Source organism: Suncus etruscus, chromosome 5 (assembly GCF_024139225.1).
Source record: "Suncus etruscus isolate mSunEtr1 chromosome 5, mSunEtr1.pri.cur, whole genome shotgun sequence".
NCBI classification, from domain to species: Eukaryota; Metazoa; Chordata; class Mammalia; order Eulipotyphla; family Soricidae; genus Suncus; species Suncus etruscus.
In genome coordinates this window covers 102,553,314-102,625,402 of record NC_064852.1, presented here as the reverse complement: position 1 = coordinate 102,625,402, position 72,089 = coordinate 102,553,314, and positions in this window count along the sequence as shown.

Genomic DNA, 72,089 nt, shown 5'->3' with positions numbered 1-72,089 from the left:
CTTTCCATAGAGGTTGGACTAGACAGCATTCCCACTAGCAGTGGATGAGTTCCTTTCTCTCTGCATCCCCGTCAACACTGCTTGTTCTTAGTCTTTGTGATATATGCCAATCTCTGTGGTGTGAGGTGGTATCTCATAGTTGTTTTAATTTGCATCTCCCTGATGATTAGTGATGTGGAGCATTTTTTCATGTGTCTTTTGGCCATTTGTATTTCTTCTCTGTCAAAGTGTCTGTCCATTTCTTCTCCCAATTTTTTGATGGGATTAGATGTTTTTTTTTCTTGTAAAGTTGTGTCAGTGCCTTTTTTTATTTTGGATATTAGCCCCTTATAGATGTATATTGGGTGAATAGTTTCTCCCACTCAGTGGGTGGCTTTTTTATCCTGGGTGCTATTTCCTTTGAGGTTCAGAACCTTCTCAGCTTAATATATTCCCATCTGTCAATCTTTGCTTTCACTTGCTTGGAGAGGCAGTTTTCTCCTTGAATATGCCTGTAGTCTCAATATCCTGGAGTGTTTTGCCCATGTGTTGTTCTATATATCTTATGGTTTTGGGTCTGATATCGAGGTCTTTAATCCATTTGGACTTTACCTTCGTACATGATGTTAACTGGGGGTCTAAATTCAATTTTTTGCAGGTGGCTAGCCGGTTGTGCCAACACCACTTGTTGAAGAGGTTTTCTTTGTTCCATTTAGGATTTATTTCTCTTTTATCAAAAATTAGGTTATTGCATATATAGGGAACATTCTCTAAGTATTCAAGCCTATTCCACTGATCTGAGGGCCTGTCTTTATTCCAATACCATGCTGTTTTGATAACTATTGCTTTGTAGTAAAGTTTAAAACTGGGGGAAAAAATAAAATTGTGGAAAGTAATTCCTCCCATATTCTTTTTTCCCAATGATTGCTTTAGCTATTAGAGGGTGTTTATTGTTCCAAATAAATTTCAAAAGTGCCTGATTTACTTCTTTGAAGAATGTCATGGGTATCTTTAGAGGGATCGCATTAAATATGTACAATGCTTTTGGGAGTATTGCCATTTTGATTATGTTAATCCTGCCAATTCATGAGCAGGGTATGTGTTTCAATTTCCAGGTGTCCTTTCTTATTTTTGGAAGAGTTTTATAGTTTTCTTTGTATAGGTCCTTCACATCTTTGGTCAAGTTGACCCCAAGGTATTTGAGTTTTTGTGGCACTATTGTGAATGGGGTTGTTTTCTTAATGTCCATTTCTTCCCTGTTATTATTGGTGTATAGAAAGGCCATTGATTTTTGTGTGTCAATTTTGTAACCCACCACTTTGCAATATGCGTTTATTTTTTCTAGAAGCTTTTTGATAGAGTCTTTAGAGTTTTCTAAGTAGAGTATCATGTCATCTGCAAACAGCTAGAGCTTGATTTTTTCCTTTCCTATCTGAATTACCTTGACATCTTTTATTTTTTTTTACTATATCTTTATTTAAGCAACATGATTATAAACATGATATCTTTTTCTTACCTAATCTTTATAGCAAGTACTTCCAGTGCTATGTTGAATAGAAGTGGTGAGAGAAGACTGCCATGTCTTGTGCCATATTTTAGGGAAGGCTTTTATTTTTCCTCCATTGAAGACAATATTTGGCACTGGCTTGTGATAGTTAGCCTTAACTATATTGAGAAAGGTTACTTTCATTCCCAACTTGCTGAGAGTTTTGATCAAGAATGGGTGTTGAACCTTTCAAATGCTTTCTCTGCATCTATTGATATGATCATGTGATTTTTATTTTTCTTGCTGTTGATGTTGTGTATTATGTTGATAAATTTATGAATATTAAACCATCCTTGCATTCCTGGGATGAAACCTACTTGATTGTAGTGGATGATCTTTTTTTTTTTATTGTGACTGAAGTTCATTTACACAGAATTATTTATGATACATTGTGACAATGAATGAAGGGCATTTCCACCACCATTGTTATCCTCCCTCCACTCTTGTTCCCAGCATGTCTCCCATGTCTCCCTCCTTTACTCCCCAGAATCTACTGCAAATGGTCTCCGCCTTACAGCTTGTTATAGGTTAGGTATCTATTCTGTTTGGTGTTCCAGTCTGGTCATTATTTTTATTTATACTACATGTTCATATGACTTGTCCTGGTATCATTCTTTTCACCCCTCAATTTATGAGGCTGAATGATTCAAATTATACTATTCTTTTGGAGGTTAAAAGGTTAAGGAAAAGAGGAGAAAAAATTTGGTGTCAGCTACTAAAAAAAAAAATCACCGAATAATATCCACAAAAGTGGAAAAGAAAGAAAAAAGTGGAAGAAAAAGGAGAAGGAAAATAATATCAAAAAAACAAACAAAAAGTAAAACAAAACAACACCAGAAAATGTGCTGCAGTTGCAGGGTTTGTGTTACGCCACCTTTTTTTTTTTTTGTATAGGCACAGCAAATATTGGGGAAGGAAGGAAATTCCCGTGGCCTAAGAGATTCAGGGTTTCTCCACTCTTGAAGCCTATTGTCATGGGAATAACCACTGGCTCCATACCTTCTCATTGCCATATCCCAGTTTTTTTTTATTTAAACACCTTGATTACATACATGATTGTGTTTGGGTTTCAGTCATAAAAGGAACACCACCCATCACCAGTGCAACATTCCCATCACCAATGTCCCAAATCTCCCTCCTCCCCACCCGACCCCTGCCTGTACTCTAAACAGGCTCTGCATTTCCCTCATACATTCTCAATATTAGGACAGTTCAAAATGTAGTTATTTCTCTAACTAAACTCATCACTCTTTGTGGTGAGCTTCCTGAGGTGAGCTGGAACTTCCAGCTCTTTTCTCTTTTGTGTCTGAAATTTATTATTGCAAGAATGTCTTTCATTTTTCTTAAAACCCATAGATGAGTGAGACCATTCTGCGTTTTTCTCTCTCTCTCTCTGACTTATTTCACTCAGCATAATAGATTCTGTGTACATCCATGTATAGGAAAATTTCATGACTTCATCTCTCCTGACAGCTGCATAATATTCCATTGTGTATATGTATCACAGTTTCTTTAGCCATTCGTCTGTTGAAGGGCATCTTGGTTGTTTCCAGAGTCTTGCTATGTTAAATAGTGCTGCAATGAATATAGGTGTAAGGAAGGGATTTTTGTATTGTATTTTTGTGTTCTTAGGGTATATTCCTAGGAGTGGTATAGCTGGATCATATGGGAGCTCGATTTCCAGTCTTAGGAGGAATCTCCATATTGCTTTCCATAAAGGTTGAACTAGACGGCATTCCCACCAGCAGTGGATAAGAGTTCCTTTCTCTCCACATCCCCGCCAGCACTGTTTGTTCTCATTCTTTGTGATGTGTGCCATTCTCTGTGGTGTGAGGTGGTATCTCATTGTTGTTTTGATTTGCATCTCCCTGATGATTAGTGATGTGGAGCATTTCTTCATGTGTCTTTTGGCCATTTGTATTTCTTCTTTGTCAAAGTGTCTGTTCATTTCTTCTCCCCATTTTTTTTTTTGGTTTTTGCGCCACACCCGGTTGACGCTCAGGGGTTACTCCTGGCTATGTGCTCAGAAATCGCCCCTGGCTTGGGAGGGACCATATGGGATGCCGGGGGATCGAACCACGGTCCTTCCTTGGCTAGCGCTTGCAAGGCAGACACCTTACCTCCAGCGCCACCTACCCGGCCCCTTCTCCCCATTTTTTGATGGGATTAGATGTTTTTTTCTTGTAAATTTCTGTCAGTGCCTTGTATATTTTAGAGATTAGCCCCTTTTCTGATGGGTATTGGGTGAATAGTTTCTCCCACTCAGTGGGTGGCTCTTGTATCTTGGGCACTATTTCCTTTGAGGTGCAGAAGCTTCTCAACTTAATATATTCCCATCTTTTAATCTCTGCTTTCACTTGCTTGGAGAGTGCAGTTTCCTCCTTGAAGATGCCTTTTTTTGTGGTGTCAGGAACCTTCTCTGTTGTGGATGAGAAAATAAGGCCACTATAGCAAGCAATCTTGGTATTTGCGCAGGTCCTAAGATAGGGCCTAGAATAGAGTCTTTAAGGTTATAGAGGTACTGTTCCATTATTGTTGGTGTGTTCAGTTTTCTGTATCATGTGCTCCATGTTTTTGCTCGTTCCCTAAGCTGAAGTCTAGGAAATTATGGTTCCAATTGTTCTGCTCAGTCTCTGTTGTCAGAATTGGGCCTCTGTACTAAGCTGTCTTGATTTTTGTAAAAGACCTGTACTATAGACTAGGGTAGGGTTTTCTTTAATGGTCTCAAGGTACGTTCTGTTCAGTCACAGTTGTCAAAGTCAGTTTTCTGTAGTTAGTGCTCTTATTTTTCATAGTTTAAAGGATGATACATCTTCTGATTTCCACTTTGTGTTAGGTGATGTGATAGGACCTCCTGGTCTTCGGTCAAGTTTTCATTTTCTCGCTGTCCTCATTGTCATATTAACACTGGCACAAGTATATCTCCCAACGCAGCTTAGTTTCTGGTGTTGTTGCATGGGTTTGTTTAAGTTCTACGTCAGGGATCTGGGATTTGAGAATGAACTAACCCTGTCCAATCTCGTGGAGACTGAGTTGTATCCACATGATATATGTTTAGGATGGGAGGCACCCTTGTATAAAAAGTGTGAGTTCTTATCCTAGAAGATAAGATCTTGTGTCTGAGTCCATGATTTCCCCTTATTTACTATGCCTATACAAAAATGTATGGTGTCCTTTTGTATTGCTGGTGCTATTCTGGATAAAGATGACAGGCTACACACTCACAGTATCTGTGGTGTGGTCTGAGCTTTTATCTCAGGCAAGACGTTTTCTTGGTTTTTGACCAAGCAGCACCAAAACTGGTGAGGGTAGAGAAAATATGTATATATAAAAAAATAGAATATATAGATAAAATTGAGATATATAAAAAAAAGGAAATTGAGAAAAAGAGGGGAAAAGGTATTTGAAAAAAGAAAGTGATTGGGAAGGCTATCTGTATGTTTAGGAATACATATCATAAGATACATTTTTATAAAGGTATTAAGCTAACGTAGCTAATATAGGCCTCCCATTAGGTCTTCTGAGATATTCTTGTGGGGAGCGAAAGCCAAGGTAATTTTTCATATCACAGACTTTGGTCTAGAGTTTAAGATATGGGGAGAGTTGTTGGATGGAATATAAGTGCATTATTGCTTTTCTGGGTGAACTGGTTACTCCCTACTGATTTGTTATCATGCTAAATAGTCCCGCCCTTCCTTTCTGGAGCTTTTGCAGCTGTTCTTGGAAGGAGACCAAGTTGAAAAGGGTTGTTATGGACCAAAAACAGCTGGGATCTCTAATGATTTGTCAGCAGCTCACAGCAAAGTTCCAACATTCCGAGGTTATGATGGAAGAGTGGGAAGCCCCTGTGGAGGAGGTGATTATGCAATAAGCTGTAAGCTCCTTTAAAATCTGTTGACATCATTGTTGAGAGTCTGGTAGGCTAGATAAAGACATAGGGGAATCTGTTGAGTGAGAGCAGATCTTCTTCTTGAGAGATATCTAGAGGGCAAAAAAAGAAAAGATATCTTGTGGGAGACTTCTAGTTTGGGTAGTGGGAAAGAAAATTCTGGGGTCAGGAAATTATAGGCTTGGAATTAGCTGATCAGAGTAATCCATGGTCATATTGATGACCAATGATGAGCAATGATTATTCTTTGTCCCATCAGCCATCACAGTAGCAGCCAAAGATGCTTGATTTCTGGATTCTAAAATGGGTGCAGAGGTTGTTGGAAAGCTGGAGGCAGAAAGAGGCTTCTTCTTACTTTATATAATGGCCATGGTTTTCTATATTTAGAAAGACATATAAGAGTTAAGAGATTTGGGGGCTAACTCTGCAAGTAGTTCCTGAGTGGTGGGGTTATTTTAAGGTTTATTTCTGTGGCCAAAGTTTGCTACTTCATTCTGTGTTTTTCAGATCTTTCATTTATTTTCCAGTGGCAAAACCCTAACTAAATCACTAAGGAAATAGAAATTTCCAGTAGAAATTTAAATCATGGTATATTTTATTTAGTGATTAAATTCAGGAGTGACAGATTTAGGGTATGGCTTTATTTAAGGGTTTAGCACTATTTAAGGGCTTATACTATGTCCTCAGGACTCAGAATTTCTCTATCAGATTTCCTTCATAAAAGAAAAAAAAAAGAAAGAAAACTGTTAGTCACCCTAAGCTTTGAGCTTGTTTTGTGGCCACACCTGGCAGTGCTCATAAATTATGCTTGTCTACACTCAGAAATCACTCTTGGTAGGCTCAGAGTATCAGATGGGTAGAGGATCAAACCCAGGTTTGCCATGTACAAAGCAAGGGTGCTCCTAGCTATATTATTGTGCTGGCCCAACTTTAAGTTTTTATTTTACTAGAGCTATAGACAATATAGAAAGAGGGGGCCCATTTTTGAAAGGCTTTTATTTATAAACATGTAAATACTCAGCTGACTTTCATTATGACCAACTCAAAATCAAAGTTTCTCTCAACACCACCTGGATTAAAGCTGGGTCTCTCCTTAGAAGCTGTAATAAAGATGTCTTGCATAAAGCACATGAATGAAACTATAAGTTTTGTGGTTTTCTACAGGCAAATTTGGGGTAAGAAAGTAAAACACAAGTTATGTGTATTGGGGAGGTAAAAATTACATATGTCCTATTTTGTACCTTGGCTTCCAATTTGTGCTAGTCTTCAAATTAGGAGTTTCATAATAGCGGATAGAGATTTTAGTTCAATTCAATTCAATAAACATTTACCAACCACTTACTATGTGCCAAGATCTATGGGAGGCCCTGGGAAAGCAAAGATGAATGAATCATGAACTCTGTAGCCAGAGATTGCACAATCTTGTGACAAAGACCATATTGGTTTGAATTATTTGCTGTAATGATAGAACAAAAAGAGTCTCATAAAATATGGAAAAGAGAGATTTTAACTCTTTTTATTGATGGTTAAACTGAGAACAGATTCCTCAGTCTTTGAGGAGGATTCTCTTGGAGAAGCTATGATTGGGGGAAAAATTCCAAACAGAGAAAAACACTAGTTACATTGTTGAAAAAATAGTTTATGAAATTATAAATTTCTAAATTATGCAGGGAGTGATACTGATGAGTATATACCAAGATGCTCTCCTTTTTTGGTGTAGTTGGAACCTATGACATGGATGACATATTACTCAGTATTTTGGCTATGCTATGTGGCACAGCTAACTCTGAGAAAGGGAAACTCCGTAGGTGAGCCTGGTGTTACCATATGGACACTTTAGGAGCAGAGAGTTTTCTCTAAATGGGAGCAAAGGGGACTCATGAGGTATAAGGATGCATAAAGACCTGATGGGAAAATTCTGAGGGTATTTTCTAGTTGGTGGGTATAACCTCACAGCTAAAAATCATAAGAAAACATTCCATCTACAAATAATTTAATCGTTCCTATAATCAGAAGAATTTACAAAGCTGATTGATTCCCAGAGTGCTGATATAGGTGCTTAGCCTTGCTAGCACCTTGATTTTGGCCTTCTGAGGCCCTCAGCTGAGAATTGTCTCTTCTTCTTGGCTTTAGGAAATACAGAATTGTATGTAATAGTGGATTCTGTTTTAAGCTACTAAGTTTGTAGTAATTTAATAGAATACTGATACACATGATAATAACGAGAAGATCATCATTAAATAGTACCTCTTCCTCCTAAGGCTTTCATTGTTCTTTAATGTTAGACTCAGTTTTATTTACCAACATTCTCACATTCTCCAAATGAATGTTTAGCTTGTCTGTATCTGTACCTATATTTAATGAATAAGGATTAATACTCATGATGATCCACCTTCTAGTAGCCAGTTGCCTATTTCTTCAGTCAACAAGTACTTTGGTCTAACAAATCAACGAAGAGAACTGTGCTAATATTGCTGCAGGTAGAAATTAGAAACAAAGAGGCCTCTTATTTTTTTTAAGAAGATGGACAGTTGATTGGGAATTGAGATTATTGAACAGAATATACTCAATAGCAGGTCATTATGGAAGAATTCACTTCTGTGATTTCTGCCACTTCTTATATAATCTTGAGATTTCCCTATATTTTGAGGGCATAGTGGTAGTATCTCTTTTTGCTGGTAAAATGCACAAAAATCTCAAAAAACAGAAACCTGCAAAGTGTTTAAGTTGTGGATGCATGTTAGTAAGCCAATGAATTATAGTAGAGTTAAAGATACCCTGAGAAGTGCTTGAAAGTAAGATGAATGAACTTACTGGCCCTAGGGAGTATTCACATAAAAGAACATCTTTCAGGAAGTCTTGCACAAAGTATTTGGTTTGATATTTCAAAGAAGTCATGGATGTGGTTCAGTAGGAGGAAATAAGGATATGGGAAGAAAAGAAAGTGTAGGGTGACTTGGGGACAGAACTATATCCAGAGGCTGTTTATTGTAATACTCAGTGGCCATACTCGATGGCCAATCCTAGTTGATTTTTTTAGTGTTGGGAGGCAACCAGTGTTCAACACACACACACACACACACACGAAGATATTGAAATACTTCTCTTATTCAAAAATTCCATCTTTTCACCATAATTGGATCTATCCAGTGCTTTTTCAAGATTTTGGAGAATAGTTCTGCTCTCAACTAAAACACGAATTAAATGCAGTCATTTTCATGTTTTCTTCAGATGTTGGTGGGGGAGCAAACAGTAAGGAAAACTGAATTTTTTTTCCTTTTGGAAAGGAATGCTTAGATGGAGTTTCCTCTTATGTGGCAGCACCACAGACTTGTACCAATTACTCCAGACCCTATACTTCAGGGATATAGGAGTCCAAAATGCTCTATCCATGCTATTCTCCATGGCAAACTACCAACTACAATTTAGCAGTGTGGACAGTTTCTGAGATAAGAGAAGGCAGAAGAAATTTTTTAAGGTGACAGTAAAAAAAAAAAAAAAAGAAAGAAAGAAAAGAAAAGAAAAGAAAGAAAGAAAGAAAACAGCAGAAAGATAAGAAATCTACATTAGCATATATCTCAGGGAAAACCTTGGGTAGATTGAATCTAGAGGAGGTATCTGTTACAGATTGGTGATGGCCATCTGTCAGCTTGTCTGTTTATGTTCTTTCTTCCTGCTTCTGTTAACACAACCCATATATATTAAAAGTATTTATTTAAAGAAAATGCATCAAGTAATTGATCATAATACATTTGTTCCCAGATAACTGAAAGCAAAATTATTAAAAAAAAAGAAGAAAAATGGAATAGAAGAGAAAAAATAAAGAAAAAGAAATAGAAAAAGTGCAAGTAGTAAGCTCATTTGTGAAAACTAATGTATCACTAATGAAGTCAATAATACAACGGCAGAAGATTTAATAAAAATTTGTTATATGTCCAGTTTGCTAAACAGGGGTGTTTCTTTAGGGATGACAGCAGCACCAAACAAATAAAATTGTCCGGAAATTTGAAGATACAGTACTATGAATTTTAGGAGCTTATACTCAGCTTAAAGGCCTCCTGGAAGAAGGCTGAGTTTGAACATGGACTGCATTTGTGGGCATGGCTATAACTGCCAGATATTTTCAGAAGAATAAAGATATGGGGGAGGGTATTTCACTCACTCCAAAAAATGCCCTGGTGATATCAGCCCAACAACTGGCATACCTGAAGTGTGGTCATATTGATGTCCCTGCAGGGAATTGTAGAGGATCAGTGATGAGGCAGGCCTTCAGAAAAATGATAATTCTGGGTGATAGAGGCAGCAAGCATAGCTTTTACGGTGGGGGTTAGCCCACCCTTTCCTCCTGAGATGGCCAGCCTTATTTAGCATAGTCCAGTGTAGCCATAATTTTTCACAGCTCAGTTTACATCTTATTAGAGAAAAGAGTGAGTCTATGAAGCTGGCCTGGTTTGAGCATGGCAGCTGCCACAACCCATTTCTTAACCTGGCACTTGAGTCAGGCTAACTAAACTGACCACTCATAGCCATAGATGTAAACTAGAAATGTCTAATAAAATAAATCATAGTACAGTGCACAGGGTGTTTGTCTTACACATAGCTGAGCCAAGTTCAATTCTTGGTGCTGCATAAGGTTCCTGGAGCACTTTCAAGAGTTATTCCTGAATACAGGTCCAGGAGTGAGTACTGGAAAAACAGTTAGGTATAAATACCAAATCCTGGTCATAGCAATTTAAGTATGAATGTATATCTGAGGGTGAACCAAGTCATCAAAATATTTTTGCCTCTCCTTTTGTTATACATTTATATATTAGATAATATATTGTTTCTTTTAAAAATTAGGGCTTCTGTGCTAAATATTGGGCTATATATAAAGCATGAAAGAGACAGGGAGAAAAAGCATTATCACTAGTGATTAATTTTGATCCTCTGGTTTCAGCATTATCCAAAGTCATTTCACATGATTACCTTGTTGTTTGAACCAGAGTCTCTTTTTGCATAAGTCAATTTGTCAAATCTCTGTGACATACAGTACAAATTTTGAACTAATACATGTGCCAAACCCAAATATCAAAAATTTTTCCTAACTTGGAAATATTCATATTAAGTTATTAATCTAGAGCCATCTAAGCATTATGTAAGGCATTATTCTTGATGTTGGTGAGCTACTAAGATTTGATTAGCCATCCATCAGTAAGCATCCATAAGGTACAAACATGAATGCCAGAGTCATGGATGTAAGAGTTATTCACATAAATTTTTTAACCTGTGAGAACACTATAATTTAAGAAGAGATGTAAATTTAAGAACATGTCTAAACAAACCACTTAACTTCACAAATGTTTTGAGTTTAAAGGATGTTACTTTATGGCAAGAAAGATTACTTCCTGACTAAGATAAGGGCACAAAAATCTTATTAAAATATCTAAAGCAAGGCTTTTGCCATGAGTGGATTTGCTGTTTAGATAAGGAATACATTTAGAAAAACAAAAAAAAATGCACAGTTGGATTCTGATTGGTTGCCTATAATTGTAACTGGGTATTTAAATCTGTGAGGATAAACTCTAAGAGTGTGGCCAGGCAGCACCCACCAGCACATCTGCCTTCCTAGTGACTAGGAGCCCTTCAAGGGAGGCTGGAAAAGTGCCTGAGGTGAAGATTTGTCATTAATAAAGTCTGAATATTCACAGATCTTCTAATACTTCTGTGTTAGATCAGATTTACTTTCACCTGCCATCACAAAGACCAAACAACCCCCCTGTCCAAAGGTTTAAACAAGACATTAATTTCTCAGCATTTGGGATTTGACATGCTTTCTTCAGGGTTTAGAATCTTAGGCTATTATTATCCTGTTCAATTTCCAGAGGGTAGTGCCCTGTCTACCTTGTCCAAGATGGATTGCCTCTATGTCTGAATCACATACCAGTAGTGGAAAAGGAAAAATAGAGAAAAAAGTCTTCCTCTGTAAAGGCAAGACCTAGCAATGCATTAACCACCGCTGTTTATGTGCCATTGGCTAGAACTCAACCACACGCCTGTGGCTAGCTACAAGAGTGTTTAAGGAACTGGGGTTTCTTCTGAGTGTGTATGTGTTCAAGCCCAAGAATTCCAGACTCAAGGACAAAAAAGAAACATGTGTCATGGGTAACAATAAGTGAATGAACAATAAAACCCCTTGCACTTAGACTTTATATCTATCTATCTATCTATCTATCTATCTATCTATCTATCTATCTATCTATCTATCTATCTATCTATCATCTATCTATCTATTTATCTATCTACCTATACATATATACTATTATATTGTTATGTAAACGTATATTTCTGTGCCACTAAAGGCACTCAAGACAGTGGCCTGGAGCCATCATGACCATGTTTGGCAGTTGTTGGGAGGAAGAAGGAGCATGTTGTATTTCTGGGGATGAAACCCATGGACGTTCAAATACAAGGTTGGTTTCTTATTTGAGTCACCTCCTTGGTTTACACTAAGACTTGGTTGCCTTTCTTTCCACTTTGTTATTTTTGCACTGGCTCAGGTCACTCAAACACTTGACCAAGGGCATTGAAGTCATATCTTGTTATGGTGCTTGCACCCTTGGCCATAGTTCTTTGGGGATTTACACACTTTTAGTTTGTGGTTCTGGCATATGTGCTCACTAGATGTTATACATTTTACTTATGGTGCTTGTCAACGATTGTAAACATTCATGGCTCCCACACACCTGATTGTAGTGTGCTGAAGACCATAAACTTGGGTCTGATGCCTAGTGTTCCAAATAGCAAAGTTTTAGGGACCAACTTTGGCATATGTGTATGATGTTGGTGTCAAACTTGTGGTCCCATTCTTTATATTTTTGCTGTTGAGCCATCCTAGGCACCATGGCACTTAAGCTTTTAACTAGGTTTAAGTGATGATTTTTGAGGGGTTCTTATGAACTTTCTAATGTTTTAGGGATGCTACCCAAAACTCACAAAAACAGCTAGATATGAAAGGGCTTTGTTGGCAAGAAAACAAAATAAGTTGGGGAGTGTGCATAGCACAGGCTGTAGAGAATGCTTTGGAGAGAAGAAGGGGTTGGGTTTTATGCTGAGAAAACAAGGTGAAGTAATAGCCTATAAATAATAGAAAAATTTCAGGGAAAATTATGCATGTTAATAAGTGGGAACAGCAAGTATGCCTGTAATCATGTCATATGTATAGAAAATGGTCAAGAGAGGTATGTGCTCTTTAGTGTAGTAATAATAAGAAAGGTAGTTATTAGTCAAAGTGAATAGTCACTGATGATTTTAGTTGATCTAGTATCTAGGTCTTTTAACCATACAGAGGAATTTTTTTAAAGAATTTCTCTGAATGTAATCAGAGTGGAAAGGAGGTAATTTTAGCAATGAAGATACTTTATACAAGGACTGTTACATCATTCAGCCAAAAAGCTTCAGCCGCTCTGTTTATCCTTTCTTTTTTGTTTGGAGTCACACCCATTATTTCTAGGGAACTAGGCAGTGTCAGGAATCCAAGCCAGGTTGCCTGCTTGCGAAGCATCTGCTCCAAGCTTTGCTTTGAATGGGCTTAGTTATTTTTCTTAGCATGATTTAATTTTTATTGTTATTTTTTAAAATAATTTTTATTGTGACCAAAGTGAATTACAAATCTTTCACAGTAATATTTTAGGCATATAGAGACATAGAATCAGGGGCATACCCACCACCAGTGTTGTCTTCCCTCTACCTCTGTTCCCAGCATGTATCCCATATTCCCTTCCATTGACCCGGGCTGCTAGTATAAGTGGTCCCCTCTGTGTCTAGCTTGTTGTAAATTGGGTATCTATTCTGTTATCATTGGCTTTGAATTTGGTGTTTAAGTCTGATCAATTTTTTTATTTCTACATAATGTTCATATTACTGGTCTTGGTACCATCCATTTTTTCTCCTCAATTTATGAGGCTGAATAAGATGATTCAAATTGTGTGGTTCTGTTTGAAGGAAAACAAAACAATACAAAAAACACAAATAAAGCAAAAAACAAACAAACAGAAAACTGAGAGGAGTCCATCTAGAAGGTTATAAATATCAATTTAAGAGAAGAAAGAGAAAAAGGAAGAAAATAACAAAAAAGACAAAAGCCCAAGACAAACAAGAAAACAAATAAACAAAAAGAACTACAATGACAAAAAAAATCAAATAAAAATCCCGAAAAGCACCACAGCAATAAAGGCAACAACTAAACAATAACCACGATCCCAAAATAAAAAGAAGTGCTGGAACAGTGGCACTAGAGGCAAGGCGTCTGCCATGCAAACACTAGCCTAGGATGGACAGAGGTTTGATCCACCAGCATTCGATATGGTCCTGCTAAGCTAGGAGTGATTTCTGAGCGCATAGTCAGGAGTAACCCCTGAACATCAAACAGGTTAGGCTCAGAAGAAAAAAAAAAAAGGAAAAAAATGTGCTTCTTCAGAAAGTAGGGACTGGCATTGATGGTTAATTTCAAGATCTTAGAAGAAGAAATCAGCAGGGAGAATAAAGAATTATAAGAAGAATCTATGAGCATCATAAAAGAAAAAGAAAAAACAAGTAATACTATGGACATTGACAATTTATTTTATCTTTTAGTATCCATTTTAATTAAGAAAAACATCTACTAACAGATGCATAAACAATGAAATTCTTTGATTACAATTATAACATGTGTGCAGTATTGAATATGAAATAGGATTTATATAAAAGAAATAAGCAAAACAGCAACAGCCATTACAATAAAGGTTATGGAAATTTTTAACATAAAAAGTCTTTGTTTATACTTTTTACCTCGTCAATAATTCATGTTATAGCCCAATTGAGAAAAGTCAAATTAGAAGAATAAGAGAAAGATATGAATTCTTCCCATCTTAATATTCTTATTAAACTGCTAGTCTTACTTATATTGTGAAATATGTATTATTTTATAAGGAATTCAGTCAATTTGTGCTGGGCATAATTTTATCAATAAAGAAACAACATACTATAAAAATGTGCTTCTTCTTTTTTTCCCCTAGGCACAGAAAATATTAGGGAAATTAAAAAGAGGATTCCCTTGGCCTAAGAGAAACAAGGCTTCTCAGCCCTTGAAGTATACTATCATGGGACTAACTACAGGTTACATACATGCTCTTTTTCACTTCTGTAGGTTTTTATATGGTGCTAGGAAACTTTCTGCTCAGCCGTGGATGATAAAATCAGGCCTCTGTAACTAGAGATTGTAGTATTTGCGTAGGTCATAGGATAAAACCTAGGTTAGGGTCTTTCTTTACAGTTCTAGAAGTTCTGCTCCATCACTGTTGTTTTAACCAATCTACTATAATTGGTGGTCTTGGTTTTTGCTTTGTTATCCTTTTTTGGTGGTTTTTGGGTCACACCCAGAAGTGCTCAGGGAAAACTCCTGGCTCCTGCTCAGAAATTGTTCCTCGCAGGCATGGGGTACCATATAGGAAGCTGAATTCGAACTGATGACCTTCTGCATGAAAGGCAAACGCCTTACCTCCATGCTATCTCTCCAGCCCCTAATCTTGGTTTTTGTACCAATCCTAAGATAAAGCCTAGGATAAAGTCTTTCATTATGTTTTTAGAAGTTCTGCTCAGTTGCAGTTGTCTCAGTCAGACCTCTGGAATTTGAGATCTTGGTTGTTGTACAGATTGTAGGCCAAAGCCTAGGTTAGAGTCTTTCTTATTAGTCCAGGTAAGTTCTGCCCAGTCATGGTTGTTACAGTCAGTTTTCTGTAGTTAGCGATCTTAGTTTTTGCACAGATCAAAGGATGATGTGTCTTATGATTTCATCTTATAGTTAGGTGATGAGATAAGACAACCTGCTCTAAGATCAAGTTGTTTCCACTTCCTCATTGTCCATATGTCATATCAACACTGGCACTTGTTGGTGTCTGAGCAGTATTAAGAATGTGCCCTGGGGAGTTTGATTTCTGGAGTTTGGTTTATTTGAAACTATGGTTTCATAGTTGCATAGCACTATGTTAGTTCTATGTCAGTTGTATGGGTTTGGGGTTGTATGGTTGCTGTCTAATCATATGGAGTCTAAGTTGGGTCCACATGACATATGTTCAGGGTGGGAAGTGCCCTGTATTGTAAAATATATGAGTTATGGGCCCAGAGAGATAGCACAGCCGTGTTTGCCTTGCCAGCAGCCGATCCAGGACCTAAGGTGGTTGGTTCGAATCCCGGTGTCCCATATGGTTCCCTGTGCCTGCCAGGAGCTATTTCTGAGCTGACAGCCAGGAGGAACCCCTGAGCACCGCCGGGTGTGGCCCAAAAACCAAAAAAAAAATATGAGTTCTTATTCCTAGTAGATAAGAGCTTGTTTCTATACATAAAATTTCCCCTTTTTAGTATGCCTTTGCAAAAAGAAATGCTGCTATATCATATTGCTGGTGCATTTGAGGGTAAGATTATCAGGCTACATCATATCTGTGCCCTAGTTTTGACCTGAGCATTTATCCCAGGCAAGACTTTTTCTTGTAGGTTTCTGTACCAAACTGAACCAAAACAGCTAAAGTTAAGGAAGAGAAAAATATATTTATACACACATATATATGATAGAATAAATAAATAAAAATGAATTAAAAAAGTAATTAAGAAAAAAAGGTGATGTAGGAGACTAACTTACATTTGGGGATAAACAAGTTAAGAGGTAGTAGTATAGAGGTATTAAATATATAAATGAAATATAGGCTTCCCTGTTGTCTTTTGAGATAATCCAGTGGGGTGAAATCCAGGGTACATTTTCATCAAACACCCTGGTCTTGTTGAGTGTGAGAAATCATTTGTGGCAAAAAGGGGTCAGGTAGAGTTCTTGTTTAGAGATAATTCTGGAGCTGAATCTGGTATCAAGTAAGAGTCCACATCCGGGTGGTGGTGAAAAGGAGGGCCACATAGCATGAGTCAGCAGAAGTGTTGGTTGCAGTTTCTTGTCAGAGGATGAGATGTGGGGCTAAGAGGGTGTCCTTTTGCTTGGGAGCTGAGTGATGGCTTATTGGGGCAGTAGGTCAGTCTAAATACCTAATGAGTTAAGAACTGAGAAAGAGAGTGTTAAAAAATTGTCTGGGGGCCACTCCACTTCACTTCACAGCCATGCCCATCATTTAGCCAATGAACACAACCACAACACGTAGAAAAACCCACAATACAAGTGTGACAATGGGGAAAAAACACAGACCAGCGCCAGATATAGAGAATGACGATGGCAACTCTGATGATTTGAACATGACCAACCAACTAGTCAGTCTTTCAGATAAGGGGTTTAGAGTCAGAATATGGAAGATGTTCAAAGAACTCAAAGAAAGTATAGAAGAGAACACTAATAAGAATCAAGAGAATATGAAGATAGAAATCAGAAAACTCCAAACCGAAATTTCAGGTAAAATCTCAGGTCTGAAAAACTCAGTAGATGAATTAAAGAAAAACATGGTTGAGCTTTCCCACGGGTTAAAAATAGCTGAGGATAGAATTAGTACACTGGAAGATGCAATGAATAATAGTTCCATACAGCAGAAGAAATTGGAAAAAAGCCTTAAAGCAAATGATCAAACAATGGAAAAATTACTCAAAGAATGGGAACAGATGAAAATAGAAGTCTATGATAAGCTCAACAGAAACAACTTAAGAATCATTGGAGTCCCAAAGACCCAGGAAGAAAATGTCCAGGAAGAATCAATGGTCAAGAACATCATTTAAGAGAAACTACCAGAGCTAAAGAATACATGCAATCAAATCCTGCATGCACAAAGAGTACCAATTAAAAGAGACACCAGATAAAACACACAAGACACATCCTAGTAACAATGACAAATCCCACAGATTGAGAGAGAATTCTGAAAGCAGCAAGATTGAAAAGAGAAATTACATTCAACGGAACATCCTTGAGATTTACTGCAGACCTGTCACCGGAGACAATGAAGGCCAGAAGGCAGTGGTGGGACATAGTGACAAAACTCAATGAAATAAATGTTTCGCCTAGAATACTGCACCCAGCAAAACTCACTTTCAGGTTTGAAGGAACAATACATGTTTTCACAGACAAACAACAGCTCAGAAACTTTACAGACACAAAACCATTCTTAAAAGAAAAACTGAACGGCCTATTTTAAGACAAGACTGACCAAAAGACACACCAAACTTCAATATAAAGTTGGCACTATCTCCCAGGACAGTTCTTTCTCTCAATGTCAATGGACAAAATACACCAGATAAGAGACACAGAGTGGGTAAATGAATCAAAGAACTCAATCCAACCTTCTGCTGCCTAAAAAAATGCACCTGAATAGTCAGAACAACATAGACTCAAAATAAAAGGCTTGAGGAAAATCATTCAAGCAAACAACACCCATAAAAAAGCTGGAGTGGCCACACTAATATCAGATGATGCAAACATTATACTTAGGAAAGTTGTAAGAGACAAATATGGATATTTTGTATTAATCAAGGGATATGTACAGTAGAAAGAAATAAATCTCCTAAACATATATGCACCGAATGAGGGGCCAGCAAACTATTTAATACAATGGTTGACAAATCTGAAAAATAATATTAATAACAACATAATAATTGTGGGGGACCTCAACAACTCTTTGTCAACACTGGATAGGTCAACCAGACTGAAACCCAACAAGAATATACTAGACTTGAAAAGAGAAATGGAAGAATGAGGCTTAATGGATATCTATAGGACACTCCATTCCCAGAAACCTGGATACACATTCTTCTTCAATGTACATGGGACATTCTCCAGGATAGACTACATGCTGCCACATAAAACATAACCTCATAATATCAAGAGAATAGAAATTTTACAGACTACCTTCACTGACCACAAGGCTCTGAATTTATTTGTGAATTCCAAAGGGACACAGAAGAAAAATTTTAACACCTGGAAGTTAAACAGCCTCATACTGAATAACCCGTGGGTCCGAGATGAAATCAAGGAGGAAATCAAAAGGTTCCTGGAAACAAATGGCAATAAAGATACAAACTATCAGAACTTATGGGACACAGCAAAAGCAGTACTGAGAGGAAAATTTATAGCTTTGCAAGCACACATCAGGAAGGAAGAAGGAGCTTACCTGAGTAGCTTAATAACACAGCTAACAGAGCTAGACAGTGCTCAACGAAAGGACCCAAAAATAGGGAGACAGAAGGAAATAACAAAGCTGAGAGCAGAAATCAACGAAGTGGAAACCCAAAAAACAATCCAAAAAATCAACGAAAGCAGAAGTTGGTTCTTTGAAAAAAATAAACAAGATTTATAGACCACTGGCAAAACTAACAAAGAAAGAGAGAGAGAAACTTGATAACTCGTATTAGGAATGAAAAAGGAGAGATCACTATTAATATGGTAGAGATTCAAAGGGTAATCAAAAACTACTTCGAGAAACTCTATGCCACTAAAAATGAGAACCTGGAAGAAATGGATAAATTCTTGGACTCTTATAATCTTCCACGGTTGAAGAAAGAGGATGTAACATATCTAAACACCCCCAATACCATTGATGAAATTAAAACGGTAAACCAATGTCTGCTGAAAAATAAAAGCCCAGGCCCAGAAGGATTCACTAATAAATTCTTTGAAACCTTTCAAGAGGAACTACTACCAATCATGGCAAGACTCTTTGATAAAATCGAAAAAACAAGAACACTTCCAAATAGCTTTTATAAAGCCAACAGCACCTTGATACCTAAAGCAGACAGAGGTGCTACCAGAAAAGAAAATTACAGACCAATATCTCTGATGAATACAGATGCCATGATCCTCAACAAAATCCTGGCAAAGAGGATCCAATGCCTCGTTAATAAGATCATCCACTACGATCAAGTAGGTTTCATCCCAAGAATGCAAAGCTGGTTTAACATCCATAAATCTATCAACATAATACACAACATCAACAACAAGAAAAATAAAAACCACATGATCATATCAATAGATGCAGAGAAAGCATTTGATAAGTTCCAACGCACATTCTTGATCAAAACTCTCAGCAAGATGGGAATGGAAGGAACCTTTCTCAATACAGTTAAGGCCATCTACCACAAGCCAGTGGCAGATATTATCCTCAATGGAGAAAAACTAGAAGCCTTCCCTCTAAATTCTGGCACAAGACATGGCTATCCTCTTTCACCACTCCTATCCAACATAGCACTGAATTACTCGCTATAGCAATTAGGCAAGAAAAAGGTATTAAGGGAATCCAGATAGAAAAGGAAGAAGTTAAGCTCTCACTGTTTGCAGAAGACATGATACTCTACTTAGAAAACCCTAAAGACTCTACCAAAAAGCTTCTAGAAACAATAGACTCATATAGCAAGGTGGCAGGCTACAAAGTTAACACACAAAAATTAATGGCCTTTCTATACACCAATAGTAATAAGGAAAAAATGGACATTAAGAAAACAACCCAATTCACAATAGTGCCACACAAACTCAAATATCTTGGAATCAACTTGACTAAAAATGTGAAGGACCTATACAAATAAAACTACAAAACTGTGCTCCAAGGAATAAGAGAGGACACGTGGAAATGGAAACACATACCCTGCTCATGGATTGGCAGGGTTAACATCATCAAAATTGCAATACTCCCCAAGGCATTATACAGATTTAATGCGATCCCTCTAAAGATACACATGACATTCTTTAAAGAAGTGGATCAGACACTTTTGAAATTCATTTGGAACAATAAACACCCTAGAATAGCTAAAGCAATCATTGGGAAAAAGAACTTGGGAGGAATTATTTCCCCCAACTTTCAACTGTACTACAAAGCAATAGTTATAAAAACAGCATGGTATTGGAATAAGGACAGGCCCTCAGATCATTGGAATAGGCTTGAGTTCTCAGAAAATATTCCCCAGACATACAATCACCTAATGTTTAATAAAGGAGCAAGAAATCCTAAATGGAGCAAAGAAAGCCTCTTCAACAATTGGTGTTGGCACAACTGGATAGCCACTTGCAAAAAATTGAACTTAGACTCCCAGCTAACATCATGCACGAAAGTAAAATCCAAATGGATTAAAGACCTCGATATCAGACCCAAAACCATAAGATATATAAAACAACACATAGGAAAAAAACTGCAGGACATTGAGACTACAGGCATATTCAAGGAAGAAACTGCGCTCTCCAAGCAAGTGAAAGCAGAAATTAACAGATGGGAATATATTAAACTGAGCACTTCTGTACCTCAAAGGAAATAGTGCCCAGGATACAAGAGTGATACAAGGATACAGGATACAAGATACAAGATACAAAGATACAGGATACAAGATTCTCCCACTGAGTGGGAGATTTTATTCACTGAATACCCATCAGATAAGGGGCTATTCTCCAAAATATACAAGGCACTGACAGAACTTTACAAGAAAAAAAGATCTAATCCCATCAAAAAATAGGGAGAAGAAATGAAGAAACACTTTGAGAAAGAAGAAATACAGATGGTCAAAAGACACATGAAAAAATGCTCCACATCACTAATCATTATGGAGATGCAAATCAAAACAACTATGAGGTACCACCTCACACCACAGAGAATGGCACAGATCACAAAGAATGAGAATAAACAGTGTTGGCGGGGATGTGGAGAGAAAGGAACTCTTATCCACTGCTGGTGGGAATGCCGTCTAGTTCAATCTTTATGGAAAGCGATATGGAGATTCCTCCAAAAACTGGAAATCGAGCTCCCATATGATCCAGCTATACCACTCCTAGAATTATACCGCAGGAACACAAAAATACAATCCAGAAATCCCTTCCTTACACCTATATTCATTGCAGCACTATTTACCATAGCAAGACTCTGGAAACAGCCAAGATGCCCTTCAACAGATGAATGGCTAAAGAAACAGTGGTACATATATACAATGGAATATTATGCAGCTGTCAGGAGAGATGAAGTCATGAAATTTTCCTATACATGGATGCACACGGAATCTATTATGCTGAATGAAACAAGTTAGAGTGAGAGAGAAATACGCAGAATGGTCTCATTCATCTATGGGTTTTAAGAAAAATGAGAGACATTCTTGCAATAATAATTTTTAGACAGAAAAGAAAAAAGAGCTGGAAGTTCCAGCTCACCTCAGGAAGCTCACCACAAAGAGTGATGAGTTTAGTTAGAGAAATAACTACATTTTGAACTGTCTTAACAATGAGAACGCACGAGGGAAATGGAAAGCCTGTCTAGAGTAAAGGTGGGGGTCGAGTGGGGAGGAGGGAGATTTGGGACATTGGTGATGGGAACGTTGCACTGGTGATGGGTGGTGTTCTTTACATGACTGAAACCCTAACACAATCATGTGTTTAATCAAGGTGTTTAAATAAAATATATAAAAAAATAAAAATAAATTAAAAATGTTAATTATTCTAGGGGTCATGACTTTCGTTCCCAATTAATTATGAAAAAAAAAAAAACAAAAAAAAAAAGAAAGAAAGAATTCCTTTCTTACTACATCCCAACCAACAGATATTGGTCCCATTATTTTTGATGTGAACCATAATCACTGATATAAGCTAAGTACCTCATTGTTGTCTTGATTTGGATTTCCCCAATGATGAGCAATGGTGAGCATTTTTTCGTGTGTCTATTGGCTATCTTTCATTCTTCCTCAGAGAATCTATTCATTTCTTTTTATATCCTAGATATCAGCCCTTTATCTGACGTGTTGAGAGCAAAAAATTTTCCCATTTCATTAACTGTCTTCTCATTTTAAGTAGGATTTCTTTTGCCATGTAGAAAAATTTTAGTTTGTTGTAGTCCCATTTATTTAGATTTGATGCTAAATTTCTTGCTATTGGCTTTCTATCCTCAAAGACTTTTTTGATATAGGTCTTGAATTGTTCTGCCTATATTTTCCTCAATAAATTTTATAGATTCATATCAGGTTTCAAGGTCTTTAATTTATGTTGAGTTGACAATTGTGTAAGGTTTAAGGTATAGATCAATCTTTAATTTCTTCCAGGTGGTTATCCAGTTGTTATAACACCATTTGTTGCAGAGACTGTCTTTGTTCCATTTCAAGCTCTTGGCTCTTTTGTCAAATATTAGTTGACTGTATATTTGGGGGTTTATCTCTGGATATTCTATCCTAACCCACTGGTCTGAGACTCTGTCTTTGTTCCAGTTCCATGCGGTTTTGATCACTATGCCATTATAGTAAAACTTCAGGTTAGGTAAAGAGATGCCACCCTGTTTCTTGTTTTTCATTATGTATTTGGTTAACCTGTGTCTTTTGTGTTTTCATATGAATTTTATAATTAAAAGTTCTAAGTCCTTAAAATGATGTCTGCAGCTACAGAGGTGGTATGTTGAAGCCCACACCTGAGCAGAAAGTCTCTGGCATCATAAAAAGATTTTGGAGTGTGTAAAAGAGTGAGTATAGAGCCTGTAGTTGTTCCCATTGCAGTATGCTTCAAGGACAGAAAAACCATGTATCTCTTAGGCCAAGAGAATTCCCATTCTTAGGCCGGAGAGATAGCATGGAGTTAAGGCTTTTGCCTTTCATGCAGAAAGTCGGTGGTTCAAATCCTGGCATCCCATATGGTCCCCTGAGCATGCCAAGAGCGATTTCTAAGCATAGAGCCAGGAGTAACCCCTGAACGCGACCGAGTGTGACCCAAAAATCAAAAAAGAGAGAGAATTCCCGTTTTAATTTTCTCAACGTTCACTGTGCCTATGCAAAAAAAAGAGAAAAAGAAATAAAGAAACACACACAACCCATTTTTAAGAAGTCGCTGGTCTGTTTTTGCTTGTTTGTTGGTTTTTTGGTTTACTCTTTATTTTTTTTAATCTTTTTGTACTTTTTTGTTACTCCCTTATGGTTTTTTGTTTTGTTTTGCTTTTTTTTCTTGTCTTGTTTTATTTTATTTTTTTACTTTCTTCTTTTTTCTTTTTTCCCCTTTCTTCTTCCAAAGGGATACTTACAGCACCTAGACAGACTCCTCCCATATCTCTTCTTATATCACAAAGAAAGCCACATTACTGGAATAACTTTGATCAGCATCATATTTAGAGGGAGAAAAATGGATGGTACCAAGACCAGACAGTCGTATGTCTATTTGGTGGAAATAAAAATGACCCGACTTGAACACAAAATCCAAGTCAATGACAACAGAAATGATACCCATTCTACATCAAGCTGTACATGGGGGGGGGCAGCTGAACTAGCATTATTGGAGATAGGAGAGGGGGAAGAGGGATGCATACTGGAAACAGGAGTGGAGGGAGGACAACACTGGTGGTGGGAATGCCCCTCATTCATTACTACTATGTACCTTAAATATTACTGTGAATGATTTGTAATTCACTTTGCCCACAATAAAAAATAAAAAAAAATCAAGACTAATTACTCTTTTAAAAGAATGATGTCTAAATTTGGATAGGAATTGCATTGAACCTATATATAAGTTTAAGTAAGATAGTCATTTTGACGATGTTGATTCTATCTACCCATGAGCATGGGATGTTCTTCCATTTCCTTAGGTCCCCTTCAATTTCTTTCTGAAGTGTTTTTGAAAGTTTCGTGGTATAGCTCCTTCATGTCTCTTGTAAGGTTGATTCTAGGTACTTGATATTTTTGGATACTATTTTAACTGGGATTGTCTGCTTAATCTCTTTCTCCTCTACCTTGTCATTTATGTACAGAAGAATGCTACTGTCTTTTTTGTATTGACTTTGTAGCCAGCCACTTTGCTGTATTGGTTAATTGTTTATAGGAGTTTTACTGTCGACTCTAGGGTTTTTCGATGTATATCATCAGATCATCCTCAAAAAGAGATAGTTTGATTTCCTCTTTTCCTATTTGGATTCATTTCTCTTATCTGATTGCTATTGCTAGGAGACTTCTAAACCTATATTAAATAAGAGAGTAGAAAGTGGACAGCCTTGCCTAATTCCTGACATTATTGGAAATGTTTCAGTTTTTCGCTATTAAGGGTAATGTTGGCTGTGGGCTTTTTATTGATAGCTGTAACTTTCTTGAGGAAGGTTCTTCTAGTCCTATTTTTCTGAGTGTTTTCATTATGAATGGGTGTTGGATTTTGTCGAATGCCTTCTCTGCATCAATTGATATAATTATGTGATTTTTGTCTTTCTTATTGTTGATTTGGTATATGATGTTAATTGATTTGAAACCCACTTGGTCATGGTGTATAAACTTTTTGATGTTTTTTTGGATTTGGTTTGCTAAATTTTTGTTGAGGATTTTTGCATCTATATTCATTAGTAAGATTGATCTTTAGTTTTATTTCTTGGTGGTGTCTTTGCAGTCTTTGTGTAGGGTGGTTATTGTTACAATTAGGTGTTTGGATTGTGTATAATTCTTCTCTAGGTAGATCATTTACAATCAGTTCTGTTTGTGCAAATAATGTGAGTTCTTTTTTGTCTGAGAATGTTTTTAGTTTTCCTTCCCATATGAATGAGAGTTTTGCTGAGTAGTAGACTCTAGGTTGGATGTTTCTTTCATTCAATCTTTTAAATATATCATTCCACTGTCTTCTTGCTTGAATTGTTTCAAATGGAAGATCTGGTTTGATTCCTATGTTCCTTCCTTTGTTCTTGAAGGTTTTTTTTCCCTTATTGCTTTAAGGAGTCATCTTTCTCTTTATTCATTTATTTATTTTTGCCATTTGGATTACTATATATCTTGATCTTGGTCAGGGATAATGAACACATGGCTCTCGAGCCACATGCAGCTCTTGGCCAAAATGAATGCAGCTCTTTGCCTCTTAAGTGTTTAATATATTATTGTTAAAACTATATGCTTTTGTGTGAGAGTTTGTCTGTTCTGGCAGGTCACTGCGTGGTGTGGCTCTCTGACTCTCACAGTTTAAAATTTTGGCTCTTTGTGTCGAACTTGTTCACCACCCCTGGTCTTGGTTTATTAAGGTCTATTTTATTAGGGACTTTTTTCTCCTCTTGGATTTGCACTGGAGCCTCTTTACAGAGGGTGGGGAAGTTTTCTGCTATGATTTTTTACCACTTGTTCTTCCCCTTTCCCTAGTTTCTCCTCTTCTGGTATTTCTACAATCTGAAGATTATTTCTTTTGTCTTTGTTCATTAAATACATAACCATTTCTTCCAATTTTTTGCTTCTTTTATTCTTATTGGCTTCTTTGTCATTTTTGGTTTGTAGTTTTTCTTTAAGTTCTTCTATGTGATTTCCCAACTGTGTAATTCTCCTATTATGGCTTGCTAAAACTTTTTTTTATTTCCTTTAATTCCATTTAGGTAGGTTCTCTCATCTTCTATAAAAGTTCTTCTTTGAGTTGGTTGATTTTTTCTTCTATGAATTTCTTGAATTCCCTGGCTAGTGATTCGTTGACTTCTTTCGCCATGGCTTTCATTGCCATTTTTAGGTCCTCTTATATTGGGCCTGTGCATTTTGGTGGATTTGGAAACTTGCTGGAATTACTGTCTCTATTCCTGGGTGCTAGTGTCCTCCTTAGTTTACCCATATTTCTTTGCATTTGGTGGTTTGGCTTGGAGTGTTCTGCTTTCAGGTGTCAGCCCTCCTTAGTCACCTGTGGTGTGGGGCTCAGTCCCTTTTCTGGAGTGCGGCTCTAGGCAGCTATGATGGCTGTGGTCGCTGAGGTTTGGCCCCGCCCTCAAGTCCCCTCCCTCACTATATCTGCCAAAAGGCATAGGGACCTCCGCCTTGCCCAACTAGCAAGATTTCCCCTCTCCTTTTACCTGCCAGAAGATGTGTTTCACCTCTGCCTGTGCCTTTCCCAGCCACAGTAAGGATGGAGTGCAGCCATCCGGACCTGGGTCAGATTTCTCCTCTTTTTTTACCTGTCAGAAGGTATGGTTCCTTGCCTTTCCCAGCAACAGTAAATGGGCTCAGTTTTTTTGCTTGCTTGTTTGTTTTTGTTTTTGTTTTGGGGTCACACCCAACAGTGCTCAGGGGTTACTCCTGGCTCTATGCACTGAAATTGCTCCTGGCAGGCTCAGGGGACCATATAGGATGCCAGGATTCGAACCACCATCCTTCTGTATGCAAGGCAAACACTTTACCTCCATGCTATCTCTCCGTTTTTATGAGAAAAATAAGAAATATAAAATTGTACAAAATTTTAGTGATTCTATTACAGTGAAAATACAATAAAAATGTATTTTTGAGTATTGATCTAGGAACTTTTTGTATCAATTTTATCTCTAAACTGGAACTGTAAAATAAGTATTATTATCCCCACTTTAAAATGATAAACCACAGACTGGGATAATAGTGCAGTGGTTAGGGCACTTGCCTTAACACACAACCAACTCAGGTTCAATTACTGGCACCCCATAATGTCCCCTGCAACCCCACCAGGACTAATCCTTGTGTACAGAGCAACAAAAGTAATCCCTGAGCACAGCCTTTTATGGTCCTCCCCCCAAAAGAACCAAATGAGATTATAAAAGAAAAATAGGTTTGTGGAGCTAGTATTTTGACACATATAGAAAGCAATACATAAATCACAAAAATAATAATGTGAGTAAGGTGCTTGCCTTGCATGTATCTGACACAGTTTTGGCTCTCAGCATCTACAGTTCTTTGAGCTCTGCCAGGAATATACCCCAAGTACTGCTGGGTATGGGCCAAAACCACATATACAAATTAAACAAAAGTAAACATTATATATTTATTAAGTGTGTAGAGCATTTATTATTTTTAAATGATTAAATCTTCATAATTCTATTGAGAAAAATAAATTTTTAACCTATGGAGAAACCAAAGTTGAGAAGAGGAGCCTCAGTGTAAATTTTTTTTTTTTTTTTTTTTTTTTGGTTTTTGGGCCACACCCGTTTGACGCTCAGGGGTTACTCCTGGCTATGTGCTCAGAAATCGCCCCTGGCTTGGGGGGACCATATGGGACGCCGGGGGATCGAACCGCGGTCCGTTCCTTGGTAGCGCTTACAAGGCAGACACCTTATCTCCAGCGCCACCTTCCCGGCCCCTCAGTGTAAATTTTAACCACTAAGCCAAAATATTTTCACTGTACAAAATTTTTTTTGTGTTTTTTTTTTGTGGGGGGCTCACCAATTGATTGCTCAGGGGTTATTCCTGGTTATGCATTCAGAAATTGCTCCTGGCTTGGAGAACCATATGGGACACTGGGGGATCAAACCATGGTCCATCCTAGGCTAGCATGACACCTTACCTCTAGTGTCACCACACTGTCCCACTGTACAAAAAATTTATTTTAACCAATATCAGCTATACTTTTTGGTGTGAGTTTGTTACATTATTCACTCACTGATTAATCCCTCAATCCATCACTTTAACAAAATATTTTTATGCTTCCAACATATGCATAAGTTTAAGTTCTTGATATCCTAGAAATTACATACAAGGCGGGAAAATATCAACTGTTAACAAATACTTATAGTATGTTTATTCACAATCTAGCTGAATTACAAGAAAAATAAGTACAACGTTTGGCCTATGCTCAATAAGTATTGAATTAATTAGTCATAGTCCTCTGGGACCTCACAGTCAGCTAGTTTTTATTCAGAACTATGGGAATTTGGGAAAGGGAGTTCTGAACAGTATTATCTTTGCTCCAGCTGCAAACCAAAGCATTGTCTTTGGGAGTGTGGGTATGAATGAACATTAAGAGTTTGTCTTCTCAATGTCTCCCATGCAAGCTGAGGTTTACACATGCAGGAACCAGGCAAAAAACAGAACCTACACTTGGAACTGATGACTAGCTGATGAGTTCATTCTTTGGCATGGGGGAATTGCCTTTTGTAAAAACAAACAAACAAAACAAACAAATCCAAACCTGGTCATGATTATAGGGTCACTGAAGACAGTTTGAGAAAGAGTCAAAAAGACAAGAACCTCTTAAATGCATCTGTATCCAATCAACAATGGGTTTGGTAATGAACAGGAGGCATTCCTAAATCAGACAGGTGCAACATGGGAAAAAGGGAATTCATTCTGTTTATTATCTATTGTTTTCCATCTACCTTTTATCTTCCTTTAGGGAACTTCTGAATCACATATCTTAGACTTATGTATGCTGGAGCCAAAGGTAATGAAGTTTCAAGTCAGAGATTACTTAAAGGAAGAAATGAAATTTAATGTAAGTCCCCAGGTAGAAACCAAAGCAACAATATGAAAAGGGGAAGAACATTGACATAGAATGTTTCCAGAATGGAAAGTGAAGTGGAAAGATTTTTGTGATTCAGGCACCTAAGCAGGACTGCTGGCATTTTTTTATACATGATGATTTCCATTTCAATTTATATAGAAAGGTCGGGCTGTTGATAGTTGAAAAATGATGGGTTATGAAAGAGGAGAATGGAGGGTATTAGCAATTCTTACTGAATTTGGGACACATGCAAACCCATTTTTAATGATCTCTAAAATGATTTCCATCATTTTATTCTAAGTCTGTGTCTATCCTGTACTTTTAGGTGAATCTAAAATAATTCTAATGAGATCATTCTTAATGATGAATTAAATTTTGTAAAACGATAGAAATCTTTGTCACAGACTTGGTCCATATCTCCATAGTTGCATCATCTTTAGACTATCTATAGAGGACAGAAAAAAAGATTAAAATTAAGTCATCAAAGCCACCATAGGTGGGATATAAAGAAAAAATAAGAGAAGAACAAATGGGCAAGACAATAGAACTTGTTTAATAGAACTAGTCTACAAGATGAATCTTAGCTCGGCAGGGGAAAGAGATGGTGGAGAGGAGAAGTGTGTGAGGGAACTGAGACAATGGTAGAGGGAAAAGACTCTGTGGTGGGGAATATAGTGTTAGAAATTGTATGCAAAACTAAGTGAAGTTAGTGAAATTAGAGGGTAAGAGACCTTTGCTGAATCATTTATTATACCCATAGACAATGAAAACAAAGAACACAAGGACTTTTCATGTTTTAGTAGTCAACAAACAACTTGTGGGTTCTGGAGAATAGGACAGAAGGAAGCAAAAATTATGATAGAGGGAAGCATTCAACTAGGAGGGAGAGGCATTGCTGAAAGTGGTAGTGTGCTGCATAAAACCCTATCAGTAGGAGTACTGTGAACAACAGTGCAAAAATATTATAGCCTCCTTGCAGAGACAGACTGTGAGGCAAACAGGGGTAGGGTGGAGAAATTGTTGGTAGAGGAAAGTGGATTCTGGTGAAAAAGTTGGTATTGAAACATTTATACCCGAAACCCAATAACTTTGTAATTTCACGGAGACTAAATAAAATTAAAAACACTACCATTATTAATCAAGTGTGGTGGAATTTTGTATTTCTTTCCCATTGTGACCTTTGCACTGTGGTGGTGCTTCTTATGTGTTGCGGCAAGGCTCATTGACCAGAAGAAATGTGCAGCAAAGTGAAGCAGCCACGTTTTCATGGCTCTTGACCAAGGATAATAATGGTTCTTCTAAGTCAAAGAGGTGCCTATTGCTGTTTAGTTTGTTTACCTCAGTTCCTTGGAACCTACACTTTGTTCTAAAATACACTTACATGTTATGATGGGTTATAAGGGAATTAAAATATTATAGTTATTTATCTGAGCATAAGAAAAATAATTATATCTTTAAAATTATAAAATTATTAGTTTGGATTTTAGAAAATTATGTTAAGTACACATAAATTTATGTGTACCTTATTTATGTAAAACCAGTACTTCAAGAAATATACTTAAAGTGTCTTTCAGCTTTTTAATGCACACATATAAAGTTTGGAGATTTATTCTGGTGTGAAAGATAAATTAAAAGGTAAGTTTATAACTTTTCCCACTTCATTTTTCCCATTGTATCATCTTCTTCCTTTTCTATCATCTCTCAATATGTATAAACCTGAAGAAAACACTTTAGCCTTTGGACTCTAATGTTTAACAGGTTTGTGTTGGTTTGTGCAAATCTTTGATGTATGAATGTAATCTAAGCTTATACAGTGGGGATGAACAGTTTTTGCCTCACTGAAAAGCAATGACAAAAACATATATTTTTAAAATTTACTTTATTTAAATAGCATGCATTCACCTATTAAATAGCATGTATCACATACTTGACCATAATGCATTTATTTTCAGACAAGTGGAAGCAAAATCATTAAAGAAATGAAGAGAGGAGAAGAAAATAAAATTCAGAAAGGACAAGAGTGATAGTACAGTGGCAGGGCATTTGCCTTGCATGTGGCTGATCCAGGATGGACCTCGGTTTAATCCCTGGCGTCCCAAGCCGTCTGTATGGTCTCCCAAGCCAGGAGCAATTTCTGAGCGCATAGCCAGGAATAACCTCTGAGTATCACCAGGTGTGACACACATGAAAGGAAGGAAGGAAGAAAGGAAGGAAGGAAGGAAGGAAGGAAGGAAGGAGGGAGGGAGGGAGGGAGGGAGGGAGGAAGGAAGGAAGGAAGGAAGGAAGGAAATTACAGAAACAAGCAAATTTGTAACATTTTTTTTGTATTTTTAGTCAGGTCATTAAGTCATTGTCAGAGGTTTAATAAAAACCCGTTGCAGGTGACCATCCTATTACTTAATTTGTTTCTCAATTTTAGGTGGCTTCAGAGACACATTGGTGTGTTCCTACGGGGATGACAGTATTAAACAAAAATGGGGTTGTTGGCCATGTGGTCCAGGAACTCCAAACACTATTGCTGATAATGAGGCTTTTTGTGGGGTGTATTTTCAGCTGACAGGGCTTCCAGAAGTATAAGAAGGTGAAGGGAGGGTGCTTGAAATTATTCCAATCAAATTATTAAATTATCAGTTAATTAATTTAATTAATCATTAAATTATTCTAATTAAGCCAAAATAGAAGCCACAGCAGGGTGGCTTCAGAAGGGTGGACTCTCTCCTGAGATTGCCAGTTTTCAGCTGTGTGGCTTGGTTTATATATCTTAAGAGAACAGAGGAAGTCTATGGAGCTGTTGGATATAGACATGTGACTGTGTTTGTGGGTATGGTTTTCCAATGACAAAAAAATTTGTAGACAAGCTTATGATCAATCTTGTGTATAAAATGTGTGAAGGTTTACGTTTACATTCTTCCTGCTTGGAAGAGAAAGAGTCACAGGGGAACTGATTGTGGTTTAAAGACAGGCACTGACTGGTTACCACATAAACTCAGGGATTAACAGAAAAGTCAAAGAACAATTTGTGTGCAAGTGTATTTTCACAACTGTCATTAATATAACACTTCCTAACAACTAGGAAGAGTAGACTTTAGCCAGATGTCTTTGGTTTAGAAAAATTAAGAAATATAATAGGGTTTGCACCTGTGTGTGAGAGGATTGACTTCAGGTCTGATAGAAATGTCTTTTAAAAGCACAGCGAGAATGGAATCATGTTGTATAGTATATCATGATTTTTCCATGCTCCAAAGTATTCTTTTGCAACATAATGCAAATTATCTACACACTAATCCATTAGGTAGCCAAAGTATATGTCCACTTCTCTCTAACATATTTTGATGGTTTCCAGTAGTCTTATAAAATTTCCTGAGACAAATCATACCATTACTGTATATCTTTAGTCACATTCTCTATTTCATTACTCTACTTTTAAAAAATTTCAAAGATGTCACAGAATTCTGAGCTTTGATATATAATGATCAATTGACCTTCCTACAAAGCATCAACTTACATTTTTACAGTAGAATTTGTGAAATTGCCCATTTTCTGGCACTGTTCAATCCTGAAAAATAATATTTTTAAATGTTGGCAATTGAATTGATGAAGAATGGTACTTCCAATTTTTAACAAATTTTAATATAAAAGGGCAATTATTCCCGAGAGTTTCAGACTTTCAGCTAATTTATATATATATAAATATATATTATATATATTAATTAATATATTTAATAAAATCAAATAATTTATATATATATATGATCATCCTCAATAAACAGCATTTTCATTTGCCATACTACAGACAGAGGATAGGATATGCTCTGTACCTTCTTATAATATGGTCTTGTCTGGATGCAAGAGTGCAGGACACAGGGGAATGTCTCTGGTAGGCAGCTTTTCCCAGCTGCAGATCTTTGTTAGAAAATAAGAAGCAGGTAGCTTCCTATTTTAGCACAAAACAAGAAGTTTGGTGGTAGCTACTTGCATACTGTAGCTATCTGCATGCTTGGATGGTTTCTTCACCTCTCTCAGTCTTGTGTTCTCTTCTCTTACTGTCTCCCTCACTGGGTTGTTATAGCACTAAAAGGAATTAGTCATGAAAAATACAAAGCACAGTGGGGGTACTTAGATTTTAGGAGGTGTTACTGTGATGGCTATCCAAGTGTGAATTTTGAGATGCCAATTATGTGATTTATATATTTTAAATTGCTGTGAATTTTCTCTACTATAATTTATATATAGGTAATGTGTATGCCACATATTTTTCAGTACTAACTTTTTGAGAAATGTATGATATCAAAAACTTAGAAGCCTAAAATTGGGGGACAAAAAAGAAAAAAATATTGTTAAAAATCCATTTGATTCTCTTTTATATCCATTCTAATCATTATGTACATGTGTTCATATAACTGTATTATTTATCCTCATTTATACATTTCAGTTCATTTTATGTTGATATTTGGTCTTTATATTTGCCACTTTTAGTATCTCTCTATTATGCCCCTTTGCAAGTATCCTGCAATTTATGTGATGACTTCTTTATTATTGCTCATCTGGGCTCTTTCTTAATTTTTTCTAAATTAAACATCATAAATATAAACATGACTTTACATATCACTGTAGTTTGACTTATTCCTTAGGGTTTACAACAAGAAATGCATTGGCAAATTGTTTTTACCAACTGACAACGTCACCAATATTAAAAAATATATTTAATGGCACCCCATGTAGCAAGGCTTTTATAGTTTCTGGTTATATATAATTCTGAAAAATTGCAAAACAGAACATCACTGTTTTTTTATTTGCACTTCTTCCATAATTTGTGATGAACAGTTTCCTCTTGTACGCATAGAGCTAGTTATTCTTTCTATTCTGTGATTTTTGGGGACCACATGATCACTTCTTCAACTGAATTATTTGAAAACTAGTTTTCTCTTCACCTCAGAATGCTATTACATTGTCACCTGTGGTAATTTAGTACCCTGCGTTATGCACAGAACTGTCTTAGTGCTTGATTTGGGGTGGGAGATGAGGCACATAATAGTGGGGGAAGTTGAACAGATCATTAATGAATGTAAGAATGGCAGAAAGAAAAGGCTGGTTAGTAAACCAGAAGCCACCCAAAATGAAGATATGATAAAACCAAACATCATACTGGATTTTGATTTATTTGTCCATTTCAGTCATGTATCAAATATTTTAGTTTTGTATTTTTTATGATATTCTCAGCATATTTTTATCATATTTTACTTTTTGTATATGTTTATCAAGAGACAAAGATAGCTATATATCTACAGTTAGGATTAATTTGCTCAAACAAATATCATAGACTTGATGGTTTAAATATATAATAACTTTTCTTACAGTTTTGAAGGTTCAAAGTTGAAGATCTAGGTATAGATGTGAAAGTAATAGAAAAAACATATCTATATCTTTTCATATTTGCCAGCATAGAGCTCCTATAAATCCCTTAAAAATCCTGGGTGATAGGAGTATATTCTCTTCCAACAAGACATTATTGGTAGCCTCTTGGATAGTCTGAGATGAGAGTTGATAATTAAAATAGTTTAGAAACTTTGAAATTTTATTTTAACCACCATCTTGCATGAAAAGAGAAGAGTTGGGTGACTGAGTTATTGATTAAACATACCTACATAATAAAACCTCCATAAAACCTCCCATAGTATGGGTATAATTAAGTATCCATCTTATGAACATATCTATGTACTAATAGGTGGCAGATATTTCTATGTTTTGGGGAGGGTGTTCTATACTTTGTCCTTAGTATTTCTTCATTTAGTTGCTAATCTGTATTCTTTGTCATATTTTATTATATAATAACTGGTAAATGCAAGTAATTATTTACTTGAGTGCTTTGAACTTGTTTAGCAAATAAAATAGAATGCAAGGAGGAGTTATGAGAGTTTCTAATTTGTAGATAGACACTGTTGACTTCATGATAACTTGGCACCTACACCTTACAATCTTCACCTGTGGGCTCTCCTCTGACTCTGAATGTTAATGTGTGAGCATTGAAATGACTTGTTGACCCCCAGCATGTGTTAGGGAATTGATTGACTGGTTGTGAAGGAAACACACATATCTGTGTTTGAGATAATTTGTGTGAGTAAAGAAGTAAAACAGGTAGTGCATTCTGGAATTCTGTCTTCTCTCTACTGTGCATAGTGTCCTCTCTATGTGCCAGTGTGTCCCTGATATTTGTATGCCCAAGTTCCTCTTTGCATAAGAACATGAGTAAAATAGGATGAGGGTCCACACTAATGACCCTATTTTGACAAAATCATCCTCTTTAAAGTATTATCTTCAAATGCAATCATAATCTTAGATTTGAGAACTTAAGAATTTATTTTCTGAGACCGGAGAGATACCATGGAGGTAGGGCATTTGCCTTGCATGCAGAAGGATGGCGGTTCAAATCCCAGCATCCCATATGGTCCCCCAGAGCCTGCCAGGAGCAATTTCTGAGCATAGAGCCAGGAGTAACCCCTGAGAACCGCTGGGTGTGACCCAAAAATAAAAAAAAAATATTTTCTGTATTTTTAGGCCACACTCAGGAGTTCTCAGGGTTTAATCCTGGCTCTGTGCTGCTCCAGGATCATTTCTGGTGGGACTGAGTTTTATCCATAATGTATACACATGTTTGTACATATTTATAGTCTCAGCTATATAAATAAATCTTAATGTTTTATGATATTTTTCATATGATAACATTTTAATTATATCAGGTATCATCGTTGAGTTTCCGAGGGTCAGATATTAAAGTGAAGTTTGTATGCAAGTGATTTATTAGAGAAATAGCCTTAGGAGAAAATATTTTGTGAATCTAGGAGGTTAACATAGGAAAGAGGAAGAAGCAGGTCTATTGTTTGGGGTTAGGTATAGTTTCAGCTGCATGATGGCAAAGAAAAAAAGTTCACAACAATTTTGGATTAAACTTTTGACAGACAATTCCCTAGACTCGGATCCCTTTCTAGATGTATCTGCAAAAGCTAGACTATTATTTTTCCAAGAGAAATGAGATCCAGAGGACTTGGACCTGCTATTTATAAAATCTACAATGCCACCTTTTTGCTTCCTCTTTCCTGAAATAATTAATAGCAAAGTAATATTTCCTTATTTGCTTATAATCTCTCCTAATACTTTGTTTTAAATTTTTTATTATAATTAAATCTTCTCTCTGCTACAAGACAGATATATAATATTATTTTACCCCAATGGCTAATGAGTTTTCTCAACATCAGTTAGTAAAATAGACCACTAAAACCTAATTATATCAGAGAAAATAAAAATTGCTCTTTGGTGCTAACTTGAAAATAAGAATTAAGAGCTCAAGCCTTTGACAGAGTTCTTAATCCTAACCTTCCCTCACTTACTCTCCCCCAAAACCCTAGTTATTCTTGAGAGTTAGGACCAAGTGTATCTACTCAGCTCTAGTCCAGAATGAATAGATATTTGAGTTAGAAGAGATGAAGCTTAGTGGTAAAAAAAAGGGCTTTCTCTTCAGCCTTGATATTTATGGTGAGCAATAAGGTGTCTAAGTTGAATTGCTGGGAGAGTGCCTCGCCCCTTCCCTTCTGGAACTGAGGCTTTGAGAAGGTGGAAGATGAAACTCTCTTCATGGCCCTTATATTTATATCTGCTCTTCCTATTTAGACATGCCAGGGACTCCTCACTTGAATGACTTTCAGAATTGCTTCCCTTGGGAAAGGAGTTTGCCTCAGTGGTTGTTGCATTTTCTTCCTTAGCTAAAGCACTTCTGCCTTGGCCTGATGTGTGTTTTCCTCCCTGGTGAATATTAAAAAAACACAAATAGTTATTCATCTTTTCTGTAGTGTCCAACTACTCTAGCTAGTGATCTGTCTTTTAAACTTCCAAAAATCCTGCTGCATCCTTCATTGACCTTGTAATTCTTTCCCAGTAGAAAAGTTCTTGTTCTCTTATTTATCTTTGATTTATAAAACTTTCATTTTATTCTCTACCTTATTTTTCTTATCATTTTGGCGCACTCTCTTTATCTTCAGTTTACTTCCCCTTTCTTCTCCAAAGTGTACCTGATATGTGTGTCTTTAAAATATTGTGGATTTTTCTTATCTCTCATTACTTCATGTTAAATTAGCTCAGCCTGGCTGGGGGCACTCACACACATGATTGCATTAGTGGTACAAGATGACCTTGTTGAAAAGGTCTCTTAGTATTGCTGAGGAGCTGTTTAAAAATGCTGACTTAGCTAAGCCTATTAGCGATGGGAGTGGGAGACATCCCTTAGTTCAGACCTGCAATTTATTTCTCAGTGAGACTCTCAGAAGCTAACGTCATGGGGAATAAGCTCTTATTTCAATAGTAAAGAAGAAGATAAGGTGTCTTTTCATGCTAAATTGTGGTATGTGATTGTGAGAACCAAATACCCTGGGCCTAGGACCAAGGTGGTCCCAAGCCCCCAGTAAAGCCACTGTAAAATATTTTTCCACTCTACAACTTTCCCATAAGCAAAAGGTATTAGTCAAAGATAAACCCACTAAATATGTCCATCCTGTAAAGGGCAGGACCCTTTCTATGTAGCTGAAATTGAGGAACTGAAAACCCTCCATGTTCAAATCAACTGAAAAAGAGGAAGTAGGTGTGTCTGAATGTTCCACCAGATAAGGACCCCTGACACAAAGTTGAATCAGCAATGAGTTGAGACATCAAAGCTAAACATGATGTGATTTCTGTTCAAGTGTCTAAATGCTTGTATTGTTGTATTAACCAATGAAATGCTTGAGTTGTTGAAGCCTGTAAAAACCTATGTAACCTGTTTGAAGATTTGACATGGGGTGCTTGTCCAGATTCCCTTTATAGGATGAAACTTGGACCTCAGCTAGCCAAATAAACTCCCTTTTGCACCTTGCATTATCGGAGGTGGTCTTTGACTATCAGTGCCATCTTGGGTGTCAGCTCAAACACTAATATGATATGTAAGTTTTGTGAGAGAGGTTGGTGAATTTCCAAACTGAGGATATGGTCCTTTTGAATCAGCCTACAAATAACTTTGCTAAGGAACTAATCATGGATGAGACAATAACAATGTACTTTGGGTTTAGCTTTGGGTTCTAAATAGCACGTATTCTTCTTGATTCTGTCAAATAGTATGAATAGTGTTTGAAAGATGAGATTAGTACAAACATTTAATCATTATATATGCCGACACCCTTCCATGTTGATGAGTCAGGTACTAATGAATCCTAGCCAAAATTGAGGCAAAGGATAGCTGTTTATCTTTTTTTTCAGTTTGTAATTTTTTATTTTATTTAAACAACTTTCTTACATACATGATTGTGTTTGGGTTTCAGTCATGTAAAGAACACCACCCATCACCAGTGCAACATTCCTATCACCAATGTACCAAATCTCCCTCCTCCCCATCCGACCCCTGCCTGTACTTTAGACTGGCTTTCTATTTCCCTCGTACATTCTCATAATTAAAATAGTTCAAAACATAGTTATTTCTCTAACTAAACTCATCCCTGTGTTTGGTAAGCTTCATGAAGTGAGCTGTAACTTCCAGCTCTTTTATCTTTTGTGTCTGAAAGTTATTATTGCAAGAATGTCTTTCATTTTTCTTAAAACCCATAGATGAGGAAGACAGAAGGAGGGCCAACAAACACATGCTCACCTTCACTCATCATCAGAGAGATCCAAATCAAGACAACAATGAGATACCACCTTACACCAGTAAGGATGGCTCACATCAAAAATAATGGGGACAATCTCTGTTGGCGGGGATGCGGTATGAAAGGAACTCTCATCCACTGCTGGTGGGAATGCCCCCTAGTAAAACACCTATGGAGAACAGTCTGGAGAGTGCTCAAAGAACTCAGAATTGAGTTGCCCTTTGACCCAGCAATTGCTCTCCTAGGTATATACCCCCAACTTGGAAGGGCATTCATTCCAAAATAGGTGTGCACCCCACTAATTATAGCAGCACTCAGTATAATAGCCAGGTCTTGGAACCAACCTCGATGTCCAACAACAGATGAATGGATCATTAAGATGTGGTATCTATACACAATGGAATATTACATGGCAGTCAGAAATGATACAATCACAGACTTTGCAGCAACATGGATGGATCTAGATCATGTTATGTTAAACGAAGTAAGTTAGAAGACCAAAGATAAACACAGAATGATAGCACTATTCTGAAGCACCCAGATCATACATCTTATACACAACTAACACTCAACAATCAAATAATAGGGTTTAATAGGGTAGAAACTCTAAACACTGTAATAGCCAACATATACTCAAAATATAAGAAACATATAAGAAAAAAAACATATAAGAAAAAAAAACCCATAGATGAGTGACACATTCTGCGTCTTTCTCTCTCTCTCTCTCTCTCTCTCTCTGATTTATTTCACTCAGCATAATAGATTCCATGTACATCCATGTATAGGAAAATCTCATGACTTCATCTCTCCTGACAGCTGCATAATATTCCATTGTGTATATGTACCATAGTTTCTTTAGCCATTCATCTGTTGAAGGGTATCTTGGTTGTTTCCAGAGTCTTGCTATGGTAAATAGTGCTGCAATAAATATAGGTGAAAGGAAGGAATTTTTGTAAGGTATTTTTGTGTTTCTAGGGTATATTCCTAGGAGTGGTATAGCTGGGTCATATGGGAGCTCAATTTATAGTTTTTGGAGTACTCTCCATATTGCTTTCCATAAAGGTTGAACTAGACGGCATTCCCACCAGCAGTGGATAAGAGTTCCTTTCTCTCTACATCCCCGCCAACACTGCTTGTTCTCATTCTTTGTGATGTGTGCCAATCTCTGGGGTGTGAGGTGGTACCTCATAGTTGTTTTGATTTGCATCTCCCTGATGATTAGTGATGTGGAGCACTTTTCATGTGTCTTTTGGCCATTCGTATTTTTTCTTTGTCAAAGTGTCTGTCCATTTCTTCTCCCCATTTTTTGATGGGATTAGATGTATTTTCTTGTAAAGTTCTGTCAGTGCCTTGTATATTTTGGAGATTAGCCCCTTATCTGATGGGTATTGGGTGAATAGATTCTCCCACTCAGTGGGGGGCTCGTGTATCCTGGGCACTATTTCTTTTGAGGTGCAGAAGCTTCTCAGTTTAATATGTTCCCATCTGTTAATCTCTGCTTTCACTTGCTTGAAGAGTACAGTTTCCTCCTTGAAGATGCCTGTAGTCTCAATGTTCTGGAGTGTTTTAGCTATGTGTTGTTCTATATATCTTATGGTTTTGGGTCTGATATTGAGGTGTTTCATGCATTTGGATTTAACCTTCATACATAATGTTATCTGGGGGTCTAAGTTCAATTTTTTTGCAAGTGTCTATCTAGTTGTGCCAACACCACTTTTTGAAGAGGCTTTCTTTGCTCCATTTAGGATTTCTTGCTCCTTTATAAAAAATTAGGTGATTGTATCTGGGGAACATTCTCTGAGTATTCAAGCTTATTCCACTGATCTGAGAGCCTTTCTTTATTCCAATACCATGTTGTCTTGATAACTATTTCTTTGTAGTACAGTTTAAAGTTGGGGTAAGTAATTCCTCCCATATTCTTTTTCCCAATGATTGCTTTAGCTGTTCTAGGGTGTTTACTGTTCCAAATGAGTTTCAAAAGTGCCTGATCCACTTCTTTGAAGAATGTCATGGGTATTTTTTAGAGGGATCACATTAAATCTGTACAATGCTTTGGGGAGTATTGCCATCTTAATGATGTTAATCCTGCCAATACATGAACAGGGTATGTGCTTCCATTTCTACATGTCCTCTCTTATTTCTTGGAGCAGAGTTTTATAGTTTTCTTTGTATAGGTCCTTCACATTTTTAGTCAAGTTGATTCCAAGATATTTGAGTTTGTGTGACACTATTGTGAATGGGTTTTTTTTCTTAATGTCCATTTCTTCCTTATTACTATTGGTGTATAGAAAGGCCATTAATTTTTGTGTGTTAATTTTCTAGCCTGCCACCTTGCTATATGAGTCTATTGTTTCTGGAAGCTTTTTCATAGAGACTTTAGGGTTTTCTAAGTAGAGTATCTTGTCATCTGCAAACAGCGAGAGCTTGACTTCTTCCTTTCCTATCTGGATTCCCTTGATAACTTTTTCTTGCCTAATCACTATAGCGAGTACTTCCAGTGCTATGTTGGATAGGACTGGTGAGAGAGGACAGCCTTGTCTTGTGCCAGAATTTAGAGGAAAGGCTTTCAGTTTTTATTCATTGAGGACAATATTTGCCTCTGGCTTGTGGTAGATGGCCTTAACTATATTGAGAAAGGTTCCTTCCATTCCAATCTTGCTGAGAGTTTTGATCAAGAATGGGTGTTTGACCTTATCAAAGGCTTTCTCTGCGTCTATTGATATGATCATGTGATTTCTATTTTTCTTGCTGTTGATGTTGTGTATTATGTTGGTAGATTTACGGATGTTAAGCCATCCTTGCATTCCTGGGATGAAACCTACTTGATCGTAGTGGATGATTTTCTTAATGAGGCATTGAATCTTATTTGCCAGGATTTTGTTGAAGATCATTGCATCTATATTCATCTGCAATATTGGTCTGTAATTTTCTTTTCTCGTATCATCTCTGTCTGCTTTAGGTATCAAGGTGATGTTGGCTTCATAAAAGCTATTTGGAAGTGTTCTTGTTTTTTCGATTTTATGAAAGAGTCTTGCCAGGATTGGTAGTAGTTCCTCTTGAAAGGTTTGAAAGAATTCATTAGTAAATCCATCTGGGCCTGGGCTTTTGTTTTTGGGCAGACATTTGATTACTGTGTTAATTTCCTCAATAGTGATGGGTGTGTTTAGATATGCTACATCTTCTTCATTCAACTGTGGAAGATTATAAGAGTCCAAGAATTTATCCATTTCTTCCAGGTTTTTATTTATAGTGGCATAGAGTTTCTCAAAGTAGTCTGTGATTACCCTTTGAATCTCTACCATATCAGTAGTGATCTCTCCTTTTTCATTCCTAATACGAGTTATCAATTTTCTCTCTCTCTTTATTTGTTAGATTTGTCAGTGGTCTGTCAATCTTGTTTATTATTTCAAAGAACCAACTTCTGCTTTCGTTGATCTTTTGGATTGTTTTTCAGGTTCCCACCTCATTGATTTCTGCTCTCAGCTTTATTTCCTTCTGTCTCCCTATTTTTTGGTCCTTTGGTTGAGTACTTTCTAATTCTATGAGCTGCATCATTAAGTTATTCAGGTATGCCCCTTCTTCTTTCCTGATGTGTGCTCTCAAAGCTATATATTTTCCTCTCAGTACCGCTTTTTCTATGTCCCATAGGGTCTGATATTTTGTGCCTCCATTGTCATTTGTTTCCAGGAACCTTTTGATTTCCTTTTTGTTTTCATCTCGGACCCAGTGGTTATTCAGTATTAGGCTGTTTAACTTCCAGGTATTGAAGTTTTTCTTCTGTGTCCCTTTGTAGTTCACATATAATTCCAGGGCCATTTTGGTCAGCGAAGGTAGCCTGCAAAATTTCTATCCTCTTGATATTATGGAGGTGTGTTTTATGTGCTAGCATGTAGTCTATCCTGGAGAATGTCACATGTACATTAGAGAATAATTTGTATCCAGGCTACTGGGGATATAGTGTCCTGTATATATCTACTGCGCCTCTTTCTTGCATTTCTCTTTTCAGATCTATTACATTCTTATTGGGTTTCAGTCTGGTTGACCTGTCAAGTGTTGACAAAGCCATGTTGAGGTCTCCCACAATTATTGTGTTGTTATTGATATTATTTTTTATATTTGTCAACAATTGTATTAAATAATTTGCTGGCCCCTCATTCATTTAGGAGAGTGATTTCTTCCTGCTGTACGTATCCCTTGATTAATACAAAATGTCCATATTTGTCCCTTACAACTTTCCTAAGTATAAAATTTGCATCATCTGATATTAGTATGGCCACTCCAGTTTTTTTTTATGGGTGTTGTTTACTTGGATGCTTTTCCTCCAGTCTGTTATTTTGAGTCTATGTTTGTTCTGACTATTCAGGTGCATTTCTTGTAGGCAGCAGAGGGTTGGATTGAGTTCTTTGATCCATTTAGCCACTCTGTGTCTCTTAACTGGTGCATTTTGTCCATTGATATTGAGAAAAAGAATTGTCCTGGGAGGTAGTGCCAACTGTATATCGAAGTTTGGTGTGTCTTAAAGTAGGTCGTTCAGTTTTTCTTTTAAGAATGGTTTTGTGTCTGTAAAGTTTCTGAGCTGTTGTTTGTCTGTGAAACCATGTATTATTCCTTCAAACCTGAAAGTGAGTTTTGCTGGGTGCAGTATTCTAGGCGAAACATTTATTTCATTGAGTTTTGTCACTATGTCTCACCACTGCCTTATGGCCTTGAGTGTCTCTGGTGACAGGTCTGCAGTAAATCTCAAGGATGTTCCGTTGAATGTAATTTCTCTTTTCAATCTTGCTGCTTTCAGAATTCTGTCTCTATCTGTGGGATTTGTCATTGTTACTAGGATGTGTCTTGCGTGTTTTTTCTGGGGTCTCTTTTAGTTGGTACTCCTCGTGCATGCAGGATTTGATCGCATGTATTCTTTAGCTCTGGTAGTTTCTCTTTAATGATGTTCTTGACTATTGATTCTTCCTGGACATTTTCTTCCTGGGTCTCTGTTACGCCAATGATTCTTAAGTTGTTTCTGTTGAGCTTATCATAGACTTCTATTTTCATTTGTTCCCATTCTTTGAGTAATTTTTCCATTGTTTGATCATTTGCTTTAAGGCTTTTTTCCAATTTCTTCTGCTGTATGGAATTGTTATGCATCGCATCTTCCAGTGTATTAGTTTTATTCTCAGCTGCTGTTAACCCGTGGGAAAGCTCAACCATGTTTTTCTTAAATTCATCTTCTGAGTTTTTCAGACCTGAGATTTGACCTGAAATTTCAGTTTGGAGTTTTCTGATTTCTATCTTCATATTCTCTTGATTCTTATTAGTGTTTTCTTCTATACTTTCTTTGAGTTCTTTGAACATCTTCTATATTGTGACTCTAAACTCCTTATCTGAGAGACTGACTAGTTGGTTGGCCATGTTCAAGTCATCAGAGTTGCCATTGTCATTCTCTATGTCTGGTGCTGATCTGCGTTGTTTCCCCATTGTCACACTTGTATTGTGGGTTTTTCTATGTGTTGTTGTTGTGTTCATTGGCTAAATGATGTGCATGACTGTAAAGCGAAGCATAGCAGCCACGCTCCCCTGACTCCTCCCTTTTTGGGCGTGTAAACTCACCTCCAGGGAAGGCTCCAGAGAAGGAGAGCAGTCCTCAGATGAGCCACACATAGGATGAAATCAGGCCGAAAATGCAGCACAGCTCAGAAGACAGGCAAATAGGGGTGCTGGCATCTGGGTTCAAGCGAGTTCAGCGGCTTACACTTTCTGGGAATGTAAACTCACCTCCAGGGAAGGATAGCTCTTTTTCTTACATAAGTCACCTGCTCTTCAGTTGAAAGTCCCTGAGAACTCCATATCATGTGCTAGGAGTCATTATATTTGCTATTTTTCTTAAATAATCTTTCCTTTCCAACAACTATAAGACTGCTCTGTACTCTTGTTGCACCTCTAAAATATGCTCAATGTGGTCCTATTCCCATAGAGCCCTGATGAGTGAATTACTAGACTTTCACCTAAGGTATTACATCAATGAGGACTGAACTTCTCAATGAATTTCCAGTATCATGGGAGGTGTCTAGAGAAATTTTAAAGAGAAGTACTCCTATTATAAGCCTTTAAGCTTAAAGTAAAAAATTAATACTGTACTACAAATTCACATCAAATGCAACCATTTATTATCAAGGAAACCTATAATATACAAAGTTAATTGGAAAAATTTATAGAAGCAGAGTATTTATAGAGAATAAAATATAACTGAGAGAATTAGATTATCAGACTAGAAATTAATGAAAAAACTACAAACTTGTATAATATCCTATAGGGTAATATACCTTAGGGATTCTCTTTCCTACGTGTTTATAGAGGATGAAATATAAATGACAGAATTATATTATCAGACTAGATTTTACTGTAAAAACTACAAACTTGCATAATATCCTATAGGACAATATACCTTAGGGGTTTTCTTTCCTACTGACAACAGTCATTTGAATATGAGCTAGATAAGATAAAAAAATCATTAAATTATCTGGGCTTTAATCAATAGCAAGAAAAAGTCAAACATAGTTATTTTCCTTCAAGAAATTAAATAATCTCCGGGTCAGTCACAAAACAATTGCTGTCATCTGATGCTGAAGAGATGTCCTTTCGTCTGAATTTTGAAAATTATGTAAATACATATTATGTACAAGCTCTATTTTACACATAATATATCCCATACTATGTAGTAATGCACATTAGCCCAAAGATAAACCCACAAAATATACCCACCCTGCAAAGGGCAGGACCCTCCCTATGCAGCTGAAATTGAGGAACTGAAGACCCTCCATGTTCAATTCAACTGAAAAAGAGGAAGTAGGTGAGTCTGAATGTTCCATCAGATAAGGACCCCTTGACACAAAGTTGAATCAGCAATGAGTTGAAACATCAACCCTAAGCATGATGTGATTTCTGTTCAAGTGTCTAAAATGCGTGTATTGTTGTATTAACCAATAAAAGCTTGAGTTGTTGAAACCTGTAAAACCCTATGTTACCTGCTTGAAGATTTGACTCAGGGTCCTAGTCAAGACTTTCTTGGTTGGATGAGACTTGGACCTCAGCTAGCCAAATAAACTCCCTTTTTCACCTTGCATTTTCGGAGGTGCAATATATATAATATATTATATAACTATAATCATAATATATTATATACTAATATTATATAATTTTTAAATTTTTGTTATTTTATTTTGAGGTATCACATGGCAGTGTCAGGGCTTACTTTTGGCTCTATGCTCAGGATGTTTCCAGGCAGACTTTCAGGAGAATATGGGGTACTGGGGATTATACACATGCAAAGCAAGTGCCTGTTTATTGTGTATTTTCTCTCTGGTCCCATGTACTATATATTTTAAATTACACAGCATGTATAGATATATAAAATATATGTAAGTATATATGTATATACTTGCCTATGTGCCTATGTATGTAAATATACATATATAAATGCTACCTCACAACAAACTGTACAGCAGCAATAATGCTACTGAACCAGTATTATTATAGTACACCAGTACCAATATCTAAATATTGGCACCAGTTGGGCTTTAAGTGGTTTGAGCATGATGTGAGCATCAGAACATTCTAAGGCCTACCATAAAATGACCTCTATCCTTTATCTTCAGGGATACTTTATAAGAAGGGGATGGAAGACTCTTTTATCCAAGGGGGAAGGAATCCCAGCTATCTTTTTTGAGTTTCCAACTTTTGATGCTTAAAGAGACAACTTGGACTCATTAATCTCCATTATAAGAGCATGACATCCCAATTTGACTCCTGCTAAGCTGAGGTACCAGTGTTAAAAGGGCCTGTAGTTGCAGCAGCCTAAGAGAACAGGAGACTTAGCTGCACATTGCTTGTGCAGCTGGAGATTAAAAGGGGAGTTTGGGGCATGAAAGCTCTTAATCTGCTCCTAACACAAGTTGGCCTTGCTTGTTGCTGCTATCTATAACCACTCTGCTTTTTAACACAGTTAATCCCAGCAGTACTCAGGGGCCACCAGGATCACACTCCGCAGTATAGGGAAGGTGAACCACACAGTGCATAAAATCAACCCAGGGCCCTGCATATGCCAAACATGTGTTTAAAACTTGAACCTCATCCCTAGCCTTGCTGTTTTCTAGAAGTGTTCACAGCCTTATGACTGCCTGGATGGGCCAGTTCTGTCACTGATGAAAATGTTATATTCACCTCCCTTTGCAACCCCCTTTTGGTCAATCCCATAGGAGATGTCAGGCTCATTTTTCTCAAGGCTATTTATCCTATGGTCTGGCTTCAGCACTCCTGGGACTTGTACTCTTCACCTACTCCATGGAGGTTGAATGGGGAAAAGTGCCAGAGAAAAGAAAGAAACACCAAAGAAAGCACCAGCAGAAGAGTGTCAGATGATTGAAACTGATCTCTGTCTCTCAAAACTTCACACAATTTAGTCTTACATTCCTGGTGCTACAGCCTTTGACAGGATTTGGAAATGGAATACAGGAAGCCAATGATGTGAACTTTAAATCAGTATGACTAAATTCCTTATCAAAAGGGGAAGTTAGGACTCAGACATAGTCTTTCTTTTTTATCGATATATATGTTTCTCTCTCTCTCTCTCTCTCTCTCTCTCTCTCTCACTCACATACACTCAGAACTACAAGTGAAGGGAAAAAAAGTGTTGATGCTCTTCCAGGAACAACTAATATTGCCACTCTGCTACTAGTAGCCAGAGAGGCATGGAGCAAGTTCTTTTAAAATTTCTCAGGAGAAACCAATCCCATCAGCAGCTTGATCTCATGCTGCTGCCTCCAGAACTGGCAGACAATACATCTTTATTAAGTGACTTGGAATGGGCTATAAACTACAGCAGTGAGGTGCTTTCCTTGCATATGGTTGACCCAGGTTCAATCCTCAGCATCCCATATAGTCCCCTGAGCATAGCCAGAAGTGATTACTCAATGCAAAGCCAGGAGTAACCTCTGAACACCATCTGGTATGGTGCAAAAACAAACAAAAACCTATTTGGATTGTGGTACTTGATTCTGTAGCCGCCAAATCTTTTGTTTGTTTGTTTTTTGGGCCACACGTGGTGACACTCAGGAGTTACTCCTGGCTATGCTCTCAGAAATCGCTCCTGGCTCCAGGGATCTAACAACTGTTCATCCTAGGTCAGCACATGCAAGACAAACACCCTGCTGCTGCACCACCGCTCCAGCCCCAGCCCCCAAATCTAATACAGAGACTATTAGAGAAATGGTTTTATGTTTCCTTTTATCTGTTTCCCTCAGGTGCTAGACTACAAAAGATAGAATTTCTCTGAGCACTTCTCTAGTTTAAAACTGCTCAGGATTGGCAGAAGCTGAGCAATGGACCTTTGTCCCACTTGTAACAAGCAGGCCCACTTTTGTTCTTTCATAACTTCAGCAGCCTCCATGTAAAATTCTGTTAATGAAAACAGTGCAACTGCCAGTGCAAATGCCAGTGCAAACTGCCCTGCAAATGAAAACCCCTGCAGCTACCCAAATAATGGAAACTTTTTTTCTTTTTTTCAACATTCTATGTTTGTTCCTGTTCTAAATATTTTCTTCATCTGGGCTAGCTTCCAGTCAATTCTCTTTCATGATTAACTGTTTTCAAGGTTGGACAATGAATATGCTTCTGGAAATGTGGAATTAGGAAAGGTGGAGTATAGATGTTGAAATAATGAGTCTGTTTTCCCAGGCTCTAGAAGGCCAGGATTCTGCCAGGTCCTTCCCAGAAAGCAGAGCCAGCCTGGGAGCAGCATGACCAGGTTAAGGCGATTTCATGTCACCAGTGAAGAATAGGAATAGTAAGGAGCCTGACTATTGAGATGTCTTCTTCTGAACTCATGTAAGTTTTTCCAGAAGGCACCTTGGCTGGCCTTAGCCCTACCTACTACCTTTGTTACCATCTATGGTTTAGTACTCCTTCCTCTAATATGAAGGGCTCAGTAAGTTGCTTCATCACAATTTTGCAGTCAACTCTAACTTTCCACAAGTCTAAATTCTTCTCTTTGACCTTGTATTCCAGTTGCTTCGAAGTTTCTATTTAGGGACTAGTTTTTGAGGTTTATATGGTCAAGAAAACTACATCAGCAGTATGGGAACTAACAGGAAAATGCTGGGAATTAAAACCATATCATTATGCCATCTCACACAAACTTGCAGTGTGTCAAGTAGATTTAACTTTCTTGTCATTGACCCTGGGAGATTGGTACTTTAGGTTTCAGAGAAATTAGGTAAATTGCTTAATGTTATATTAACTGAGCATTATAGTAACTGAGCATGGATCCAACCCAGGCAGCCTGGCTCAGGTAACATCTTGTTTTACCACCCTGAAAGCATTTTCATGATAGAATACCTAAATTATGGGCCACAGAGACTATACATTAAGGCACATTCTTCAGGTCTAAGAAAAATGATTGGAAACAGTGAGAGAAGTTTCAGGCTAATAGTAATTCAAAAGGCATAGGGAGATTGCTTGCTAAGAAATGGAATATGAACTGCAATAGTTCCTTAACTAAATTATCTTTGTGAAGTTTTTATTATAATATGTAAACAAGAGGAAGGTGATCACAACTTCCTCTGGGATTTTAGGCCAACGTCAAGGAAATGTTAAATTATCAAAAGGGATCCTTATCCCCACCACAGTAATGGAGCTCTTTATGTCTAAAGAAAATGCTAAATATCCAATACTTTTGATTGTCATTTCCAAAGCCTGAGAAATGTGGAGTTTCTGAGAAATAAATCTATGCAGAGAATTATTATCATAGTTTATTTATTTATTTTTTTTTTGCTGTGTGGCTAAATTCAGTGATGCTTAGGTGATACTACTGGCTCTGTACTCAGGAATTACTTTTGGAGGTGCTTGGGGTGACCATATGGGATGCTGGGAATCAAATCCGGGTCAGTTGCATGCAAACCAAACACCCTACACATTGCTCTATTGCTCCAGCTCCAAGAGAAAGATTTTACATATGCAGTGCATATTTTAAATTCTATGCTGCTTTCACAGCTCCTCCTCTTTGCATTGTAGGATTGAACTACTTTACTAGAGTGATAGCATTTGCCACTTGGAAAGGGTTGGTGTTTTCTCAAAGCTTCCTTTGGGTACAGCTTTTTCAGTTTGACTTCCCTGGCAGGGTCTAGCTTTAACCTGAATGCTGAGAAGCCCAAGTCACACTTGATTGATGACCACAACTGCCCAGATAATTGGTGTGTGGGTCAGTCCTACTTCTGTGCCACACAGGGCTATAGCTTAGGCTTGATTAAATGCCATTCTCAGCTTGTCCCCAGGCCCGTGGGAAGTGCAATTTCCAGCTTTCCCTGTGGTGCTGCAAACTCTAGTACAGCCAGGCGATGTGCTGTTGAAGTAATTGGAACTGGAGCCTCTGTTGAACTCCCACTGTTGGGTTGACCAAGAGGTTAAAAGACACCTCTGCTAATAGGCACTGAAAGCAGTGGTGTCTCCCTGGTGGCATGAGGAGCTTGCACAGGAAATCGATATGGCAGAGATTATCCTGCTGCTAGCACTGTCCCTGTTTGCCAAGACTAGATAATGGGAGGGATGTCCCCAGAGTACACTATTAATTTTACATGGAAAATTGGAGGTAAGATCAGAGAAAGCAATAACCACTCTCTTAAAGTGTCCTCTGCTGTGGACTTTTGATTATAAGACTATAGATCATCCAATTTGAGATAACAGATCTCTTTTGTTGGTGTTATTGTTTTGGAGCCATACCTGGTAGTGTTCAGAGTTTATTTCTGGTTCTGGGCCCAGAGATCAGAATGTAATGGCCCCAAATGTCATATTTCCACTTAGGGAAAAGCAGGTCTAGAGCAAGTGTTGCCACAGAAAATAATCCAAAGATCAGAGTGAAATATGCATGGTTAAGTACCAATCTGTCTGGTCAAACAGAGGAGAGAAGGGAGAGAGAGAAAGAGAGAGAGAGATAAAGAGAGATGGATGAATGGATGGATGGATAGATGATAGATATAGATAGATAGATGATAGATAGATAGATAGATAGATAGATAGATAGATAGATAGATGATAGATGATATGCCTGCCAGACTGCAGTTTTTATTGAGTACAGAGACCATCTCGGGCAGGGTAGTAAGGACAGGCCTGTCCTGAACCAGTTCCTCCCAGGTTTGCTTGATACATGCTACGTCAGGAAAATTTCTGTTTGGGGTAAAACCAAGTTGTAAACAGATACAAATAAACCTGGAATGATCTTATTTGTGGTACCATATGTTGATTTAGGGTCAAACTAGGTCAGTTATGTGCAAGACAAGTACAATTTGACCTGTACTATCTCTCTGATCCAAGGCAGAAGATTTATTTTTACCAAAAATGTCCATTGTAGAAATTAAATACAGATTTCCCTTGCAATCTGAATTCCCTTTCAATGAAAAGAAATGCTCATATTTCTTTTATTTGAATTTTATTTTATTGAAACTATTGTGATCTGCAGTCTACACAGTTAAATTTGAACTATACAGTGAATCAGGGCCATTCCCACCACCAGTGTCACCCTCCCTCCATCAATGTTCATAATCTGACACAATACTGTAAAGTGAAGAAACAGTCAATTTACATAAAAAACAATTTAGAGTATTTCTAACCCCCTCCCCAAATAATTTACCAGATGACAACATGTAAGACAATGCCAGTCACCTGCAGGCAAAGTAGAAGTGATATACTTCATACATAGTTCATTGAACTTCATTCCCAGAGAAGGACGTAGGTGGGGACTCTTCTATGTAAGTTGCCACTTTAGCAGTTGCTACAAAACAAATGCTGAAAACCCTTTTTTTTATCAATCATTCTGTTGTAGAAGCAGAAATCCTTAATTTTTCTTTGGTTTGCACAATAGATATAAATGTCATTCATATGAAGGAAGGATATACAAAGCAGCTATACCTGTCCATGAAGTAGAGAAAAATGGAGCTAGAGCTTTTGCTCTGTGTTACCAGTGACAGTTGAGTTCACCAGATGAGTCATGATTCTCTATCAGTACATTTTCTTCTGCAGCCTCTTCAGAGCTCATTCATTTGACTTGAAGGAGTTCATGGAAATGAGTGTTTTTTGACACCTAGGGAGCTGCCCTCAATCAATGAGGTTAGGGGCATCATGAAAAAATAGCCCAACTTTTTGTTATTTTGTGGGAGACACTGGAAATGAATTCTATATACAGATATAAAAGACCTCTAAAAATTGTGTTTTTCTATATATCAGAGTCATCTAACCTCAGAATAACTGCAATATTATCTCAACTCTGCTCTTTTTGTTACATCTGTGTCTTGGAAAATATCTCCAGACTTCTTTTAGTTTTCCAAGGCTGTAAAAAGAAGTATGGTTTGTACTTATTATCAATCAGCTCAACACCAATTTTCCCCCATACTTCTTAGGAAGTGAGGATGGTGGCATTTGGGTCACACTCAGAGGTCAGGTTCAGAGATAATTCTTGGTGGTGCTCAGGAGACTATAATTGGTGTCAGGAGTCAAACTTGGAATTTTGGCTGCAAATAAACACTTTAATCCTTGTACTATCTTGTCACCAACAAAATACTTGTTTACAATTTTCCCCAACTATTTCCACAATCATAATTTCATGAGACCCCAAATATCCTGCTTGGATGTTTACCTGACTGTGTGGTAAATATCTACCTCTCTCCCCTCAGGATTTGTGTTTATTGCATCTAACAGCTTATACCCACAGACATCTGCAAACTACTGCTCTTGGTTTCACTGAATACAAGACTCATGAAAAAGGTTGTAGGACTATTTTATGAAAAACTCTCCACTAAAATAAAATACTTGAGAGATTTATTTTTAATTAAAATTTAAAGTAATTTAAGGATTACTTTATTTAAACACTGCTTTATAAGATTTTATTTTTTTAATTTTATTTTATTAAAAGGTCTGTGATCTACAGAGTCCTGCATAGTTGAATTTTAGATATAGAATGAGTCAGGGCCCTTCCCACCACTAGTGTCAACCTCCCTCCACCAATGGACATAGAGTGCATCCTATACCACCACTCTTTGCCTACTGGCAAATATAAAAGGGCCCTTTAAGTTAGATTGTTAAAGTTTAGATTCCTTGATTCTCTTATTGTTGAATTTGGCTTGGGTATTTAGTTCTGTTCTTATTTATTTCCTCGCCAATGAATCCAAGACCATGATTTGTTTGTTTGTTACAAAGTTGCTCATGTTTGAGTGTTAGTCATATAGCACACAACACAGTGCACCTTTCCCACACCAATGTTCCCAGTTTTCCTCCCACACTTCCCGGTGCCCTTCTACATGCCTACCTCTGTGGCAGATGTTTCTTCTTTCTCTCTTTGCAGTATTCTTAAAGGCAATGTCATCATTCAAACTTCTTTTCATTCAAACTTTCTTTGGATTTAATAGTTCACATTTCCTTTTGCTTTTTTTTTTTTCTGAACTTTTTCTTTTATCCCAACGTTTTTGGATCAGTAGCCCTCCAGGATCCCATAAAAGCTTAACTTTGCTGAGAATATTTACATCATTTCTAACATATTATTATCAGTCTGAAGTTGTCTTGATATGCTTCCTTTTGATTTGTGTATCAGAAGAACGCTGGCCTCCTACAATGAGTTGATTAACAATGCAGAATTGGTTTAATGTATTTCTTAATTAGATAGAATTCTCAAATAAATAAATAAAGGAATTCCATTTCCTTTCTATTTTCTTCTTTCCATTTCCCCATTAATAGTCCACAAGAATACAGAATATCCTTAGTTTAGAGTTTCAGGGATATTCTGTCCTGCTTCCCAGAGAGAAAGGGACATTCCCTTTCCACTCACACTTCCCTTACAAATCCACATCTGAATTTCCCTTAAATAGCTGTGTAGATGTAACTATTCTACAGGGCAAATGACAGGATGTATATGGAACTTTCTACCCTGATAAATGATGAGCTGCTCATTGTTGCTGTCCACAACAGTCTGTGATTGTTGATAATAGCCAGCCCTGTAAGTCACAATGGAGTAATACCACTACACAGGCCTTTAATATACTTGCCATCTTTGCGCACTCTGTGTAGCTACACTTAATATGGAATTGATAATGAAGCACATAAATCCCAGAATTATCAGCAAAATGTCTTTACCTACTCAGTGAAGACATTTGAATGACAATATCTCATCATATCTGTTTTGGTATCACAAAGTACTTAATATGGTTCTTGGTTCTGGTTTCATTCTTGATATTTATAGAGAAAGTAATGAGGTGACAATAACTCTGATTAAGACAGTCTAGGCTTTTGTGAGGAGACAAATATTTGGTAACTTCCTGTAAAAACTGGTCAAACCTCAACTATAATCCCTGGAGGAAGAAAGAATCAGTGAGCCTTGGGTAAAGTGTGTATCTCCCAATTTTAATTTATTTACTTAAAATTTTTAAATTTTTAAAACTTAAAATTTAAATTTAAAATTTAAAATTTTAAAATTAAAAAAATATTTTAAGGGCACAGTAGTAGGACGTTTGCCTTGCATGTGGCTGACCCAAAACAGCCCTGGGTTCGATCCCCACCATCTCCTATATGTCCCAAGCCAGGAGTGGTTTCTGAGCGCATATTTAGGAGAAACTCCTGATTGTTACCAGGTGTGCCCCCCAAAAAAAAACCAAAAAACTTTAAAAATTAAAATAAAAAAATTTATTTTTTTAATTTAAAAATTTTAATTAAATTTTTTTTTTTTTTTTTTAGTTTTTGGGTCACACCCGGCAGTGCTCAGGGGTTACTCCTGGCTGTCTGCTCAGAAATAGCTCCTGGCAGGCACGGGGACCATATGGGACACTGGGATTTGAACCAACCACCTTAGGTCCTGGTTCGGCTGCTTGCAAGGCAAACGCCGCTGTGCTATCTCTCCGGGCCCTAATTAAAATATTTTTTAAAAAATATAAGAAATTGTAACTTGACAAATGTTTCGGAGGAGTCATTGACTTATTATCTATGTAATTCAGTTGTTTATATCCTTATTTACTAAAGTCTCCAAAACGTGTTTTACAACTGCTTCTCTGGTGCTAAATATGTATGCTAAGTATGCTTATCCATAATTATCCATACTTATACTTTATCTATGCTACTTACTCCAAAGCAAGGACATAGAACCTCAGCTTTCCTCCAGCATAGTTGAAAATAGTTTTAATGAAGGCTCAGGGCTTTGGAAGTAAACACAACATAGAGGACAACTTAAATATGGTATAAGCTTTTATCATTTTGGTATCTCTAAATGAGACTTACTCCTGGCCTGCTGCCAAGTAGTCAAGAAAAGTTCACACAAATACAGTAGAGGCTAGATACCCCTAATCTTAGAGTACATGCCAAGTTTCCCCCTTGATGCCAGAGTGGAGCCGGAATGTTTTCCTTTATGCATCAATATAACTTTTTTGCCGAGATTGAAACATTTCTTAGCATGGTTTACAGTGTCTACATCCATTCCCTCCTAGAAAATAAAATTCTCTTATGAGCTGTGATTAGATAAGATCAATCATTCAATATTACTACATTTCTTAAGGTTTAAGTTATTCATTCTTACATGGATTATCCTACATATACATCCTACAAAGCTCTTAGTTCAGTACAACTAAGATCATCAAAGGGAAATTACACCCAAGATTACTGTTTGTTGTGATGATGACAATAGTTATGGTAATAGCGGAAAACAACATTCTGAGGTTAGTCAACATAGAACTGGCTTTGCCATCTCATTTATCTGTTCCCATCCTCCACCAAAGTCACTCTTCTGAATTTTAGAATGCGGCAAGCTTTTCTACAGCTATAAAGCTCTCAAACTTCTCTTCCACATTTATAAACTAATGGTCTTAAAATATGTACATTTCAAAAAAAAAGTATGAATTAACTTTTTGTTATTGTTATTGCTTGTTTTTTGTTGATGTTGTTTATTTTGAGCTTTGTCTTGTTTTTTTATCTCAGGTCCATGGTAATTGTTTGGTTGTTGTCTTTATTGCTGTGGTACTTATTGCTGTGGTGCTTTTCTTGTTGTTTTTTGTTTGTTTTTTCCTTTTTTGAATTCTTGTTATGTTTTTCTTCCTTTTTCCCCTTTCTTCTCTTAAATTGATATTTATAGCCTCTAACAGTGGTCCTCAAACTATGGCCCGTGGGCCACATATTGTATTTGTATCTGTTTTGTTTCCTCATTGCAAAATAAGGTATAGGCAGTGTGCATAAGAATTCGTTCATAAGTTTTGTTTTTACTATAGTCAGACCCTCCAATGATCTGAGGGACAGTGAACTGGTCCCCTGTTTAAAAAGTTTGAGGACCCCTGCAGAAGGACTCCTCCCGATTTTTGCTTGTTTGATTTTTACCCCCCTCCTTTTTTTTCTTCTTTCCTTCTAACAAAAGCACATAATTTGAACCACCTTGTTCTAGCTCACAAATTGGTGGAGAAATAAGGGAGGGTACAAAGACCAAACAGTCCTTTGAACATCAAGTAGAAATAAAAAACGATCAGACTTTAACACCAAATCCAAAGCCAACAACAAAATTGATACCCAATCTACAACAAGCTAGACACAGACAGGACCACTTATTCTAGCAGCTGTGGGGTAACAGAGGGGGATATGGGATGCATGCTGGGAACAGGGGTGGAGAGAGGACAGCACTGGTGGTGGGAATACTCCTAATTCAATGTCATTATGTACCTAAAATATTACTGTGAAAGATTTTTAGTCTGCTTTGGTAAAAATACAAATAAAAATTTTCAAAAAAATATGTTCATTTCAGTCTCTTGGATGCCACACTTCATATTTCCAAGATCCATCTGCATCTCATATTCTTCCCTATTAAAAGAGATAAATATTTCAATTTCCTTGGTAATGTGATTCCTATTATTTTTATATTGATATAATAAATCCTATATATACATAGCACTTTTTATAAACAATTAAATATATGTATATGTATATATATATATATTTGGTTTTTGGGTCACACCCAGCAGTGCTCAGGGCTCAGGGGTTACTCCTGGCTTTGCGCTCAGAAATCGCTCCTGGCAGGCACGTGGGGCCATATAGGATGCCAGGATTTGAACCACCGTCCTTCTGGATGTAAGGCAAATGCTCTACCTCCATATTATCTCTCCGGCCCTCAAATATATATTTTTAATGAATTATTTACATTGTATATGAGCATTAGTGCAAATAGTTTTGTTGAAATAGAATTACAAGTCAAAATCTAGGCTAGATAAAGAAAGGGAAATCCTTCTTCAGTTCCAGTTAGTTAGAAGAAAAGATTGCTGGAATAGAGGTTTTAAGGGCCTTTGTATTTTTGCGGAGGAGGAGACCTAAAGACAGGCAAAGAGATATATCAAGTAACATGTGTAAGAAGAGAAAGTTTAATATAGGGTTAATTGGTTTATGAGCTTTGGGCAAGTATGACCCAAGCCAAACAAAATCTCTTTGGCTCTGTTATCATAGTCCATGCTGAGTTTGTAAAGATGTCTGAGTATTATGTGTGTCAGCATAGAAGCAAACAGAAACTGCTATAGTAGCCTGATTGTCCAAGATCAGGGTGAAGTGTGGTTGGTTTCTGATAAGAACCTTCTATCAAAAAAAAAAAAAAAAAAAAAAAAGAGGGACCCCGGCAGGCCGGCTGGAGGAGTGAGTGAGGGAATTTCTGTCTCTTTGCGCCGGTGTCTGGGTCGGACCCTTTCCCCAGGGACCCCGGCTGGCCGGCTGAAGGAGTGAGTGAGGGAATTTCTGTCTCTTAGCGCCGGTGTCTGGGTCGGACCCTTTCCCCAGGGACCCCGGCGGGCCGGCTGGAGGAGTGAGTGAGGGAATTTCTGTCTCTTAGCGCCGGTGTCTGGGTCGGACCCTTTCCCCAGGGACCCCGGCGGGCCGGCTGGAGGAGTGAGTGAGGGAATTTCTGTCTCTTTGCGCCGGTGTTTGGGTCGGACCCTTTGGCGGGCCGGATGGAGGAGTGAGTGAGGGAATTTCTGTCTCTTTGCGCCGGTGTCTGGGTCGGACCCTTTCCCCAGGGACCCCGGCTGGCCAGCTGGAGGAGTGAGTGAGGAACTTCTGTCTCTTAGCGCCGGTGTCTGGGTCGGACCCTTTCCCCAGGGACCCCGGCGGGCCGGCTGGAGGAGTGGGTGAGGGAATTTCTGTCTCTTTGCGCCGGTGTCTGGGTCGGACCCTTTGGCGGGCCGGCTGGAGGAGTGAGTGAGGGAATTTCTGTCTCTTTGCGCGCGGCATTTGGGACAGACCCTTCCCCAAGGAACCCCTGCGTGCCAGCCAGAGAGGGTTGAGTGACTCCCTTCCCCCAGGTGGGTGACTAGAAAGTCAAGTTGAGCGACCCGAACAGACGGGAGAGATAGGGCCAGCCACCTGGACTCGCAGGGGAACTAGAGCAGTCCACCTCCCTGGACCCTGGAGTGGACCAGGGACTCCCCAAGGGTGAGGACAGAGCCTGAAGGGTTGAACTGAGGGAACCCTTCAAGGGAGGCGTGGAGGGGGCGGAGCTCCATTGACTCCCAGAGAAAGGAGGGGGGACTGAGAGCTAGGCTCAACAGCGCCAGTAACCATTGTGGCCAGGAGTGGAACTGCACCGCTGACAGAAATAAGGAGCAGAAAGGGACAAGACCCACAGCAGGAAGGCTGCACTCTAGGTAGCAAAGGGGAGGAGAAAGGGCTAGGCCCAACAAACTCACCCAACAGGCCCCTCTAGAAACACCTTCAGGAAGGGGACCAAAGCAGGCCAAAATTAGAAGCCACAGCACTCCAAAATACACCATTAAATACAAAGAACAATGCGTAAAGCAATGAAATCGCTAATAACTGGAGACACCATGACAAACCCTATCAAATTTCCAAGTCCACCAAAGCGCACAGATCCACGGGAAGAAGACCTAAAAGCAGTCATGAGGAAGGAAATGCAAGAATTACTAAAAGAATTAAAAGAAACCCTAACAACCAAATATAAAAAATCCATGGACGAACGAATCAGCCAAATTAAAGAAGAAATGTCAAAGACCATGAGAGAGTCCATACAAAAAGAAGTGAAGGAATTAAAAGACAAGGTAACAAGCCTTACGAGCAGAAACACAGAGTTGGAGAAGCACATAGAAGAACTCGAAGGAAAACTGCAATCAAAAAATGATCAAGAAACCAACAAAGAAATAAAAGGCAAAGCACTGGAAGGAAAAATCCAATATCTAATCAACAAGGACAAAAGAAACAATCTAAGAATTGTGGGTATACCAGAAGGGGAGGAAATAGGGAAGGGGGTAGAACAGGTAGTCGGGGAGATAATAACAGAGAACTTTCCCACCCTCTGGAAAGACAATTCAGGACAAATCCAAGAAGTCAAGAGAGTCCCTAATAAAGTAGACCCCAATAAACCCACACCAAGACACATAATAATCCAAATGGCAAAAAACAAAGAGAAAGAGGAACTCCTGAAAGCAATAAGGGAGAAAAAAAACCTCAAGTACAAAGGAAAGGACATAAGAATCAAACCAGATCTCCCATTTGAAATAATTCAAGCAAGAAGACAGTGGAATGACATATTTAAACGACTGAATGAAAGAAATTTCCAACCCAGGGTCCAATACCCAGCAAAACTATCATTCATATGGGAGGGCAGACTAAAAACATTCTCAAACATGAATGAACTTGAACTATTTGTGCAAACTAAGCCGATCCTAAGCGACTTACTCAGAGAAGAATTACACAATCCAAACCCCCGATTGTAACAACAACCACTCCACACAATACAACTGCACAACAGTCCTCTCTATCAATAATTTCCCTAAATGTTAACGGACTAAACTCTCCAATTAAAAGACACATAGTAGAGAACTGGGTTAGGAAAAATAAACCGGACTTCTGCTGTCTGCAAGAAACACACCTACAGCTACAGGATAAGCACAGGCTTAGAATAAAAGGATGGAAAGTAATTATTCAGGCCAATGGAAAACAAAAAAGAGCAGGGACAGCCATTCTTATATCAGACCAAATTGTATTCAACCTCAAGAAAGTGATCAGAGACAAAGAGGGTCACTACTTACTGGTCAGGGGAACATTAGATCAAGAAACACTAACCCTGGTCAATATCTATGCACCTAATGTAGAGTCACCAAAATATGTGAGGCAACTACTGGCAAACCTGGAGAAACACATGAAGGGAATTGTGATAATAGTAGGGGACCTCAATACTCCACTATCACCACTGGACAGATCCTCCAAGCAGAAAAATAGCAAAGAAATAAGAGCTCTAAATGAAAAATTAGAAGATTTAGGGCTAACAGACTTATATAGAGCCCTCCATCCCCAGAAAGCAGAATACACATTCTTCTCAAACCCACATGGAACCTTCTCCAGAATAGACCATGTCTTAGGATACAAAGCCAACCTATGTGAGATCACAAAGGTAAGGATAATTAGAAGTACCATTTCAGATCACTATGCAACAGAGCTTAAAATTGATGTCAAGAAGAAGCAATGGAGGAAAACTAATACCTGGAGACTAAACAACATGCTGCTTAACAACAGCTGGATCAAAGAACAACTCAAGGAAGAAATAAAAAGATTCCTTGAGACAAATGACAATGAAGAGACAACATGTCAAAATCTATGGGACACAGCAAAAGCAGTAATTAGGGGGAAACTCATAGCAATACAGGCCTATGTCAAGAAACAGGAAAACAACAAAACCAACAGTTTAAAAGATCACCTCAAAGAATTGGAACAACAGCAACAGAGAAATCCAACCACAAACAGAAGGCAAGAAATAATAAAAACCAGAGCAGAAATAAACAATATCGAAACTAAGAAAACAATACAAAAAATCAATGAGACCAGGAGTTGGTTTTTCGAAAAAATAAACAAGATAGACAAACCATTGGCGAGACTCACCAAAAAAAAAGAGGGAAAACACCCAAATCACTAGGATCACAAATGAAAGGGGAGAGATTACAACAGAACCCCAAGAAATACAACATATCATGAGATCATATTATGAACAACTATACTCAAGTAGGCTAGAGAACCCAGTAGAAATCGACAGATTCTTGGACAAACACCCTCCTCCAAGACTGGAAAAGGAAGATCTAGAAAGTCTAAACAGACCAATCACTTCAGAGGAAATTGAAGAGGTAATTAAAAAACTCCCTAAGAACAAATGCCCAGGCCCAGATGGATTTACAGGTGAATTCTATCAAACATTTAAAGAAGACCTATTACCACTGTTCCAAAGGCTTTTCCAAACCATAGAAAAAACAGGAATCCTCCCCAACTCCTTTTATGAGGCTAATATCACACTCATTCCCAAAGAAGGCAAAGACACCACCAAAAAAGAAAACTACAGACCAATCTCACTAATGAACATAGATGCAAAGATACTCAACAAAATCCTAGCAAACCGAATCCAACACTTCATCAAAAAGATCATACATCACGACCAAGTGGGTTTCATACCAGGAATGCAAGGTTGGTTCAACATACGCAAATCAATAAACATGATACATCACATCAACAACATGAAAGACAAAAACCACATGATCATATCAATTGATGCCGAGAAGGCATTTGACAAAATCCAACATCCTTTCATGTTAAAGACACTCAGCAAAATAGGGTTAGAAGGAACCTTCCTCAAGATAGTTACAGCTATATATGAAAAGCCTACAGCCAACATTATACTTAATGGCGAGAAACTAGAAGCATTCCCACTAAGGTCAGGAACTAGGTAAGGCTGTCCACTCTCTCCACTCTTATTCAATATAACCTTAGAAGTGCTAGCAATAGCAATCCGACAAGAGAAGGGAATCAAAGGAATTCAAGTAGGGAAAGATGAACACAAGCTAGCTCTATTTGCCGACGATATGATGATATACATCAAAAACCCTAAAGAGTCCACAGTAAAACTCCTAGAAACAATCAACCAATACAGCAAAGTGGCTGGATACAAAGTCAATACACAAAAGACAGTAGCGTTTCTATATACAAACAATGAAGTTGAGGAGAGAGAGATTAAAAATACAATCCCATTTGGGGCCGGGTAGGTGGCGCTGGAGGTAAGGTGTCTGCCTTGCAAGCGCTAGCCAAGGAAGGACCGCGGTTCGATCCCCCGGTGTCCCATATGGTCCCCCCAAGCCAGGGGCGATTTCTGAGCACATAGCCAGGAGTAACCCCTGAGCGTCAAACGGGTGTGGCCCAAAAAACCAAAAAAAAAAAAATACAATCCCATTTAAGATAGTATCAAAAAATATCAAGTATCTAGGAATAAACCTTACAAGAGAAGTGAAAGACCTTTACCAGGGAAACTTCAAAACACTTCAGAAAGAAATTGAAGAAGATCTAAAGAAATGGAAGAACATCCCATGCTCATGGATAGGTAGAATTAACATAGTCAAAATGACTATCTTACCCAAACTTCTATATAGATTTAATGCAATCCCTATCCAAATTCAGACACAATTCTTTAAAGAAATAGAACAATCAATCACAAAATTCATCTGGAACCACAAAAGATCCAGGATAGCCAAACACATACTGAAAAACAAGAAGCTGGGAGGCATCTCCTTACCTAACTTGAAACTATACTATAAAGCCATAGTAATTAAAACAGCATGGTACTGGAACAGAGACAGGAGCTCAGACCAGTGGATCAGAACAGAATTCCCAGACATAAACCCCCAGATATACAGCCAACTAATATTTGATAAAAGAGGCAAGAATCTGAAATGGAACAAAGAAAGCCTATTCAACAAATGGTGTTGGTACAACTGGAAAACCACATGTACGAAAGTGAAAATTGACCCATACCTCACTCCTTATACAAAAGTCAACTCAAAATGGATCAAAGACCTTGAAATCAAACCTGAATCTATAAAGTTTATCGAGAATAAAATAGGCAGAACACTCGAAGACCTATATATCAAAAAGGTCTTTGAGAACGGAGCACCAATGGCAAGAACGTTAGAATCAAATATAAACAAATGGGACTACATCAAACTAAAAAGCTTCTGCATGGCAAAAGAAACCCTACTTAATGCAAGAAGACAGCTAACAGAATGGGAAAAAATCTTTTCACTTGACATATCAGATAAAGGGCTGATATCTAGAACATACAAAGCACTCAGAAAGCTGAGCCCCTCAAAACCAAATAAAGCCATAGAAAAATGGGGAGATGAAATGAATAGACACTTCTCTGAGGAAGACAGAAGGATGGCCAACAAACACATGAAAACATGCTCACCTTCACTCATCATCAGGGAGATCCAAATCAAGACAACAATGAGATACCACCTTACACCAGTGAGGTTGGCTCACATCAAAAATAATGGAAACAACCTTTGTTGGCGAGGATGCGGTATGAAAGGAACTCTCATCCACTGCTGGTGGGAATGCCCCCTAGTCCAACATCTATGGAGAAAAGTCTGGAGAGTGCTCAAAGAACTCAGAATTGATCTGCCATTTGACCCAGCAATTGCTCTACTAGGCATATACCCACAAGATGGAAGGACATTCATTCCAAAATATATATGCACCCCACTATTTATTGCAGCACTCAGTATAATAGCCAAATCTTGGAACCAACCTCAATGTCCAACAACAGATGAATGGATCATTAAGATGTGGTACATATACACAATGGAATATTACATGGCAGTCAGAAACGATACAATCACAGACTTTGCAGCAACATGGATGGACCTAGATCATGTTATGTTAAACGAAGTAAGTCAGAAGACAAAAGATAAACACAGAATGGTAGCACTATTCTGAAACACCTAGAACACATAGTTTATACACAACTAAATCCTATCAAATAACAGGGTAGAAACTCCGAACACTGTAATAGTCAGCATAGACGTGGGAGCAGTGTCCAAAATACATGAAAAAGGAACAACGCAAACTCTTGACTACACATTATACCACAAAGAAAACAGCAACAACAGAAACGGCAGCATAGAGAGAACAGGTATGTAATCAGACTTCTACAACAAAGGTCCACAATAATCCCTGAGAGTTCATATACAGGAACACAAGTATAGAACACCAAGGGAAATCACGGGCTACAATGGCAACATACCATAACACTACCTTTTAATGCCTTTATCTTACTATACTTTAAATAACGTCTCAGCTTTTCTGCCCACAGGTGCCCTTGGATACAAAGGGCGGACAAACTAAGGTGGCAACTCGGGATACCACACGGGATACCATACCTTGCTTGCACTACGAGATGGCCACAAGAAAACTCTTTAACATACACTTTATCTTTAGGTAATACCTTCATTTAGGAATTGAAGCACGTGACCAGTCAGACCACTGAAGCAGTACCTGAGACGTACAGACTTAAACTACAGGCTCTATTCTTCGAACACATTCAATCAAACCAGCATTCCCTTGCTATTCTCTCCCCTCTCCTCACTACTTTTTTTTTTCTTTTTCTTCTTCTATTCTGCTCATTACTTTTCTCCCTTTCTCCCCCCCCCTTTTCTCTCTAAGGTATTTTCTCTTTTCTCTCCCTTCAAACTCTTCCCATACACCTTCCCCTTTCCCCCCTCCGGAAATCCAATTATCCCCTCACCCCTCAATCCCATCCAGATCTCCCACCATATTAAAACTCTTCTCCCCCAGTCCTTATTCTATTAGGCATCAAGATCGACCTCCTACCCAATGAACCAGTACCCAGCACCCAGGCGAGAGGACACCCAGATAAAACCACACCTCGTCTCCTGAAAGAAAAGACAGCCAACTCCCCTATGGACTCATGCTGCGAGGCCCTCCCGACCAACTCCCCCTAACGCGAACTGCTCCTTGAAACCGGGCCTAGATCCAAAAGTATCCCCAATGCAAGAACTCTTCCAAGACCCCCCTGCCGCAAATATTTACCAATCTGAAGAAGGTCAGGGGGTGGGTTAGGAAGATGCCTGGGAACCCACACACCACAAGAAAAACCCAAAAGACAATGGGAAAAACTGTACTTCCAACATAGGCATAAGACCTGTAATACACCACCTCTTTACCTGCCCTCCCCCAAATGTAAGGTAGTCTTTTGCACCACTTTGGTCCCATAAAAATTTCGCTAACTCATTTTATTTCTTTTTTTTTAATTTATTTATTTATCTTTTTTTTTAAATGTTTGTCCTTCATATATATTTGTGAGCACATACAGTTTCAATCCCCCCCCCTTTTTTTTCTTCGTTTTTTGGTAGGTGACCTGTGGCTGTTATCCCATCAGTCCACCCACGAATACACAGACATTATAATGTAGCACCACTTCCCCCTACAAAGGCACACTAAGTAAAGGGGAAATTTTACATTTAAAAAAAAAATAAAAGAGAGCTCTTATCTACTAGAGATAGGAACTCATAGTTATTTAAAATATAGGGATATCTCCTGCCTTGAAAATATGTCATGTGGAATCAAATTAGACCTCAGGTGATTAGATACCATTCATCCAGCCTTGAACCCTGGATCTCCGACATAGAAACGGCACAGCTCTCCACAACAGCTGCAGGAAGCAAACTCCATCCAGGACGGCCTTAATACGACGAGACCAACAACAAGGCCCACCTCTAACATGATATCCTGACAACGGGGAAAATGCAATCATTTTGACCTTAGAGCAGATTAGCCTACCTTACCAACTAACGACAAGACAAAACCAGAAGTCTTGGCTCCCTTTGGTAGGACAAAAACCCAAGATCGGGATTTACAGATGACTGGCTGTTTGATTCACGACCAGACTGTATACATCTTGGGACCAATAAATAAGCCCTAGTTTAGGGTTTGAACTATGACCTGCACAAGAATCATGATCCCCAGCCCCAAAGATCCGGCAGAGACAATTGTAACGGAATGGGGCTTTTGGGAGCACAAAGAAAGACACTATCCTAGGTGCCACCCTAGGCTCAGTGCAAAGACCAAGATCATCAACCACAGAAGATGGGTTAAAATGACACTGAGGTAACAGAACCTCTAGAACCACAAAGACTGACTTCATCATAAGTCCCACCTCAGGATCTGTACAGATACTGAGACCTCTAAACACAGAGCAGAAGTCTTCCACACACCAAAGGAAAAAAAAAAGAAAAAAAAAAAAAAAAAAAAAAAAAAAAAAAAAAACACCACCGGGAAAGTAAAGGATCCTGAGCAATGTCTAGAGTCGATCCCATGACAGTATGCTCCAAGGACGGAGAAATCCCATATCTCTTAGGCCAAGTGAATTCTTTTTCGAATGACCCCAATATTTACTGTGCCAGTGCAGGAGGGAAAAAAACAAAAATACAAAAAGCACAAAACCTTGGTTATTTTTTTGATATAAATATATATAGTACCTTCATTTATTATTGTTATTATTATTTTTGATTTACCAATCTATTTTGGTCGATTTCTCTGTTTGGGTGTGATTATTGAAAGTGTAGTCCCCAATTATACTTATTTTTTTATTTTTTTTTTCTCTTCCTTTCTTCTCTTTCGTTATGTGCTATGCCATGTTTCTTAATTCAAGACCATGGCGTGATTTTTGTTTGTCTGTTTTTGTTTTATTTTTTTTTTTCTACTTGTTTGTTTGTTTGTTTTGTCTGCTCTGTGTGGTGCTTATCGAAATAGCTGGAGCCCTCACTGGATATTTGACACTTCTTTTGGTACTAGTGGAGTGTTTCACCTACTTTTTCTCCATCTCCCAGAGTGATGATGAGAGCCTTTAGAAGGACTCCGCCCATTTTCGGGGTATTAGACTCTTACCCCAGTTTATTGCTTTTTTCTCCTTCAAACAAAACCACGCAACTTGAACTAGCTAGTTCTGACTCCAGATAGAGGGGGAAATAAGGGAGGCATCAGGACCAAACAGGTGCAAGACTACTAAGTAGTGGGTTAGATACAGAGGGGACCACATATTCTAGCCGCCCTGGGGTGAGGGAAAAGGAAAAGGGAGGTAGGATAGAAACGGAGGCGTAGGGATGACAATTTGGCGATGGGAATCCCCCCTGATTTTATGTAAATATGTACCTAAAATATTATTGTCAACAATATGTAAGCCATTATGATCAAAATAAAAATTTATATTAAAAAAAAAGAACCTTCTATCATATTGCAAAATGTTGTCTTTTCATATATTCACAAGGCAGATACAAAGAAGACTGCTGTTTGGATATTCTTGTAAGAATATGAATCCCATTTACAAGAGCTTATTTTTCTTATGACTGAATTAACTTCCAAACACCCAGTTTAGTACCATCACACTGGTGTGGGTGGTGGTGGCATCAATATTTCAACATACGTATTGGGGAAAGGTTCAAAAATTTCAATCCATTTTATTTGGCCAAGCAACGACTGATTGAGAATATATTGAGAACAGTACTGGGTGTTAATCCAGGTTTGCTTTGACAACAAAAACAAAACATAGCACATAGAGAGATTTACTGATGAGAGATACTGAAGGGGAGAGAAAGAATAATTATAATATTCAGCATCTGGTCTTACTTTCACTCATCGTCATTACAGTTATGTATATAAAGTGATTGTTTTCTTCTTTTCACTTATTAGCACAAGTGATTATCACAAAGTGATATTAGCACAAAGTGATTTTTTTATTTGACTGTCAGAGTTCTGACTTAATAGAATAGAATTATATTTAGTGCTGAGAGTCTTAAAACCTAATTTTTTAAATTAATCTATTTATATCATATATTCTAGAAGTCTAATAGACTTCACTATTCATTCAGAGACAACTAGGGTTAATTAAAATCCCAATATATTTTTCAAATAAACTGTTGGCATATTCATACCTTTGTGCAATGGGCACTTATCAGTCCCAAACACAGGATTTTATCTTTTTTCAAATTTTAATTTGGTGGTGATGACCCAGCATTCTAATTTAAGTAAACATTTAAACATTTATTTTTTTTCTATGGAGCCAAAAAGTTAGTATAGGGTTTAAGGTGCTTGCATTGCAAGCAACTGATCCTGGTTCTAATCTGGCATCAAAATGTTCTTCCCAGCACATCTAAGGTCACTCCTTGATTCAGAGCCAGGAATATTTTTGAATACTATGGAGCATGGTCTCTTAAACTAATAAGACATATAATAATGTGTTTTTACTATATTATGACTCATGTTTTACTATAAAGTATGTAAAGTAAAGTATGTTGCTACATTTCTTTTTAAAAATTGTTTTGGGACCATACTTTGCAGTGCTTCTGGCCTTGTACTCCTGGTAAACTTGGGGACCATGTGGGATACCTGGGATTGAACCTGGTTATCCACATGCAAGCAAATGCCTTATGCCTTACTTACTGTACTATCATTCTGGCTCTATTTAAAAGAAGTAGATTCTAGATGTGAACACTGATATTTTTTTAATAAAACATAATAACAAAAGCTAAGTGAAGAATATATACAAAGCAGTATGATTTAAAGAAGTGTTTTATAATGAAATGTTAAACATGGTCAATTCTGGATGATTGTCATTTCTTTGAATTGTAGGCTTGTGTCCCTTACTTTGTATGTAAAATCATAATCCCCAGAATCATGATAATTGGAGTTGGTGACTTTGGAGTGTTATTAGATACTAGAGAGGAGCCCTATAAGTGTTCTCTTTCTTTTTTCATCATGTGATGTTATAACAAGGACAAAACACTGGTCTCACCCAACACACACTTTGCTGACACCTTAATCTTGAACTTTCCACTTTTCAGAACTGTGAGATATAGAGGTCTGTTGTTTGATCCATCAAATTTATGAGGTTTTGATTATAAAAATACAATAGGCTTAAGAAAATCTAAGTTTAAATGCCACATAAGATAGGTCAGAAATAAAATTGACATGTACCATTACGTTACAATCAGTCTCTCTTAGAGTTTGAAAAGTGATCATGATTGTTGAAGATATTCTTCATATTCCTTATATACCTAATATGAGGAATGAAAGATTTATCCAATAAGTCTAAACATTTATAAGTAATATGTAACAAGATTTTAAGCTAATGAAAATTGCACCTGCAATTTATAATAGTCATCACAAAGACACATGTGAACATTTAATCATAGCTGGTGTGACAGAAAACTGAATTTTTGTCACTTAATTTAATTTGAATACACTGAGTAGTCAATTCTAAACAAGACAGCTAAAACTGCAGAAGATATTTATATGCAACAACATATCCAGCTTTGTGTAAGTTTGTGTGTGTATGAGAGGGTATGTTTATATAATGCTAAGGACCACACCACAGGTCATCAGTTTATATACTAGATAGTGGTAATATAGATTATTTTTACATTTTCATAAAATTTTCTATATTATCTAAAATTTATAAATACGAGTAATATTTTTATGTATACTAAAGCTGCAAATATTCTGAAATTTAAAAATTTAGTGTTAAAAACTAATGTTTATAGTACTGCAAGAAAATTGATGATAACATTATAGATAGATGTAATTATTTCTAAAAAATTAAATCTATACCTCAAGAATATATCCTAAAATAATTTAAAAAGTACGGGAAAGGTTTCCTCATAAACATTGACCCTAGGAAATAATTATTCTAAATTATTTTTAAAAGGTAATTATAATTCTTTTTAAATGCACCTATAAATTATACTGGAGAGTAAAAAATGCTTAAAGCTGATCCAAAGTAGTAAAACAGTACCTGTTTTATTTCCCTTAAAATTTAATATAATTTTCTCCTAGTTGAACCTTTACAAGAGCATCAAGAACATGAACAGAATAAGTCACTAAAAAATCATCCTCTAGAGCTTGAGGACATATATAACTGAGACTGATCATTATTCACATAGTAGTTTAATGCAGGTGGGCAATTGCTATCCTCTAAGTGAAATTCTTTCTACCCATCTAATTTACCCTCACTATAAAAAAAAAAGAGAAAGAAGATCATGAAGGAAATTTAATGGCCAAATTCACAGTTTATTGACCTTTGGCCAAATATAATTGAAAGGGCCATTGCTGAATGTAATGTTTCTCTATACCCAAGAAAAACACAGGAAGCTAGATCTGCTGGATTTAAGTCAAAGCAAATTAGTTTTCTTTCTTGATAAGTTTATTAAGTGGTCAATTACATTGATGTAAATGGATGCTGCTAAGAGGATGATAATTCTTTATTGATTTTTTTTAAAAAATCCAGAAAATCATGAGTGTATTATAGTTGAATTAGTCTCTCCAGCCTATGGTAATAAAACACTATCCCAATAGACTACTGTGGAGGGGTATTGTTACACTATTGGTGTATTTGGTATGTTAACATATATTTAGGAAAGCAGTAAAGTAGCACACCTAGTACATATATTATTATGTAATATAAATTATCTCAGTGAAATTAAAGACTTAAAACATCACCACAAAAGCCCACTATCAAACCAGCAGAACATCATATATAGGGTGGGCTAAACAACATTTACTTTATCCATTCTAGAAAATAAGATGGTCAGGGTGAAGAAACTGACAGACTAAGCTGAGGGATACTCTTATCCAGTATTATGACAGGCTCTTTTATATTTTTTTATATATTTTATTTAAACACCTTGATTACATACATGATTGTCTTTGGGTTTCAGTCATGTAAAGAACACCAACCATCACCAGTGCAACATTCCCATCACCAATGTCCCAAATCTTCCTCCTCCCCACCCAACCCCCGCATGTACTCTAGACAGGCTTTCGATTTCCCTCATACATTCTCATTATTAGGACAGTTCAAAATGTAGTTATTTCTCTAACTGAACTCATCACTCTGTGGTGAGCTTCCAGAGGTTCCTACCATTCCCATCTTGCTGAGAGTTTTGATCAAGAATGTGTGTTGGACCTTATCAAATGCTTTCTCTGCATCAATTGATATGATCATGTGGTTTTACTTTTCTTATTGTTGATGTTGTGTATTATATTGATAGATTTATGGATGTTAAACCATCCTTGCATTCTTGGAATGAATCCTACTTGATCGTAGTGCATGATCTTTTTTTTTTTTTTTTTGGTTTTTGGGCCACACCCTGTGACGCTCAGGGGTTACTCCTGGCTATGCACTCAGAAGTTGCTCCTGGCTTCTTGGGGGACCATATGGGACACCGGGGGATCGAACCGCGGTCCGTCCTAGGCTAGCGCAGGCAAGGCAGGCACCTTACCTCCAGCGCCACCGCCCGGCCCCTGATCTTCTTAATGAGGCATTGAATCCTATTTGCCAGGATTTTGTTGCATATGTATTCATCAGCGATATTGGTCTGTAATTTTCTTTTTTCGTAGCATCTCTGTCTGGTTTTGGTATCAAGGTGATGTTGGCTTCATAAAAGCTATTTGGAAGTGTTTCCGTTTGTTCAATTTCATGAAAGAGTCTTCCAGGACTGGTAGTAGTTCCTCTTGGAAAGTTTGAAAGAATTCATTAGTGAATCCATCTGGGCCTGGCATTTGTTTTTGGGCAGACATTTTATTACTGTTTTAATTTCATCAATGGTGATGGGGGTGTTTAGATATGCTACATCCTCTTCCTTCAACCGTGGAAGATTATAAGAGTCCAAGAATTTATCCATTTCTTCCAGGTTCTCATTTTTAGTGGCGTAGAGTTTCTCAAAGTAGTTTCTGATTACCCTTTGAATCTCTGTCGTGTCAGTAGTGATCTCTCCTTTTTCATTCCTAATACGAGTTATCAAGTTTCTCTCTTTCTTTGTTAGGTTTGCCAGTGGTCTATCAATCTTGTTTATTTTTTCAAAGAACCAACTTCTGTTTTCGTTGATCTTTCGGATTGTTTTTCGGGTTTCCACTTCATTGATTTCTGCTCTCAGCTTTGTTATTTCCTTCTGTCTCCCTATTTTTGGGTCCTTTTGTTGAGCATTTTCTAATTCTATTAGCTGTGTCATTAAGCTACTCAGGTAAGCTCCTTCTTCCTTCCTGATGTGTGCTTGCAAAGCTATAAATTGTCCTCTCAGTACTGCTTTTGCTGTGTCCCATAAGTTCTGATAGTTTGTGTCTTTATTGTCATTTGTTTCCAGGAACCTTTTGATTTCCTCCTTGATTTCATCTCGGACCCACTCGTTATTGAGTATGAGGCTGTTTAACTTTCAGGTGTTAAAGTTTTTCTTCTGTTTCCCTTTGGAATTCACAAATAATTTCAGAGCCTTGTGGTCAGCGAAGGTAGTCTGCAAAATTTTTATCTGCTTGTTATTATGGAGGTATGTTTTATGTGCCAGCATGTAGTCTATCCTGGAGAATGTCCCATGTACATTGGAGAAGAATGTGTATCCAGGTTTCTGGGGCTCGAGTGTCCTATATATATCCACTAGGCCTCTTTCTTCCATTTCTCTTTTCAGGTCTAGTATATTCTTGTAGGGTTTCAGTCTGGTTGACCTATCCAGTGTTGACAAAGTCGTTTTGAGGTCCCCCACAATTATTGTGTTGTTATTGATATTATTTTTCAGATTTGTCAACAGTTGTATTAAATATTTTACTGGCCCCTCATTCAGTGCATACATGTTTAGGAGAGTTATTTCTTCCTGCTCTACATACCCCTTGATTAATATAAAATGTCCATCTTTGTCCATTACAACCTTCCTGAGTATCAAGTTTGCATTATCTGATATTAGTATGGACACTCCAGCTTTTTTATGGGTGTTGTTTGCTTGGATAATTTTTCTCCAGCCATTTACTTTGAGTCTATGTTTTTTCTGACTATTCAGGTGCGCTTCTTGTAGGCAGCAGAAGGTTGGATTGAGTTTTTCGATCCATTTAGCCACTCTGTGTCTCTTAAGTGGTGCATTTAGTCCACTAACATTGAGAGAAAGAATTGTCCTGGGATTTAATGCCATCTTTATATCGAAATTTGGTGTTTCTTTTGGTTAGTCTTTTCTTAAATTATGTCTTTTAGTTTTTCTC